This window comes from Halichoerus grypus, chromosome 3 (genome assembly GCF_964656455.1).
Source record: "Halichoerus grypus chromosome 3, mHalGry1.hap1.1, whole genome shotgun sequence".
NCBI classification, from domain to species: Eukaryota; Metazoa; Chordata; class Mammalia; order Carnivora; family Phocidae; genus Halichoerus; species Halichoerus grypus.
The window spans coordinates 36,732,639-36,804,727 of NC_135714.1; the positions used below are offsets into that span (position 1 = coordinate 36,732,639).

At 35.3% G+C, this 72,089-nt stretch overlaps 2 protein-coding genes across 3 annotated transcripts; one reads left to right on the top strand and one right to left on the bottom strand.

The window, feature by feature from the left end:
* Window positions 1–3,895: 3,895 nt before the first annotated feature.
* On the top strand, window positions 3,896–27,803 carry GUF1 (GTP binding elongation factor GUF1). 2 transcript variants are annotated; one of them, XM_036088938.2, is made up of 17 exons: window positions 3,896–4,273; window positions 5,997–6,108; window positions 6,259–6,407; window positions 6,674–6,754; window positions 7,640–7,717; window positions 8,888–8,971; window positions 11,691–11,755; window positions 12,453–12,656; window positions 14,024–14,163; window positions 15,319–15,442; window positions 15,832–15,964; window positions 16,779–16,922; window positions 18,043–18,176; window positions 21,489–21,590; window positions 22,429–22,548; window positions 24,120–24,156; window positions 25,166–27,803. In XM_036088938.2, the coding sequence occupies exons 1-17, from the start codon at window positions 4,109–4,111 to the stop codon at window positions 25,301–25,303; spliced, it is 2,010 nt and encodes a 669-aa protein (XP_035944831.2). In that variant the 5' UTR covers window positions 3,896–4,108; the 3' UTR covers window positions 25,304–27,803. The 2 variants fall into 2 exon arrangements, with proteins under 2 accessions (XP_035944831.2, XP_035944832.2); XM_036088939.2 differs by lacking the exon at window positions 7,640–7,717.
* Window positions 27,804–27,805: 2 nt separating this feature from the next.
* On the bottom strand, window positions 27,806–51,541 carry GNPDA2 (glucosamine-6-phosphate deaminase 2). Its single transcript, XM_036088946.1, has 7 exons — window positions 51,437–51,541; window positions 48,336–48,497; window positions 44,209–44,310; window positions 42,961–43,143; window positions 37,937–38,121; window positions 34,043–34,217; window positions 27,806–28,819 (listed from the first exon to the last, which is right to left on the bottom strand). The coding sequence occupies exons 2-7, from the start codon at window positions 48,457–48,459 to the stop codon at window positions 28,758–28,760; spliced, it is 831 nt and encodes a 276-aa protein (XP_035944839.1). The 5' UTR covers window positions 48,460–48,497; window positions 51,437–51,541; the 3' UTR covers window positions 27,806–28,757.
* Window positions 51,542–72,089: the final 20,548 nt, after the last annotated feature.

A 72,089-nucleotide genomic window follows, 5' to 3' on the forward strand; every position in this document is an offset into this window, starting at 1 on the left:
CTAACTTAATACTGTGCTCTCAGATACTTACCAGAATTTCTAAAAAATGTAAACACATATCATACATGCAATTCTGTGACTGTGAACTGTTTCTCTCCTTTCACAAAAGGGTATCCTACTTAGTGGGTCAGGTTCTTTCTCAACTATTTTATTTCTTACTCTCTGACTTCAAAAACTCCCCGTTTTTGTCATTGTCTTTTTATAAGTACTTTCTAAAATTTTAGCCCTGAACTTTTCTTCCAAGCTCCATTTATAAAATCCTGTTAGATACTGAGTATCTAAGTTTCACATTCTAATAAACATCAATTACCTTCTCCAATATACCCAAGCTACAAAATATGAAGTTATCCTGGACTCTACCCTCTCTCTACATCAAATGAACCCTGTTAATTCTATCTCCAAAATATCCACCAATTACTCTTTCATCTCTATTCTCTGCCAGTTACTCATTCAGGCCCCTACTGTGTCTCACCTAGAGTATAAAAATAGGAGCCTCTCATCTCTCTTTCTGTCCCATTTCTCTGTCATCACTTCATCTGCTTTCCACTTCCATCTATTTACACACCGTTGTTAGAGTAGGCTTCCTAAACAAAAACCTAGTGTGTTGTTTCCTTGCCTATGGTGCAATAGCTTCTGCACAGGATAATGGTGAAATGCTAACTAGCAAGACCCTATTTAAAGTTCTTCACAAACTTGACTGAAATTGATTTTTCCATATATAACTCCTTCCCTCAAGAACCTTTTCTCCTTCTTTCCTCAAGAACCTTCTATTTTGTGATATAAAAATATTTATAAAGCCCTAATTTGAAAATATATGAAACTCTGAAAATAATCACAGATTTTAAACACTGACTTTAAAAATGAATTTCAAGCTGTATTTTCCACTGGAGACACATGGTGGCAGTATTTTAGCTGCTTACCAGCAGTATTGGAGGTCCTTTGTTAACATCCTGTGGATATGCTTATAAATTTGTGCATGGGCTTGTGAGGACTACTGTAATGTTATTTAAACATTATTAATAGTATGCTAGTGTTAAAATGCTCCACATAACTTTGAAACAAATTTACAGGTGCTAAAATTATTTCTGTATTATGTTTTTATTATTCACTTTGTTATGGGCTAAATTATGTCCCCCCCCAAATTCATATGTTGATATCCTAACCCCAATATACTTCAGAATATGATTGTATTTGAAGATAAGGTCTTTAAAGAGGTAATTAAGTTAGAAAGAGGTTTTTAGTGTAAGCCCAACTCTAAAATGACTCATGTGCTTATAAGAGGAGATTAAGGACACAAACAAGTACAGAGGGAAGACCATGACATATTAGCCAAGGAGAGAGGCCTCAGGAGAAAGTAACCCTGCTGACTCACACCTTGATCTTGGACTTCCAGACTCCAGAACTGTGAGAAAATAAATTTCTGTTGTTTAAGCCATCCAGTCTGTGGTACTTTTTTTATGGCAGTCCTAGCACACTAATAAGCCCTTCAAATGTTTTAAAATATACATACGCTATACATAAATATGATAGTTATGGATTGATATAATATGTAAGGATGTAATCTCCCTATTATAGTTATTCATAGGGGGAAATGATTCTTTTTTTGTGATATGAACTCTTCAGAAATCCTTGCCTCAAGTAAAATGTCACTGTCCCAAATCTTGCCCATGTCCCTCTACTGACCATTAACTCAATAGGAAGTATGTTTTTACTCATCTACCCTTGCTCAGCAGACTTTAATGGAATGGTTAAGGGTGCAGACTCTGGAGCCAGACTGCCTGGGCTCACAGCCCACTTCATCGCTAACTGTGTAACTGTGGGCAGTTACGTAAAAAGCCACACTTTTCTCAGATGTCTGTATAGAAACAGTCACAAGAGTACCTGCATTAGAGGTCTCTGTAAGGATTAAACAAGTTGATAGATAGAAAGTGTGTAGAGTGATACTGGGAACATAGTAAGCGCAATTACGCTGTCCCTAATTCCTCTGCTTGGTTAGGCTCTAGTTATCTCTTTGAGAAAAACTTTTTATCCTTCAAGGCCCAGAGGAAAATATACCTCCACTTTGAAACTTTAGTGACTCAACCTCTCCTTTCTTCCCAGATTGAAAACTAAATAAACTTGTGTTGTTAAAGATATTGCAGAGCTTTGGTTTCAAATACAGATTTTTCCATTTACCTATTATGTAATTTCAGACAACTTGCTTCATTTCTTTGAGTTCCCATGTCGAGTATAGTACCTGACTTAGGAATGCTCAGTGATTACTTTTCTAATGAATACATATTTCATCTGTGGGTTTGGGAATGTAGCATCAATTACGTAAGATACAGCAGTGTTCCCGAAGGGTGGGACTAATAAAGTACCAAGATGATTTTAGCTGAGACAAGTATGGCATCAAGAATACTCAATCATACAGAGAAAATTCTCCTTTCTTTTTTTTCTCTAAGATTTTATTTATTTATTTGAGAGAGAGAGAGAGAGAGCACACAAGCCAGGTGCAGAGGGAGAGGGAGAAGCAGGCTCCCTGCCTAGCAAGGAGCCCAACCACCTGGGGCTGGATCCCAGGACCCCGGGATCATGACCTGAGCGGAAGGCAGGTGCTTAACGGACTAGGCGCCCCAAGAAAATTCTCCTTTCAATTTTATTTCAATACTGCTAATTAGGTCAAGGAGAAAAATCTTTGTTTAGTGTTATGTTTTAAAATTTTTCTCTAATGTCTGCTAACCTACATTTGTATGTTCTTGGCTTTTGTTTGTTTTGAGAGAGAGCATGCGGTGCAAGCAAGAGTCCCAAGTTAGGGGAGAGGGCCAGGGTCAGATGGAGACAGAGAATCCTAAACAGGCTACAAGCCTGATATCTGACTGGATCACACCACCCCAGATTATGACCCCAGGGGAGATCATGAGTCAGTTGCTCAACTGACTGAGCACCCAGGAGTCCTGCTAATCTACGTGTTTAATCAAGAGATTCAAAGCCTTTCCCAGGTGAGACCTTAGCATTGAATCACATTTTTAAAAATTAATTACACTTATTATTACTGTTTTATTTTATGACAGGTCACAATGCTTTTCAATGTATGGTAATGATACAAATTTTTTCTTTTAAAATAAATTAAGTATAAAAGGTAATTTGATTTAAGGAAAAAATTTTAAGTATATAATAGCAGTATATATAGTCAAATCAAGAAGACTAATATTCAAATTATCGCAGTTTGCAACTGATTCATATGAACTGCCATGAATTATTGTGTTCATTGTGATTCAAGGTAGCTGTTAAGTTTATTCTCTAACAAAGCTGGTAGCAATTAGTGCTGTATCAAGTACTGTTCTGATTTATAGTAGTCGAAGAACGAAGTAGAACTAATACAACGGTGAACTCAACACAGCTGTTGTCTCATTCCTCTGCACAAACTTCAGATATTCCAGAAAAGCCCAAGAGAGATAGTGGGAGACAGACGCTGGATGTGCTACATAGGTCTCATGATCTCTTATCATTAGCACCTACATTACTTAACCAGGGATCTGCCCTCTGCAAGGTCAATATTTGTTGAAATCAAACTTGAAGATGATGGGAGACTTCTGGGAGTTCAGGGTGTAACTTTTCCACCTTCCGTTCTGGTCCAAACTGTCCTAGGATACATTATTGGAATTAATTTTACCGCCTGTTTCCTTACAGATGCACTAAAATATCAGCCATATCAGAAACAACGCGGGGGGGAGTTTATTTCGACTTTCAAATTTTAAAATAGTTGCTATATTATTTTGCTATTTGGTAGGAGAAGCTAAACCACAACGCAGCTTTGGGGCACAACTAACACTACCGGAGCGCTCGCCCTCACGTGACTTCCTTACAGTCTCGCGTGGAGGCGCGCTGACGTCATCCTGTCGTGCTACGTGCGGACGCCGACGAGCGGCGCTGCGTCTCGGTTGCCGCGCCGGGGTCGCTAGTTGGGCCGCACTGGCCACGGTACTTTTTCTTCTCCTGCTGCGTAAAGCTGGTTGGGTGTTTTTCTCCGGCTCTTAGCAGCGGGCTCCTTGTGGAAAATCGCGCCGCAGGCTATGACGCCGAGCTGTCTCGAGATCTTCTCCTGACGCTTCCGTAGCGCGGAGGGATGTGGACTCCTGTGGGTCGGGGCAGGTGGCACGGTCGCGCGCTCACGGTGTGGGCCACCGCCGCTGCACATCGGGGCGTCCTGGAGCCTCGCCGCACGCCGAGCCGTGGGGCTGCTGCCAAGTCCAGGACTCTGGACAGGCTCTACAGCTCTGCCGACCGCAAGGTGACCGCCGTTAGTCTCTGATTAACCGTGTTTTAAAACTTGGGAGGGCCTTCCTTGCGACAATGGAAGCGTGAAGGACTTCCTAGACTACCTGTGAATGCAGGTTGAGATTCTGTGAGGGAGGTAGAGCTAAGAGCGCGCCTTGCTCTCGGGTTTTTGAATCCTCCACAGCTCATCAATGTGACCTTGGGCAAGTCACTTCTCGAGTTTACTAGTTTGTAATGTCAGTAACTAATTTATTTGATTATGCGAGGCACTGATGCAGGGACCTTGCGTGCATTTAATTTTCTTAAAAACCTGCTGAAGAGGCCACTAGTGTAACCTCCGTTTTCCTGCAACTTATTAGCTCTGTGGCCTGGGGAAGCTCCTTGAACTTTCCGTAACTGTTTTCTTCATTTGCTAAATGAGATAAGAATAAAAGAATGGCTCTTCATGAGTATTGTACTGTGTAAGGCATAGAACTTTTTAGTCCAGTATCTATAATGTAAGAAGTGCTGGGTATGCTTTAGCTTCTGTTTATTATTTTACGTGATCCGAAGCAAACTTGTTTTCTTAGTCTTTGTTCTTGTGGTGGAGAAGGTGAGGAATTCAGCAACTTTTTAAAAATACACTCTTTGTTTGCTAGGAAGAGATACAGTTTAGGCAGAAAAGTAGAGTAATTGAATGCAAGTTATGAGTACCTGGAAAAAATAAGACAAGTATGATAACTGCCCTCTTCTAAATTGTGGAGTGTAAAATGGATTTATGTTGCAATTCAAAGTTCTTAAAAGTGGTGCAGTCCTATATATCTTTTTAATTGAATGGCAATTGAAAGGGTGGTGTGGGAAATCCACTGGGCAAACAAATCAGGTTTAGTTTTTTTCTCAATTTCTTTCAGATAGAAGTTGCACCTTCATCGTCTTCATTTATAAAAAGAAAATGTAAAGCTCATGAGTATTGTGTATTTCATTGTAATTTTACTTTTTAAATGCTGATTATGGAATGGATTTGCTTGGAAAAATAAAATGTTTAGAGTACAAAAAAACTGACATTCAATTTGAATAACCATTTTTAGCAATTTGCAATGAGTCTTCATAAAACATTAAAGAAGATGAATACAATTAAAAATCAGGAGTTACATTTTAAAATATTTTTAAATTTTAAGTGATGAGGTTTTTTGTTTTTTTTAGTTTTTTTGCTGATGTTATCTTTTTTTTTTCCTCTCTCCAAAGAAGTTGCCACATAACCTAATTGCATCTAAATTAAACTTTTGAAGATTCTGTTAGGAGCACAGATTTTTAAATAGATTTGACTGCTGACTAAATGTGTGATGGGGGAAAGAATTTCCTTTTTATTCTTAAAACTTTTCTGTAGCTTTTTTGCCTCAAGCAGTTTTATTAGACCGGGTGCTCTAAGGCTGTTCAGGAGTTCTAGGTACCTTGTGTTCTTCATTCATGAAAATAAATTCATTTCCTTATTGGCCCTCTAAGTGGTGGAAATACTTATAAGGGACTCTTCTTTAGCTAAGTTGTTACCTTGACAGTGACACTGATGTATTTGATGAGTGCTGTTGTAATCAGTTGCTTGTAATTAGAGTTTAGCCATGCATCTTTTTATTTCATAGGAATAATATAAATGTTATAAATGAAAGTATTCAAACTAAAGGAATAATCTTTGAATTAGTATACTTTTTTCATATGCAAAGTGTATACTCATAAATGTTTTATTTTTCTTCCGTTTCTAGGAAAAAATTGACATGTCTAGATTCTCTGTTGAAAATATTAGAAATTTCAGTATCATTGCACATGTGGATCATGGCAAAAGTACTTTAGCTGACAGGCTCCTGGAACTAACAGGTATTTTCATTTTATGTTATATAGTTAATTGATGGCCATGAGTAATTAATCATCATTTTTACTGTGCTTTTTAAAATTTTGGTTTTAATTTTATATGCAGTATAGTGTCTTTTTAAAAGCCCATCGAAATACTAATATTTCTTCTTATAGGCACAATTGATAAAACAAAAAATAATAAGCAGGTTCTTGATAAATTGCAAGTGGAACGAGAAAGAGGAATCACTGTTAAAGCCCAGACAGCATCTCTTTTCTATAATTATGAAGGAAAGCAGTACCTTTTAAATCTCATTGATACACCGGTAAGTTTAATATTTTGTCTCTCTTGTTAAGTCAGCCTTGTATTAATAGTGCACACAAATCCTTGTTCAGTTTTTGAACTGAACATTAAACACTTTGCTTTTTGTTTTCTCAGTGTTCTTATGTTTGAGTAAATCATTTCACAAGTATAGGCCAAAAAAGAAATGTATTAACTTTTTATCAAGGGGAGTCACTAGATTTGCCATAATGCCCCTCCCTAAAAAAATTACAGCTGACTTTAGAAGTAACAATATTTTTTGTTTCTCAGGGCCATGTTGATTTTAGTTATGAAGTATCCAGGTCACTCTCTGCTTGCCAGGGTGTTTTACTTGTGGTTGATGCAAACGAGGTAGGTACTTTTAATTTTATGTGGTATGACATGCTCTTTGGTTGTTTCAAGAGGTTTTCCTTAAAATATATTTTGGAAATAGAATTTTTGTGTTTGAAAATAATAAGATTTATTGTATTACTTAAGCCAAAGCATATGATTTGGTCCTGTTAATTTGAATTTTATTGCACTAAAGCAGTCTGTGAAATTGACTAGTTCATATTTTAAACACTTTAAGCTGATCAGAAGAATGAAGGGATTGTTGAAGTATATTATACATTCATCCTACCAAAACCTCCATTTTTAGCAGTTCTTAGTTTGGGGTTTTAATATTAATTTTTAGCAGAACTTGAAAATGAATCTACTTTGGAGGTCATTTGGGTGATTTTAAGGTAATAATTTAGGAAGTGTTAGGTTTAAAGAAACATGTCAATAACATTACCAGGTTCTTGTGTGGTACAAAGATAACCATAAAAAAAATACTCATTGATGATGTAAGACCTATGATGTCCTATTAAAGTAAAGCTTTTGATATAATTCGGTTTCTCACAAACTTTTCATTCAAAACCCAAAATAATTTTTGTGTTAAACCTTCCTTGTTCCTGTCAGGGAAAGTCAGTGTCTACCTTATATACATAGTACAGGGTTCTATAAACCACATCACATTACTGTGTCCTTTAGTAGGCTTTCATGACCTTGAGGGTTCATGTTTCACCTTTTTGTCTCCAGTAATGTTTCCCAAAATGAAAGGAATTTTCACAAGGAATTATCCAGATTCATGGAAGTATAGATACCATACTTTATACCTCTGCTTTTGGTGAAGATGTATGGAATGGTCTTAAATTATAAGTTTTGTGATAGATGGTAGAATGGTCATATCAGTATCTTATGCCTTGATATTTCTAGGGTATTCAAGCCCAAACTGTAGCAAACTTCTTTCTTGCCTTTGAAGCACAGCTGTCGGTAATTCCAGTTATAAACAAGGTAATTCTAATGGGACAAGAGTGTCCAGTATTTTACTTTCTAAAAGTGGATTTGGTGTTTGAGTATTAAGTATACTATTTTTTATATGAAGAGTCTTCAACTATATATTAAATATATTGGTAGGATTTATTTCTTTGAATTGCATGTGATAGAATTGCAACTCAAACTCCTGTGTCCTTACAAGTAGTTAGAAGACAGTCTGCCTGAATTGACATGGAGTGATTGAAGGCTATTTCTGTACGAAAGGAGTATGTGCAGGGCAGCCAAAAAAATAGTTTATCACACTAACACATATATTGGAAAAGAAAAAGCACTTAGGACTTTGGGGAAAACAATGTAACACATGAAACATAACAGTTAAGTGCTAAGCTGAGCACTGTTGATAAACCATAACTTTTATATTTTGAAATTAATAAAGAATCTTAATTTAAAAATCTGCATTATGGGGCATCTAGGGGGCTCAGTCGGTTAAGTGTGTGATTCTTGATTTCAGCCCAAGTCTTAAACTCAGGGTTGTGAGTTCAAGTCCTACGTTGGGCTCTGCTGGACATGGAGCCTACTTAAAAAAAAAAACAGGGGCGCCTGGGTGGCTCAGTAGTTAAGTGTCTGCCTTTGGCTCAGGTCATGATCCCAGGGTCCTGGGATCGAGCCCCGCATCGGGCTCCCTGCTCAGTGAGGATCCTGCTTCTCCCTCTTCCACTCCCCCTGCTTGTGTTCCCTCTTTCGCTGTGTCTCTCTCTTTCAAATAAATAAATAAAATCTTAAAAAAACAAAACAAAACACTGCATTGCATTCAGTTGAATTTTTTATATAATGGAGTTAAGTTTAAGAGAGGCAAAGTTGCCTATGGTAAGACAGTTTGTTGTCATAAGTTACATCTAACTTACAAAATCAGTTTACATGGTGTTGGTTGATAAATTGTTATTGAACTCTTATGCCTTGAATTGCCAGCTGTCTACATTTTTTGCATGCTCTGCTCTGCCTGCTCTCTGTTTTTCAGTGGCCATACTAGTTAAAATTATATTGCCTATATCTAGATTATTTTAACACTTTTGAAAAGAAAAATAGAGGTATTAGTTATTATAGGTATGCTTTTAACTGTCTCTGAATGCTATTAATATGTAATACATTTTATGTTTACTGTGTTAAGACATAATTTTTTTTCTTAAGATAGATCTGAAGAATGCTGATCCTGCAAGGGTTGAAAAGCAAATTGAAAAAGTGTTTGATATTCCAAGTGATGAATGTATTAAGGTAAAATACCCTTTTTCTTAAAGACATAGTTATACTTGAAAAAATCTCATGGGGCGCCTGGGTGGCTCAGATGGTTAAGCATCTGCCTTCAGCTCAGGTCATGATCCCAGGGTCCTGGGATCGAGCCCCACGTCCGGCTCCTGGCTCAGCAGGGAGCCTGCTTCTCCCTCTTCCTCTGCCTCTCCCGCTGCTCATGCTCTCTCTCTGTATCTCTGTGTCTCGAATGAATAAATAAAAAAATCTTTAAAAAAAAAAAAACTCAGGTATTGGCCTAAGTGAAATTTCATAGTATTTGATAGCCCATTGGTATATAAAGCTTTCATAGTTTTGCAAAGTTCTTTTTACTGATACTTCATTTGATCTTCACCAAAAATCCTTGTTACACAGTTAGGAGAGCTAGGAATTATTCTTGTGATCCAGTTGAAAAAACTAAGGAACAAAGGTTTTATCACTTTCTCAAGATTCAAAGGTATTGAAAATTATTCTAAGTTAAAGGATTTTAAATTAAGTGAGGAAAATAAACTGGTCAGGTTGCCTCATAGAGAATTCATTAGAAAACAATAATCGATAAGGGGAAACCAGCTTCCAGGAATAGCTCAGGTGCTGTGAAGGTGGCTAAGTATGTGATTGTGATGGTGGAGAAGTGGGCAAACTTAATGTATATTTGTAGATAGGAGAGATTTGCTGGTGGGTTACATGTAAGGAAGTGAAAGAAAGGGAAGAATCAGGTAGCTTTGGGTTTAAGCAAGTAGTTGATACTAGACGTTAATATCGATATGAGGAGGAGCTGGAGAGGAAATGATACAGGAGAAAAGAAAAAGCTTTGCTTTGGACGTAGTGGGTTTGAAATGTCTATTAGACCTCCAAGTAGGGATATTGTGTAAATCTACAATTCAGGCATTCATGGAGAGAATTGGGGTCAGAGATAGATACGTAGGAGTTTTTAACATCTATGTGGTATTGAGGCCTTGTAAACGAATATGGTTTCCTAGGGAGAAGTGTAGAAAAAAGGTCCTAGAAGCCAAACTACATTATTGTAAATTTGAGGGCGTTATGAGTAAGAACTTGAGAAGGATTAGAATAGCATTCAGAATAGAAAGTGTGGAAGGATTGAGTCTTCAGAGAAGGGGGAATAATTCTCAAATTGTAATGAAAGACCGCAAAATGGTTGTGAGTATAGATACAGATAGATTTGTTTATTTTGGATAAGGGAGTTTGTGGTATTTTCTGTTTCCTTAAACGAAATAACAGGCAAAGTCATCAACCAAGAGTGAATTGGCCAGAGGGAAAAACGTGTAGATTGAAAAGGAAGGTGGTGTGAAACACCTTAATGAGTGGTAATGTGAATTTACTACGGGACGCATCCTGGGAAGTTAGGAAGTTTAACTGCACATTGAGATGTGTGGTCATGAATTCACAAGAAGCCAGCCAGACCAGTTACTTGATTTTTCTCCAGTAATGTTAAGCCCTTTGTATTATAGGCATAGAAAAGACACATTGTTGGGGCACCTGGGTGGCTCAGTCAGTTAAGTGTTTTACTTTGGCTCAGGTCATGACCTCAGGGTCTTGGGATCCAGCCCTGTGTTGGGCTCCATACTCTGCAGGGAGTCTGCTTCTCCTTCTCCCTCTGTCCCTCCCCCCTGCTTGGGGTAACTCAGTCGCTCTCTCTCAAATTAATACAATCTTAAAAAAAAGACAAGACACATTGTTGGAAGCAGTCACATTGGAGTTTTACTGAACTTATGATAGGGAGAGAATAGATAGTGGTTGAACTGTGATTGTAAATAGTGGACCCTGGAGTCTCAGCTGGGAAAGGAGGGGGCTGGGGGCTAATGGGTGGTGAAAAAAGGTAGTCCATTCAGTGGTTTAGAGATGGGAACTTGATGGATCATTGCAAAGAAGGTACTGGCGTCTAGAGCAGTGGTTCTCATTAGGGGGTAGTTTTGTCCCCTGGGAAACATTTGGCAATATCTGGAGATGATTTTTGTTGTCGTACTGGGGAGTGGGTGCTCCTGTCATCTGGTGGGTAGATGACATTCCATAGATTCTCATAGATTCTACAGTGCACAGAACAACCCTTAAAACAATTATCAGCTCAAACTGTCCTTAATGCTGACTTGAGAAACTGATCTAGAGAGAGTTTAAAGGTTAAGAGGTGGTTTTTAGGAAATGGGTTTTAAAATCAAGATTTCAAGAGGCAGTCCAGTTACTAGTGATGACAAGGTGAGTCATACCTGTGGTTTTTGAGTCTTCAAGCTCATTCTCTCAGTGGGAGAACCATAGTAGTAATATGCCTTGTAACTATATGTGTGTCATCCACATATATTGTTTATTCTCTTTACACAACAATCTTGAGATTTAGAAAAAATATAAATGATCATTTATTAGATGAGGAACTTGAAGCTCAAATATGTATTGGTCAGAGTCATACAGTCCAAACAGAATTGTAACTGTTACTCAGATTTTTTTAAACTCTTAGACCACTGCTCTTTCAGTACCATAATCAGAATGCTTTTGTAATTTGATCCAAGAACCATAGACTCACCTAATTGTAATGGAAGGACATTTGTCAGTATAGTATATGCTTTGTGCTTCCTTTTATTACTTTCTTCAAATTAATAACTGTTAGAATTCTTTCTTTTTTCTGATTATAAAGCTCAGTCACCTGGATTGAAAAGTAGTCTTTAAATATTTATTTTTTTAATACATATTTTTTTAGATTTCTGCTAAACTTGGAACTAACGTTGAAAGAGTTCTTCAGGCAGTCATTGAAAGAATACCACCGTAAGTATTTTGCTATTTTTATGCTGTTTGTTTATCTTTAATAGTACAAAGGCTGTCAGTCTAATCTGTAATTTTAGATTAGACCATTCTTGTGGTGAGTGAAAATACATTATTTATTTTTATTGATACATAGAAGTCAAGCACAGTATAGGGGAAAAAAAAGCAAACAAGGGTGATTGGGTTCTCTTCCTAATAATCATTGTAATAAAGAGACTTGAATAAATTAGCAGTTATTGTGTTTTAATACTGAATAAATATATTTCATCAGTTTCATAAATCTTAAAATATTTATTTATTTTAAAGATTTTATTTATTTATTTGACAGAGAGAGAGACAGCGAGAGAGGGAACACAAGCAGGGGGAGTGGGAGAGGGAGAAGCAGGCCTCCCGCTGAGCAGGGAGCCCAGTGCGGGGCTTGATCCCAGGACCCTGAGATCATGACCCGAGCTGAAGGCAGACGCTTAACGACTGAGCCACCCAGGCGTCCTTAAAACAGTCATTTAAAACTCAAGGTTGAAATAAAACTAATATAAAAATAGGCATTGTACTTGAGGAACATCTTTTTATTTTGGCTCTCACTTGGGTGACTTTCTCAGGTACTAGAATAAATTAAGCATAATACTTGATTTTAAAATAGGCATTTTATTAAGATTTTAATTTATTATGTGTATATTTTCTTTTTACTTATTTTTAATAGTCCCAAAGTGCATCGCAAAAATCCCCTGAAAGCTTTGGTATTTGATTCCACATTTGACCAATATAGGGGTGTGATAGCCAATGTAGCATTATTTGATGGAGTGGTTTCCAAAGGAGATAAAATTATATCTGCACATACTAAAAAGACGTATGAAGTTAATGAAGTAGGAGTTCTGAATCCTAATGAGCAGCCAACACATAAACTGTAAGTAATCTGCAATAGCAATTAAAATATATTTATATGTGTTTCGATCTCTGCCTTTCTCAGCTTGGTATGCTTAGAACGATCCCAATTTGGTAACTCAGAAAAAAACCCAAACTGATTATTTAATGCAACTAAATAGTAAATGCTCTTGCAAGAGGACTCTCATGTGTGAAGGACAGTATAAATTTGATATATTTTTATTCCTTTTGACTAGTCGTAACAAATTTTATGATCTGGTGCACATTGGGTCCTATATTGATGTATTTGATGAGACAGTGAAAGAGAGGGTTCTCTCACCCATATCCAAATCATAGTGGGTATCAATTTTGATATTTAATTTTTTTATAATTAGATTTTTCAACATAAAAGTAGTGAAGAAAATTTGGTAATTTTTTCCTTTCGTATGGAATTCACAGTAAAACTTTGATTAGAATCCACGACACATGGGGTTAGCAAGGTAGTGTGCATTAGAAAAACTGAATTTGAGTTCACTTACAAATACTTGAGTGCCTGCTCTATCAGTAGTACTCCAGGTACTGATGAGATAAATCATCTGGCACATACTTGGAGCATTCTAAGGTCTTTGTTTCCTCATCTGTAAAAATTAAGGTAGTAACTATATAGGTCACACTTGATAGTTTAATGTATGTCTAAAACCAGTACTATTTTGCTCATTGCATTTTTTATTTAATTGAGTCATAAAGTCTTTTAATTTTACTCAAATATTTCCAAAGTCTGTGTTCCATCATACAGTTCATACATTGACCATTACTGTATCTTCACTTAAGATTCTGATACCTTATCCTAAACGTAAATTAGTTTGTTATCATGTAGGAAATTTGCTTTAAAAAAAACAACAAAAACTAAGCTAAAACTCTGAAATCTTGGGATGTGCTCTTTTCCTACAAGAGGAACATCAGATTGGTGTCAGATTTGTTTAGAGTTCACATTTTTCTGCTTGGTTAAAAATTGATCTTTTTTTTTTTTTTTTTAAAGCACATTGGTGACACAACTCATTAATAAAATAGTGTTTTACACTACAAGAAGTTATTTTGTGTTTCTGCACTTAGTTTCACTATGTTTACATTATATTTTAGAAACTGTTGTTTAATGTGCAAAGGTGGGCAGAGTCATGAGGAAGGCCGTAGACTTGTTGTGTTGCAGAGGCCCTTGATAATGGACTGTAAGGCATGGTATGTTCTTTTGCTGACAGTTTAGCAGTGAGAATTGATATGTAGTACTTACTTTGAATTAGATGAGGTTTTGTTTGGAAAATGTAATCATTTCCGGGAAAGGTAGAGCTAATTGTTGAGTATGCACTTGAAACATTAAAGCAGTAAATATTTCCATATAATAATTTTATTTAGATATGCAGGACAGGTGGGCTATCTGATTGCTGGGATGAAAGATGTCACTGAAGCACAAATAGGAGATACATTATACTTACATAAACAACCAGTGGAGCCCTTGCCTGGGTTTAAATCAGCGAAACCAATGGTATTTGCAGGTGAGGAGCTCACAAATTCAAGGATGAGGGCCAATTTATTCTCTAAATTAGAAATATTCATTTTAAATAATAGCTAATTCCAGAATACTGTATTTCTTTTAGTTTTTTTATGTGCTATTTATGTATCAGTTAATTTCATATGTATAGTGAAACTTTATGTGGGAGATCATTTCCTACATTTTTATAGAACTTCTTAAAAACTATAAGCTCTTAAGAAACAAGCTCTCTGATATATAAAAGAACATAGTGATATAAATTTCCTTTTTGTTTCCCTAGAGAGTAGGTCATTGCATTTGGAATATTTTTCTAGTTAGGATGTTTTCATTACTAATTGTCAGTGGACATTTACTGACTGCCTTCCTGTTGGACTTTCTTTAATATTGTACAGTACTAGTGTAGACATGGCAGAGGATAGTGTTACCTCTTGTATGCATGACTTCACAACTTTTTACTACTGTGTGGTGTTACAGACATTTGGAAAAGGAAGGCCTGATTGAAGGTCGTCAAGTTACTCCGTGCTGGGTATCCTCCACTTGCTTTTCTCCCTTTGTATCTGTCACGGGGAAGTATGAAGTTTGTTTACCCCCACGTTTAGGCAAAGCCAATCATTGGAATTTTGGAGAACTTGAGAGATGAGGACTTGAGGTGTCAGATGAAAAAGAATCTGATGAATCAGTAATTGTATGGTTTTTGTTGGTGAATTGAGAAAAGCAAAATTTATCTTTGATTTTAATAGATTACCTGCCCTACAGAATTCAGTGTAGCTTTCATTTCTACTTCTGTTTTTCATCTACTAAGGGAGTTTCATTTGTGGTTGTGGGATGTCTTCAACTTTTGTTTCTTGAAATGATGTATTTTTCTAATAGGCCTGATTCCCATGGTTCTTTTTAATTTTTCTTATATTTTTGCAAAAGCATAAAAACACTTGGGTTGTGAATCCATTTGTAAATTCATTAAGGCTTTGAAACTTGCAAGGTACTTTGAAGCCAGTGTAACTTTAATACTCAGTTTCTTTAGCAAACCAATTATTGTGGTCAGTGAAATATAGGGAAGTAATTTAAAAGCTAAATGATTAATTTTGATCTTGGAAGCATTGTGTATTTAGTTTTTAGGCAGATTTTCACATGTGATAATTAGAAATCATTGTGTCCTCAGGAATGTACCCTGTAGACCAATCTGAATATAATAACCTGAAGAGTGCTGTAGAAAAACTGACTATAAATGATTCCAGTGTGACAGTTCATCGGGATAGTAGCCTTGCCTTAGGTGCTGGCTGGAGGTAAGATTCTTTTCCCTGTAGGATCAAATTTTTATTGAAAAGTGAAGTTTAAGTGGTTCATTGCTCCTGAACATTTCATTTCTGAAGATAAGTTCTTATTAAAGTGAACCAAAACAAACATCTGCCTATTTCACACTGTATTCATGTTCTATGGGTAAGCTTTATAGCAATTTTAAATAGAATTCCAATAGAATTTTTTTTTTTAAATTTTGAATCTTATTTAATGAAGTTTTGCTAGCATTTAATTATGATGTGAATTGCTTGAATGATTTTTTTTTTTTAATGAGTTTTGATTCTACCCATTCCCCACAAAGTAACACTGCATTCATCAAAGAAACCAGGGCCCATGAGACCATAAGCATTTTGGAGTTTGGCTTTTTCTCCCCCAGGTTGGGATTTCTTGGACTTTTGCATATGGAAGTTTTCAACCAGCGACTGGAGCAAGAATATAATGCTTCTGTAATTTTGACAACCCCAACTGTTCCATATAAAGCTGTTCTTTCGTCAGCAAAATTGATAAAGGTACTGTTGTGAACCAGCATACAAGGGAAAACGAAATAAGTGTATGTATGTATATGCAGAATGCAAGAGAAACTTTTTAGTACACCATTAGCTGACTAGCTATTACATGAAATATTTCCTGATTAGTAGCATTAAAAATTGAATTACTTTATGACTAATGATGGAGAAGCCACTTGAGAACTAATTTATGCAGTATTTTTCTTAACCTGATAGAAATCTATATATTGTCAATCTAGCCTGTTAACTGAGAACAAAATGTAGAATTAGTAATTAAAATGCTGTCTAAATCCAGTACAGAAATGAAGAATATAATTTTGGTCATAGGTAGTTTATCTTATGAAAGGTGAAGTATTCATCGCTACCTGGCTGTAGGAAATTTTAGATTTCAAGGTAGTGATAGAGACAGTAGTCCATCTAAATGGCAGTCTCTTCATTTTAAACAAATTTTAACTTTGGTGTCTGTAAATATTTTCCAACAAAATTAACTTAGGAAACTACTGATAATGCCTTATAAAGGGCAGATTAAAATGTGCTTTTACATCATCCTTTTTCTAAGTGGTACATGAGATGTGTTTAGTAGATGTTGATGAACAAGATATGTTACTTATTAAAAATTATTAAGTGGTTACAGTTGGGTGGTTTTTTTAAAATACAAAGCATGTTAAGGTAATGGTCTAAGTTTTAGGAATTCTTTTGTTTTTATTCAGCAAATGCAATTATACTAAATTCTAACATTTACTATAAATTAAAAGCAAATTTTAAAACACGGTAATTAAGACTTTTTTTAGCTGTTGGTGATTTTTCTTATTTTTAGGAATACAGAGAAAAGGAAATTACAATCATCAATCCTGCACAATTCCCTGATAAATCAAAAGTAACAGAATATTTGGAGCCAGTTATTTTGGGTACAATTATCACACCAGATGAATATACTGGAAAAGTAATGATGCTTTGCCAGGTATAAGTATAATACAATTTAATATAAAAGTTAATTTTAGTCCTAACAGTGGTTTCCAACTCAGGTTTTGAAAGATTTCTCTCTGTAGAGCACATTGAATTTGTAAGAAATTTTCATAAAGATCTACAACTGTGTGTGTGTATGTGTGTATACACACATACACACACGATAGAGATGTAGATATAGATACACTTTTAAAATAATTTTGACTTTAAGAAAAATAGAACCAGAATTTTGATCATCCGTGTTAATTTACTGAGTTGATATGTTAGCCCAAAGGAAAGAAATTTGATGCTTGTTTATATTGACTAGCTAAAAGAATAGTTCCTTTTAGCCTTCATAGTACTTGAAATTGAGGGTAGTTTGAAAGATTACTATAATACTTGAGACTTTTGACTAAAGGGTGGGTATTCCCCATTTTGCCTTAGTTTTTGCCACAATGTAATAAATGACTTAATCCACAAATCATAGTCCTCAACAAAACTATTTGAAGTACTCTGACATGGGGCACCTGGGTGGCTCAGTCGTTAAGCATCTGCCTTTGGCTCAGGTCATGATCCCAGGGTCCTGGGATCCAGCCCCACATCAGGCTCCATGTTCTACCTCTCCCACTCCCCCTGCCTGTGTTCCCTCTCTCGCTATATCTCTCTTTGTCAAATAAATAAAATCTTAAAAAAAAAGTACTCTGACATATATTGGAAAGAACTCTCAGATGATTACTAGTGGACTTGCATTTTAATTCTGTAATCACAAACTAGAAAACTTTGGTCACTTGCTTAATTTCTTTGGACCTAAGTTTGTTTGTAAAACAAGAAATTAGAACTTTGACATTATTTGTAGTTACATTTGGTTTATCATTAAATACTATATAATTTTAAAAATAAAATTGTTAGATAAAGACAGGATTAAAAGCTTTGGTAATAAATATAATTGAAATACGAAATAGTTCTCTCTGTATTATAAGTATTATTTGCAAATTTTTAGTAGACCATTAAATATTCCTTCATTTTGCCCTCTATTAGGATTTGTAAGGAAATTTTTAGGTTGGTAATTGACATCTTTCTATATTCATTGTAAATCATTTAAATAGGTTATCATTAAACACATTTTTCTTTTTTAGGCTCGAAGAGCAGTTCAGAAGAATATGATGTATATTGATCAAAATAGAGTTATGCTTAAATATCTCTTCCCTTTGAATGAAATTGTGGTGGATTTTTATGATTCTTTGAAATCCCTGTCTTCTGGATATGCTAGGTAAAAATTTAATGGGAAATTCAGATACCTGGATAACTTTTGAAATACTGACCGACATGAGTATACTAATACTCCACTTATTTAATAATCTGTGCTCTCTTGAAGATAGTGGAGAAGGATAGAAAGGCTTGAAGCAACCCTAAAAGTGTTAGAGAGTATTCATAATTTGCTTATGGAAGAATGAGTTCCTTCCATTCATCAAACTATTACCCTTCTTTTAATAAAAAAAAAAAAGTAGTGTCCTCTTCATGAAGGAGTATATTCCCCTGTCTGTTAAAAATTATACGTAATTTTAGGGGCGCCTGGGTAGCTCAGTCGTTAAGCGTCTGCCTTCGGCTCGGGTCATGATCCCAGGGTCCTGGGATTGAGCCCCGCATCGGGCTCCCTGCTCGGCGGGGAGTCTGCTTCTCCCTCTCCCTCTCCTCCTGCTTGTGTTCCCTCTCTCGCTGTGTCTCTCTCTGTCAAATAAATAAAAATCTTTAAAAAAAAAAAAAAATTATACGTAGTTTTAAGAAGCTACTGTGATCTTAGTGGTACATTGTATTTGTGTGTTTTGTAATCCTGGGAGCACCTGTATGTATTTGGAAAACAGAAGTACATATTTAGTCTAAAAAATGCCAGGTGTGCCCCTGTATCTGTGAACACTTTCGTAACTTGGTCTTCTCCAGAATAAGTGGTCCACATTATGAAAACCATTGTCTTGTCCCCAGGAGTGCATGGAGGAACAGCTTGATAGAAGTGAAGGAAGATTTAATACTAAGTAACAACTCCATGCATAGCATTTTGGGAGTATTTTCTGTTGGGGTAAATAACTGTAGATGCACTTAGTATCCTAAAATCTTATGTTATTGGATAGCATATATTGGAATATAAAGAAAATATAAAACATGCTGTGAAGTGGGGAAAATGAACATTCACATCTGTAAAATACACATGCACCTACATGCATGTGCAGGCATATTTAACATTAACATTCAAAGAAGAGTTCCAGTGTTCAAAAAACATGCTACAGTGACCTGGAAATTTAGCTTTATGAAATGAGCTTTAGAATGAAAGAGTCATAATTGATATAAAGGAGTGTTCTTTGTGTTTGTATTGAGAAGTTATTTTTTCTACTTTTTCACCCGATTTTTTTCTTCCGTGTCTTCTTTTAGACAAGAACTTAAGCAAATAAGTAGCATTGGGGTTTAAAGTAAAATGAATTGAGGCAGCATGTTGTTAAAAAAACAATTATTGTGGGGGCGCCTGGGTGGCTCAAGTCTGCCTTCGGCTCGGGTCATGATCCCAGGGTCTTGGGATTGAGCCCTGCATGGGGCTCCTAGCTCGGTGGGAAGCCTGCTTCTCTCCCTCTGCTGTCCCCCTGCTTGTGCACTCTCTCTCTCTCTCTGACAAATAAATAAAATCTTTAAACAAAAAAAAAATAAAAGAACAATTATTGTGGTTAAAAGAATGATTACTAAGCTAAGTGTTTATAAACGTTTTTAACAAAGTCTGTCATTTGTAGTTTGCATTTGGAAACCACTTTATGAGTTAAGTGGGCTTAAAATCTTTTGGTTTAGAAACTTAAACATACTTCAGATTAAATGAAAGAACATGTTTAATTTTGAACTATGTAAAAATAAAATAATGCCAGCTTCCAGAATTAAGGTGATTCTTATGTTCAAGATGGATCTTTTTTACATATATTCAGTTCCTAACAATAAAAATGCATCACAGTCTGTGATCTTCCTGCCCAGGCCATCGGCCTCTTGTGGACTGAGATAAGGAACAATTTCTCTTATGCCAGGTGGCAAGAATCTTCTGCAGCTGGGTCAGAAGAAGGATTCCTTTGTTATATGAAGACTGTAGTGAGGCTGCTTCTGATACTTAACTTGATGGAACTGTTTGTCCTTAAACCCCCAAGTAGCCTTTTGGAGTCCTGAAACTGTTTCCTGCATTTCAGGGGTACACTTGAATGAATAACTGTGTTTTGAATAGAGGTTAGGTTTCCATTTGGCTGTCTTGGAAACACAGACATTTGTTTAATGGTTTCTTTTGAAAAAATGAGTGGAGAAATTCTAAAATTTTGGAGCACTGAAGATTTTAAAGTTGTAAACAGGTGAAGTCTAGAGACTATGTCTAGATTTTATCTTTCTTTGTATTCTGCGTAGTACTTAAGATGGTATCTTTCATATAGTAAATGCTTAATGTTTCTTGAAGAAAGGATTTTAGCAAAACTAGGTAATAATATGGTTTTAAAGAGTATCAGTATCAATTTGTGACCTTCCCGGTAAAGGTTTAGAAACCAAATACTTGCAGCTCTAGGCATCAGTTTGTTTTAAAATTAAGACAGTTTAGGGGCACCTGGGTGGCTCAGTCATTAAGCATCTGCCTTCGGCTCAGGTCATGATCCCAGGGTCCTGGGATCGAGCCCCGCATCGGGCTCCTTGTTCTGCGGGAAGCCTGCTTCTCCCTCTCCCACTCCCCCTGCTTGTGTTCCCTCTCTCACTGTGTCTCTCTCTGTCAAATAAATAAATAAATAAATAAAAAATTAAGACAGTTTAGGACTGTACATGTTCTTATCCATAATTGAAAAGACATGTAAGCATAATTAAAGTTTTCTTTCTCCTTAGACTTCAGTTTTGAGAGTTAAACCTGTTTTGATTAGCATTGTAAGCTTTGACCATATTGTTTAATAGTGATAGCTGACGCTAACCAAGTGCTTTTATGTGCTAAGCTAGGCTCTGTTCTAAACACTGTTTTTGTATTAGGTACTGTTTCAGTGCTTTAGACGTATTAACTTATTTCATCCTCAAAAAAGCCCCGTGAAGTTTCAAACCGAAGAGGAGTATATGAAATCCAAAAGTCTTGTTGATAGTGACTCTTTATCAGTGCCGTAGCATTTATTTAACTGGTAATAGAAAGCTAAACAGAAACCCAAACTTAATGAATCCCTGAGAATGACCCGTTCATATATACTGTTGTCGACAGCCAGCCAGCTCTTGGGAGGAAACTTGGGGAAGAAGGTGACATTTGCCTTCAGTGTCCCATTTTCCTAGACTGGCTTACCAGTTTGTTCTCCTTTCCCCTGTAAAGCATGTGCCCCTTGCTTTTGCCTTTCGTTTCATAAATGTAAAAAGATGAGGGAGTTTGTTCCTCACTGTGGTCATCTACATCCGTTTATGTGAAATGTGTATTTAATATTTTGATAGAAAGTTAGATCTTTGGGTGGGGTGTATGGGGATGGGTAGAAAAAAGATGCTTTGCAAAGAAAAATCATACAGTCTCTTGGGAAGTATGTTTATCTATCACTTGGATGTTTTTCCTTGTTAGTTTTGATTATGAAGATGCAGGCTACCAGACTGCAGAACTTGTAAAAATGGATATTCTACTGAATGGAAATCTTGTAGAGGAGCTGGTAACTATTGTACACAAGTAAGTTGACTAGAAACTAATCATATAATGTGAAAGTAACCACTTTTGACATGTTTTTATTTAATTATTGATTGCTTATTTTTATTTGATAGCTACATTTTGAAAACTTAAAAGTAATTCAATTTCCTTGTACTAGGTTTTCCTTCCATTCTTTTTCCATGCTTCTCTTTTCAAACTGTTAAATATGAAAGAACAGAATTAAAATAGCCAAAAAGAATAGTGTCATGGAAAGAAATGTTTCCCTCACCAGGGTAAGACGAAGTAGAAGAAATGGTTGTAAACTTTATGATAGATTTAAAATTGAGAACAAAAAGGTTTTTATATTCATAAAAAATTTATAATAATGAAAAATGAAATATCCTACATGTTCAGCAAATAGATTGATAAAAATAATGTAGCACCTATTTAATAATCCTGTTAAGCTATTAAAACTTCACTGTGAAGTAATCCTAAGTGACATAAAAATGCCTATTAAATAAAAGAGTTGACATATATACACTATGATTCAAACTAAAATACCAAACATATGCGGAAAAATAACGGGAGGATGTATGTTTAACATAGACATTCTAAAATGTTTAACATTGGTTTTCTATGGTTGAAGGGAAGGGCATCAAGAATGGTTTTTATGTATGTTTTTCTACATTTCCTGTAATGGTCATAATGTTATTTTTGCAATCAGAAGTCATATGATTCATAGTAAGGGATGTTTATGACAAATGATTTCCATTTGAACCTCCTTGAGAAATCACCTTTACATTGATTATGTATATGGACTAGAAAGGTACTTTAAATATTCATATTTAGGATATGTAAATAGTTGCATTTTCTCTCTCAGAGACAAAGCACACTCTGTTGGCAAAGCCATGTGTGAACGTCTTAAGGATTCTCTTCCTAGGCAGCTGTTCGAGATAGCAATTCAAGCTGCTATTGGAAGCAAAATCATTGCAAGAGAAACGTGAGTTGAAATTCATTTTTGTTCTCTGTTTTAGAAATGATAAATGGTTAGAAATGATAGGACTAGAACTGTATTATGAAATAATATTGAAAAATTTAACTTCACATTGGCCTAAGCTTTATTCCTACTTGTAGAAACACTAATCTGATTTTTAATTCCACTTAATTGATAACTGTTACAGTGATTTACTTAACACTGAGTGTTATTATTTTTAATAATATAATGGGCATGGGTTTGAGGAATTGCTTTATTTCCATTGATTTTACTGAATGATTACTGAATTTCCTGGGTAAGGTATAATTTATAAGCTAATAGCAACTGAAACTTTTTAAGAAGTCTTGAGGAAAAAAAAAAAGTTTTGGAGATACTCTTCCAAAAGACAAAACTAAATTACGATTTTTACTTGAAGCATTTAATATCACTTCTCAGATCTAGCCAAATTAGAAATCAGAGATGACAGACAGGAATGCTGTTATGTTGAGCTTTGCATTGTAGATTGATTATGTAATCTATAGTAGACATGGAAGATAGGCTAATTTATGTAGGAAACTGGTCTTTTTTATGAGAGATATGATCAGAACATGGAATAAGCTGCTCTACTAGGTAACAGTAAATGCAGGAAGTAGCATGTAGCATATTTCCTTGACTCCTGGAAAATCAGAAGTATCCCCTACCTGGAAATTGCTATTCAGTTGTAGTTTAAACCCAAACCTACATGTATTAGTAGTGGTGAAATTACAACCAACATTTTTACATAGTCTTGGGACAAATTTTATATCAGTATTTGCAGGGAATTTCATTTCCTAACACAATTTTGCTTTAGTTAATTGTTTTGAGTTTCATGAGTACCCAGAGATTAGCAGAGTAGAGTTGATAACCAGGGAACATCCTGGAAAGTACAATTTTAAAATAGCGTATAAGTCTAACATAATTGTGTTGAGGTTAGAAGATACCTTAGAGAAAAAAAAAAAAAAGATTTTTATATCTTCTTAAGGAATACATATAAATGGAACTTTTTTCAAATTTCTTCCAGATTTCTTAGAAACACTATAGAAATAGATTAGTTTGTATCTGCTTGGGTGGATATATTAAAATTATTTAGTTTGCCCTGAAAAGGGGTTTATAAAAGTAATATATTTTTTATATTCCTAGTTATTCTTAACCCACATGTGGTAGAGTTAGTAATGTGATGATAACTATTTTTAAATTTTTTGGAAATAGTAGTGGTAAGAACAGTTCTAGGTTGAGCCAGAAATGACCTTGTATAATTCTTATAATTAAGGTTATACTTACTCTTGAATTTGGCCTAATCAAGACTACCCACAAGCCTTGACCTTTTTTATTCTTAATAAAATTTATGTTGATGTTCATGTTGAATCCATTTTCTATTTTATGTCAAATACATAAAAATAGATAAGAGCATTTGACCTATCTATTTGTTTATGGCAGTTTTACTTAGGTATAACATGATTATTTAAATCTTGAAAGGAGATTGTTTTTGAAAATAAAATTCTTTTTTAAAGAGTATATTGAAATTACATAATTTTTATATAAAATTTCCTCTTTTACAGTGTGAAAGCTTATAGGAAAAACGTTTTGGCAAAATGTGTACGTATCTGCCTGTATTCTACTTTTTATTAATATATCTGTTTTCATGAGTGTAAAATCAGAGGGGGGTATATATTGCTTTCCATTGTTTTTACAATAACCATTTCATCTCCAGTTTTCTTTTTAAATAGGTAAATCTCAGCTTGACTGTTAATATATTCATTTTGATAACATTCTTATTTTTCCATCTTATTTATAAAAATTTCCTTATATGAAGTACTACCCAATAAATTATTTTTGTAATAGTTATGATCAGGATAACATGTTTTATTGATCTAATTTATAAGGAGAAATTTTGAAGACAATGACTGTGTCTTACAGCGGGAAGAGTATGGCAATTTGAAATCCACCTCTCCTACATTGCTTTGCCATTTGTGGTCTCTTCTATTAAATTTTTTTTTTTTTTTTAAAGATTTCATTTATTTGACAGCGAGAGACACAGCAAGAGAGGGAACACAAGCAGGGGGAGTGGGAGAGGGAGAAGCAGGCTTCCCGCTGAGCAGGGAGCCTGATGCGGGGCTCGATCCCAGGACCCTGGGATCATGACCTGAGCCAAAGGCAGACGCTTAACGACTGAGCCATCAGGCGCCCCCCCCTCCCTTGTATTAAAATTTCTTAACTCAGTTATGAGAAGTAAATGGTGAATGCTTTTTCTAAATCCTTAGTGTCAGGACTGGCACACTTATGACTATATGAATTTATTAGATGGCTATATGATCCAGAATTTTAAGACTTGAATCAGTAAGAGAATTGATAATTCTTCTTGACATGCATAATATAATATTGGGTTTCCTTGGTAATCTTCATCTCCATCCAAAAAATAAAGCCTTTATCGTTCTTCGAAGATGTTAAATTATGATCTGCTGTGAAGGTGATTAGAAAGGTAACTTTGCAGATGTCTACCTCATGGGTAATAATTGTAAGGTTATAACTGTATTGATGTCTGTATGCAATTGTATGATTTTCTGTGGAGTGATTTGGACTTCCAATTTTTAAAAATATTTTTCAGTATGGTGGTGATATTACCCGAAAAATGAAACTTTTGAAGAGACAAGCAGAAGGAAAGAAAAAACTGAGGAAAATTGGCAACATTGAAGTTCCAAAAGATGCTTTTATAAAAGTTCTAAGAACACAACCTGATAAGTAATTGGTGGAAAAAAATACAATGAATTTTCATAAATTAAAACTTGTGTATCTTTTAATTTTTCATAGCAATTTATATGTTGACAACAGATTTAAAATTATTAAAATTTGCTTGTTACTTTCAGGGTTTTTAGGTTTAAATAACCTATTAGCTCTTTGAAAAGTAAGTAGTGGGCAGGTAAGAGCCTTAGATTCTGAAGCCATATTGTCTGGTTTCAGATTTCTGTTCTACCACTCACTAGCAAGGTAAATTATTACTTAACCTCTCTGTTTACTCTTTAGTGAAGTCAGGATTATACTGTTATTTACCTCCATAGGTTGTTGTGAAGATTGTATCAGATAGTATGTTTAAAATACTCAGAAGAGTGTATGACACAGTACTGCTTAGTGAATCTTAACTATTTTGTTTTCAGGCATATTTTTTCTTACACTAAAAGGCCCCATACTTTAGATTCTGTCCAGTTCAAGTTTAAGCTAAAGTATTTTCAAAATCACCTAAGTATCAATTTGTTGTTAGCTGGAGACATTTAGATTTATAGGAGTCAGTTATCAAAGTCAAACAGCATTCTAGCTGGACATGTGCTGTCTAGTTTTTGTTAAAATTTTTATGTTTGAAACAGTTTAATACACATCTAAATTAAAGTAAGGGTAGGGGCTGTCTTAATCTTGATAATTAAGATGCATTTGGTGCAGACCGATAGGTGTTTGGTATTAGCAGCTGTTATTAATGGCAGTTTAATAATTATTGTCTAGATTTCATAGTTGAGGAGACAGAGCTTTAGTTAAGTAACTTACTTGAGGTCACACAGCCAGTAAATGGCCATCATGCTGTTCTTACCTCCATTCACCCAGTTAGTGAAAAAACCAGAGGGCAGATTGTATTACAATAAGATACTTTAGCCATTGAATTTTGTCCTCTGCCTTGAATGAACTGAATGAGGTAAACGTCTTGTAGCGATAAGACTATTGATATATTTTATACTAAGGTTATTACATTATGAGGTAATTCTAACTGTAAGATAGTGGGATTTACATAAAATTGTGTATGGAGGTTAATTAGCCTGTGATTTCGTCCTGCTTATATAATCTGCTCATATATCTTCCCTATCCCCTCCAGCTGTAATAGAACAGATGAAATATGAAATTCCATAACAATATTTGTATTTTGTATAGTATATTTGAAACTAGAAGAGCATTTACATGTAATTGCTAAGACAAAATGTTCTGTTCTACCATTATTGTCAGGAGAAAGTTACAAGTTGGTACCTGGCATGAAGTATGCAGCATGTGTCTACTATTTAATATTTATGCTGTATTAGTATGTGTATAATTTGGACACATTTAGTTCTCCTTTAACCTCTGACTTTAGGAAGCAGTTTTACTTGTAGTGATAAAAGTATTTTTCAAATTTTGTAGTATAAGCTTAAGTTCGCTCCCCTGACCACTCTCCCAAACAGATGACTTTCATGATAATATAGAGTTGTGTGCCTTCTAAGCATATTCCCCAGAGGACCTTAACAGTATTGAGATTTTTGCAAACATTACAATAATTTAAATATGAGTATTAGAATAGCCACCATTTATTGAGTATAATATATGACAGCCATTGAGCTGAGCTCCGTCGGCATTGCTTCGTTCAGTCTCTACAACAGTCGAGGTACAAGTACTGTTACCATCTTACAGGGCAAGCAGCTCAGACTAACACTTGCCGGTGTCCGTTATTGACAGAGCTGGGATACAAACAGTGGTTTCTACTAGTTCTTAGCTACCATGCTTTACTGCCTTGTGGAAATCTGATAGGCTTCTTAGTTCTTTAACAGCAGCTTAGCCTCTGAGCTAGGGAGCTAGTGGCCAGAAATCTGTTTGCTGAGGAGCTTGTGTACATGGGCTTGACTCAGAATAGCCCCCTAACATCAAGGGCAGTGATGCAAAGATCTTCTAAGCTGTTTCAGCTGGCACATTTAAGCACAGAAATAACTAGAAATAACTAGTTGAATCATGCACCAAAACAGCGTTTTCACTATAATACTATGACTTTCTAAGATAGATAGGGTAGTTTGTAGTAATCAGTACTTTATTACCAGGTGTGTGACTGAAAGATGATACGACTTATTTAAAGACCATTTATAACACAAGGCAATTATAACTATGTTATTTGGGATTTAAGGAACCTATTTTATACTAACAGTTTTATTTATTTTTATTTGCTGTTTATTTTAAGGAACTTAATTATAAATACATTTCAGTCACATTTTAGTTAAGGTATGGAAGTAATGCTTCTCTGAGATGGGCTTATAAGATGCAAAATATGCTGAAGAAATGGGAGAATTTTTACTCCCCACTGAGTGACTAAGAAATTATAGGTAGAATTACTGCCTTTTAACTTAAATCTCTTAAGTGCCTGATGGCAACAAAAAGTAAATGCAGAATCAATACTACTAATAATGTTGGAATATCTCAGATGCATGTATTCAGTTTCACTTCTGGAAATAAAATTTAGATAACATTTGTTTATTATAAGCTTTATTTGAGTTAAAGATAGAAAACAATATACTTTTATTTGCAATTTAATGATGCAAGTTGTTAATGGCAATCTAAGTTTACAGTAATTCCTTTTATATATACTTCATCATGTTATCCTTTTAGACATATAATTAAGGAATAAAGCTAATCATTTATGAATTTAACAATAATCAGAAAATTGTCTTCAAAAGAATTTAAGTATGTTGCTAGGTATAAAGTTCATAATTGGCAAAATACTTATATTAAAAGCATGAACCCAAGTCATTAAATAAAAATAAGAGCACATTTGTAAAAAAGTGCTATAGAAGGTGGTGCACAAAAATCATGCCCTTACACATACTTTCCAAAAGGACGTAAACTGTACTTTAGGCACTGGCCTCTCTTCAGATTCTCTGTCCCAACGACACAGAGCAGGACTTTCGATGTCCAGAGGCTCCTGCAGAAAGATGACTAAGGCAACCACGTGCAGAGAAGCTTGTGTGTAACGCACAGAAAATACCAAGATTACATTCCAAAAGTAAAGGTTTGCAATGATTGTTTGGTATCTGAAAGGCTTGGAGTGTCTTTATGTGATTAAAAAATAACTCTGAGAATGCCACCAGATTCATACGAATGATACTTGATGTATAGATTCTTCACATTTAAAATGACTTGAAATTTTTAAACAAAGATTTCATTTCTGTGATGTTTTACAGAGTGGCTGTGTGGCTTCCGTACTTTATAATAAACAGCTATTTGTGAGAACCAACTACTTCTCCTAAACCTTAGTATAAAATGGACACATTCTAAATGTGGAATGTTTAACATATAGATATTGGGACTTCAAAAATGACAGTCTTCAAAAAAATCCCCATTTTATATTGCATAGGTGAAAATTCATCTACTACTTAAAAAAGTGTTCTGTTCATTCAAGCAGAATTTTGCTCCAATCTCCTTCAATTTCCTTCTTTCATACTGTATAGTGGATCCACAAGTTTATTGTGCACATGCATTAAACCTTAAAGAAAAAAAGCACAATTCTAGTTTTATTTTTAATTTTGAATTATCTCTCATTTACCTTAGAAAATAGAAGAGTTTATAAGATACAATAAGTATACTGGTTCCCATCTGATACAAAATAGTTAAGTTTTATTGAAAAATGCAAATAGAAATGTTTCATAATATTTAGTTGTAACTACCTAGCAAATAGTAATTTACAGTTATTTATGAAGCTGTAGATATAGAATGAGTACAAATTCTTTGGGAGTAGAAGCAGTTCTTGCCTTCAAAGCTTCAATATGGCAAAATAACAAATTTGAATAATGACTTGGTTAATACATTTTGATTACATCCTGTAAGTCTGTTGAGTTTGATCCTCTGCACTTCTCTACCAGACTCCAGCCCAGGAACTCAGAACCGTTATTAAACTGGGATAGCTTTAAGTTCCCCAAAGTATTACCCTATCCATTCATCTGGCAAATTATTTTCCACTATTTTGACATGTGTCTTTACAATAGGGGTGATAACAAACTATACTGAAGGAGGTTAATAAAAAAATCCAAGGTGCCATTAAAAAGTTGAAGACTCCATATTTAAACATAACCAAAGATTTAAACTTAGAATGCCAAAAAAGTAGAGCAGTCAATACTGAATCATTTCTGACTCCCAAACATGACAACTGGAAGCTGTTCACCTGGCAGAAATCAAGTACAGCCTCAATCTTAGGATATAAAAGAGCTAGAGATGGTTCAAGGAGTCTTTGAATCTCCCGCATTAATATACAAATTTGTGTATGCAAGTGTGTGTGCATGTGTGCATTTTTTTCTGAGGACAATCTCTTCACCAGATTTTCATAGTGGTCCATGACCCAAAAGAGGTGAAGAGTCATGACATTTGAACCCTGGTTTTCCTTTTTGCTCTTAACCTTTACATTTCCTTTTGCTTTTAAAGTATAATCTAGCCCAGGGGTCTCCTGGCTGGCTCAGTTGGAAGAGCATGTGACTTGATTTTGGGTTTGTAAATTCAAGCCCCATGTTAGGTGTAGAGATTACAAAAAAAATAAAAAAATACAGTCTAGCCCTTTATTAATATACTTGAACTGTTCTCTATTAACGGGAATTTGTTTTGCTCCTGTTAGCTCTTACGGAAGAGCTATTTCCTCCCAATTTGAGTGCTACTATCCATTTTCTAGGGCTTTCCATCCTATCAACTCAAAAAGTTTTCTTCAGCTTCTATTTAACTCTTTTTATTTAATATCCTTTGGGCTTCATAGGGTGATTTTACATAATTTAGTGGTTAGACTGCGGTGGTTTCATAGCCCTGTGTTCTCCCATCCATCCATCTGTCCCAACTACCCACAATTTATCAAATGCCTCCAATGTACCAGGCACACTTCCAGATGCTGAAATAATGCAGTGAACAAAACTTAAGTCCCTACCTTTGTGAAGCTTTTAACGAAATATATTACATTTTATTTCCTCAAATCACTTACTTAATAAGCCAACTTTTTATGATGCTGAGTCAACTACTTTCAGGAAGAGATCTTACACTTTTTCTTTTTTTTTTCTTTTTTTACTAACATCATGTGAGACTGTGTACTTGAAGGCACTTTGGCCTGTTTTCTTGGCTGATGACACTAACTGGAAAATATATTTACTAAAAATACACATTAAAGGGTAATTTTTATAGTGCAGAAGAAATATTTGCTAATGAAAACGATTAACCAGATTAACCAGATCTCTAAATAGAACCAATCCTATTTAAAACAGGATTTAACTGAAAAGTTTTTAATACATTTCAACAACCAGAATGTAAAGAGCAGTAAAATGGGAGCCGGAGAAACCTAGGAGGAGAGGGGACACAAAAACAATGGTAATTTTAGCCACTCAGTTTAGAAGATGTAACCTCCTATGGAGAAGCCACTGTAATTAAGAGGATTATTCTACTTGATACAATTCATCTATCATTTACTTACAGCTTTGATCATGGAAATAATACATTAGAGCTTGAAAACCCAAAACATCAGAATAAACATTAAAAATTCAACTCTATAAAGTTTAACTATACATTGGCTGTAACTTTTACACATTAGGCTGTTTCCAAACTAGAAATGCATTTTGGATGATAAAGAATTTATTATGACTTAAGGTAAAACTGACAATTTTTTATACAAGAATTTGATAGAAACAAATCATTGCTACTTAAATCATTAACAGAAAAAAATAAATTCTGAGTACTAAAACGTATAGACTTCCTAACATGTTGCCAGAAGTTGTTAAATGTCATAGATTCTAAATGTCAATTTTATGGTTCTGACTCCATCTGAATCATTCAATCTCTGTTTCAAGCTACTGGAATAGGGTCTACAAAGGATGAAACAAAAATGTTCACCATAATGATGAGGTCTTGAAAATATACTCTCAAGGACATAAAACACAGGCTTTATATAAAATCAGCAAAAACAAAAAAATTAGACTAAAACATTAAATATTAAACTTTTCCTGCAATTTACTTCTATCTTCCAAAAGGTATATACTGAAACTTCCATTTGCAGTGATTTTTATTGTTTTAGATGCAGTTAACCTAGATTTTCTTCTGGGCCTACATAATTAGAGCCCTTTTATGCACATTTTAGTGATGGCAGAAGATAGGGTAGTAATGTGACTGGAATCTGAAGAACTACAGAAGGTAACTACAGGATTCATATCCTCCAGTACTTAAAGTGGTAAAATACCTCAATGAGAATATGGCAAATATATAAAACTATACTTACGTATAAGTTTATGAATATTCAATTATTCTACCCTGTATTAAAATACCTTACTGTAAAATGAGGTCTGCATATAGCCCAGAATAATATCTCAATTCCATTTTTCTCCATATTGACGGGAGGCACTCTGACAGGCTGATACCCTGAACCTCTCCAGAAATACATACAGATCCATATTAGAAAATACAATGTCCTCAAAAGAGCAGTGCAGCGATTCTCTCATGAATAGTCTATACTTCAAAATGTTTCAGAACAGCTTAGAATCTGGATAGATGAATTAAAAGAACAAAATACATGTAATCACCTACCCCCTTGTGTTTTAAATTATCTTTATGTCCATACCTTTTTGGAAGCAATTATTACAGTATGAAAGCAACCCAAACAAATAGAAATATGATTTAGATAGCCAGAGTTTATTTCTCTTCTATGAGGCAGTATAAACAGTGGACAAAAGCCCAGACACCAGATAAGACTGGTTTCACTTACCCAGCTCTGCCCACATATGAGCTGTATGACTTTGGGCGACTTAACATCTCTATTAAGCCTGTTAACTCACCTGTAAATGGGATTATAAGAATACCCACCTCATTGGATTGTGAGAATTAAGTAAATCAAGTATAATCCATTTAGAATAGTGCCTGGTCATATAAGTATTGGCTATTATTATCTTATTAAATATTTACTACACTAAAATGTAAACATTTTGTGATAAAAATGGAATTGACAACATTTGATAAGCACAAGGGTTTACCTGAGGATTGCTGGTACCAGAACATGGGAATGTTAAATGAATCTCTGGCATTAAAATATGTGGATAATGGGGATTCCTTTTATTAATTTTTTCAAGGAATCTAGTATTTGTAATGAAATCTGAAAGACTACATGGAAATATATGGGTAAAACTCCATACAAGGACTCTTATTCATAACTCATCACAGATCTTTCTCTTTTACCTGTCAACTTATTTAAAAACTTGACAATATTTCAGTTTAATTTGATACTTCTGTGGCTTGGTAAAAAAAAAAAAAAGTAACTTTTGATAAGAATATAAGTGACTGGAAATAATTAAGCATTTAACAGTAAGGAAAGGTTTAAGTAAATTTTGATACATCTACTTATATAGCCATTAAAAATGCTTTTGAAGAATAGTGAAATAGGAAAGTGCTCACAACAGCTAAGTGCAAATATAAAACTAAGCATGATTAAAATTTTGATTGTTCACTATTCATCAAACTTCATTTGTGTATCATCAAGATTTTTGCCACACTCACACCATTTACGAGTTAAGGATTTCTTTTAAATTGACTTGTAATTTAAATTTATATACTATTTCATGAATGAGATGCTGAAGACTATGAGACACACATTTTATGTATCATTAAGAAAAAATACTACTAGGTAACTGATAATGACACCAATTTTAAACACATCCCAATTTCAGACAAGATAGATGTGAAAAAAGATGTGTCTCACAGGCAATAAAATATGGTAACTTCTTTAACTGTCAAAACAATGATATTTATGGAATACAAGTTTGATCGGTTTAGTGTATTTTTTCTAACACATGTTAAATAAGCACCTAGTAACTAGAGTACAAAGATTAAAAATACATATCCACCTAATATCAATAGTACACATACTACATACTCTGTATGTGTGTATATATATATAGATGACCAGTTATATATTTTCATATCAGCTATATAAATATAAAGAGCACCTATTTATACAGCTTGTTTATTATGTGTGTGTATATGTGGAATTCACTCAAGCAGGGAATGATTTCTAAACAATATAGTCAAATTTTCCTTGAAAATCTCTTAAATCACCCATTACATCAAGCACATGTAGTTTCATATATACAACCCGGTACGGGAAGGTTTAAGAATTACTGAACTAGACTGCAGGGAAGAGTCAAAAGGACAAGCTACATGCAGAAGTCTGGGCAGTCAAACCCCTACTTACTTGCAGAGTTTATTCCATACTGCTCTGACACTGAACCATTATAACTGATATATGGGAATAATTTGAAATTGTGAAGATTAAATGAGATAGTGGGTGACCCAACTTACCTGCTGCTTAGATTCTAAACCATACCTTGGTGAGGAAGGTGGGGCAGGGAAACAATGAAAAGAAAATCAAAGTATATATATATACATATGTGTATATATATATATATATATATATATATATATATATATATTCCTTTTGGGTTACTTACTCATATATACAATATGAAAGTAAGATATTTTTTATTAAATTTTGGATTTCAAGAAAAAAATAGGAAACTATTTTGAAAGCTATTATTTGAGGTGAGATTTTTCTATTCCTTAAAAAGAACTGGCTACTGTGTTGGCAAAATGCTGGTTTCAATAGGCACAGTGCAGGATGTGACTCCACAGTCTATTAAGTTTTAATTGTCATCTACAATGGGACATTCTCACTGTCTGCTTCTGAAATTTCAATGCTCACCTTTAAAGTATTTCACAGTTTTAACTCTTAATTCTAAAGTAGCATCTTCATCACACACAAAAATAGTTCGGGGATGCTGCTGGAAAGCAGAAACAGTCCACATGTGATTTACTCCTTCTTCTATTGCTTTGTAGAGAGCAAATGCCTTGTGTGCACCTGTTATGAGGATCATCACCTGAAAAGTCATGACCATTACATGTTAATTAATTCTTAAAACATGTTTCAAATGACTAAAAAGCTCTTTTTTTTTTAAAGAAAGATGTTAGCACCAATACTCTTCTGAAGGTAAAATAAAATAGCGACATATTTCTTCACAGTTCAAGGTATTTATTTTTGTTGTTCAAGGTAAAAGGCAAGCATAAAGTGTAACTTCTGGTTTAAGAAAGTAAAATAGTATCTTCTTACGAAGTATTATTGAATATACCATAATGCAGGTACTTAATACATTAGATACTGATGTGCGTAAGTGACCTGGGAAAATGAAGAAAAAAGAAAGAAAAGGGCTGTTTTGCAAAAGCAGAACTGCAGGTCAACAAAGAATTTACATAACTAGGAATGATATACCAAATTGCTCTAACCCAATCAATACAGTAGATATTACTTTGAAAGAGAAAGAAACCTAAAGACTATTTCACTGAACAGATTTTATCAAAGTTGTCTAAAACTAGATTTAAAGAAGGATTAGGGATCTACTTAAATGTAAGAACTGTCCTTTAAGCACACAAGACTAAGAATACCCTTATGAATTACAGAAAACCCAAGCTGTTGGTCCCAAATTCCTAAAAGCCTGTAATTCAAAGAACATGTGCAAATGTGAGTGTGTATGTGTCAGAATGAATCTTTACCATTTTTATGAGTGAGAAGGGGTTTGCAATAATCCTTGAAAAAACTGATATATAGGCTTAATAGTCCTTATTTACCTCTAAGTTATTTGTTAAATGGTTGGGATTTGGTGACTGATTAGATGTAGAGAAGAAACAATGACACATGTTTCAAGCTCATATAATTTTTTTTTAAGATTTTATTTATTTATTTGACAGAGAGTGAGAGGGGGAACACAAACAGGGGGAATGGGAGAGGGAGAAGCAGGCTTCCTGCTGAGCAGGGAGCCCGATGCGGGGCTTGATCCCAGGACCCTGGGATTATGACCTGAGCCTAAGGCAGATGTTTAACAACTGAGCCACCCAGGCACCCCATCAAGCTAATTTTCATGGTGAGTGTTGCTACTCACCAAAGGAGGGAATATTCAAAAGAAAGGCAAATTTGGTGGAAAGATAAATTTAAATTTTGGACAGATTAAGTATAGGGAGTCTAAATATGGAGATGTCAGCTGGAAGTTGGAAATACAAAACGTGCAGCTTCAGGAGTACAAGATAAAGATACATATTATCACTGTACTGAGAGTACTTTATCTTTTTGGAATAGTGATAAAACTACTGAAAGAACGTTTCAAAGAGTGACTGCTATTGACGTATTAAAAAAAAAAAAGAAAAAAGATCATGCCCCAAAGCATACAGAGTGAATATGCAGTTCCAGAATGAAACCCTAGGGAACAACAATATTCAAAAGGCAGATGAAGAAGAAAAGCTTGGGAAGCAGACTGAGAAGGAATGCTCAGAAAGTAAGAAGAGTAATGGCAGAGTTTTATGATGGGAGGGATGGTCAACAGTAGTAGATGATGAAAAGAAACCCAACAGGATAAGACCTGCAGAAAAGATGCCGGTTGTTAGCAATGAAGAAGTCATTACTGACTTTGGTGACTTTCAGCAAGGTAGCAAAATCAAAAGCAGATTTTTAAATTAGTTTTTCCTATGTCACCTTAAGAATAAATATCCAAAATATTATTATTATATATAACAATTATAAAGATGTTGCAATAGTGGAAAATAATTTCTCTTTTGAAATTATCTTTAAAATATATGACATTATCTTTAAATATACCTCAGTAAAAACAAATTTCAATCCTTTGAAGGTAAATTTAGATTTCGGCAAAGAGCCTAAAGTCAACAAAAATCAGATTTGGTGGTTCAAGTAAGTGACAGCTGTGGATAGAACTTTGTCCAACATGAATTATGAACATAATTCATTCACACTATTCCCAACAGTTATTAAATACCTATTATGTGACAGGCAGTGTAAGGTGCTAGATATACACAACCTACAAACTCAGAGAGATTGTAAATTAGTGAGAAAAAAGATATTAAACCAGTAAACATACAAGAACAATCAAATTGTGAGAAGTGCTACAAAGGAAAAAAACAGAGTGGTCTAAGAGAAAATAGAAGAAAGTAACTTTGACTGTGAGGATTATGGTCAAGAAAGGTAATTCTGAAAGTTGAAAACTGAAAGGTGCCATTTTAGCTAAGCAAGGTCTGGAAAAGTAGAGCATTTCACAGTGGTAATCAGTGTGAAGGCCTCAAGCCAAGAAGAGTGATAAAGTAGTGACTGGAGTGGTTCCTTATCTAGTTGACAATTCCCAAATTTTAAGGAAACCTATAATAACTTCCAGGGTGTCACTTCCAAGGTATGTACAGAAGGTCCTTGTTAGCAGAGCTGCCAAACTGTGAAGCTGCTTCCTGATACACTAACCACTTAGAAATTTAGTTTACCATTCATATGTACTTTCCATCTAATAATAGCATCTTCCCCACACATTGATTCAAAATTTTATTAAGTGTATCTGTTCTTAATGAAACTAAAATTGAAGAACAGCTCACATTACAGTTAAAATCACTGGCAAATGAAAATCTGTACACATTAAGCTCCTTACAATTAAAGATAAGAAAATCATTAAGTATGATGATGTGATACTTGTTTCAAAAGAATGATAGAAAAATCAAAGCACTAGGGCCCCTGGGAAAATAATGAAGTCCTAGAATAGTTTTGCCATAATAATTTTCTTTGTAATCATGCTGAGAGTGAGTACTGTGAGGTGAGTGACATCATAAAATTTTCCTGAAAAACTGACCAAAAGAAAAAAAATCAGTATCTTAATAACTCTCTGTTCATTCTAAGAATTAGCTTGTTACATTACAAATTAGCAAATAAATCTTGTTAAATGTAAGAAATCTATTTGCATAACTTTCAGTTTCATATTTTAGAAATACAATTGCTCTAAAATCTTTTTCAACTTAATTACTATGGAATTTCAATTCGTGAAGGTCTTCACATACTGATGACTTTTAGATGAAAAACTTCATTTTGAATGACAGTTCTATTTGTATGTTCAAGTCTAGACATATTTACATTAAGATACATTACTTATTCATCATAACTTGTCTGTATGCTTTCCTCTGAACCTGTCCCATCTTGTTATCAGGAAGGAATGGAGTTTCCATATAATTGAACCACTTAGAATCCTGAGCTGACTGTAATTTGTTCTGTTATTCTCAGGGAAGGAAATGAAAGCCCAATTAAAAATTTAAAAATTAGGATATATTGCTCAGAGTATTTGCCTTCTTAAGTATACCAAATTTAGAACAGATTCAGCCTTAAATGGGTTCTTTTTATGCTGGAAACTAACTGGCTATCCTCCCACAGTCCAGAAGTACTTTACACTAAATTATCCTGAGCCTCCAAAAACAGTTTAACCAGCATTGCATTTTTGTTACAACAGACCTTTCACCACACCATTTCACTTAAAAACAGACCATTTGATCAGTATGATTTTAGGAACTCAAACAGAAGCAGAACAGGCCTATGTAGCAGTATTCCAGAAGGGGTGGTGCCTAATTCTTAGCTCCAAAAGACTTAGTTAGACTCTAAACGTGACAATGAGACAGAAGTCATTGAGAGCTCGATAACAGTTTACCTAGTGAATAGGATGTAACAAAAATTATTTGGTGCCATAATTCCTCCAAAATCTACAGATAGCAAAGAATATTGAATTCTTACTTCTCTTGCATCCATCACTGTCCCCACACCAACTGTTAGAGCCATAGTTGGCACCTTCGATAAATCTCCATCAAAATATTTAGCATTTGCCAAAATGGTGTCCATTGCTAGAGTCTTTAATCTTGTCCTTGATACTAAACTGGATCCTGGCTCATTGAAAGCGATATGACCATCTGGACCAATTCCTTTTAAAAGAAGTATACACACACATAGACGCATAAAATAAATAAGATTTCTCAAAGTTCAGCTTGTTTTTAAGAGCAAATAGCCATATTCTAATGCTGCATTAAATACCTGTTCCTGTATTTGATTCAACAAGTATTTCAGTGTATTCCATATGCTTAGCACTGAGCTAGCATGAATGTAACTGACACTGCAATCTAGCACACATATACACACGTACAAATGTAATTAAAAACAAGAACTGCATGAAACAATACTTACCCCTGCTAGGAGTCATTCTATTTCATTAGCAAAACATACAAAAGGAAAATGCAGAATGTGAATGACTATACTGATTTCATGACCTAATAATGGGTGACAACCACAACCCGAAAACACTGCTTTAAAGAGACCCACTGCCAGCTCCAGTATTCTAGGACTGCCTCTAAAGTATAGATAAAAATACGACATTCCTTATCTGAACGAAACTGGAAGTAAATCTTTTTGTAAAATGAAGAATCCTTCTATGGCATGAATAAATCAAGTTTTACATATGTGTACCCTACTAGCTAGTCAGAGTTCTGACAACCTCAATGAAAAAATAAACCCACAAATTCTGAGTCAAAATACCTGTTATATTTATACTCTGCATTTTACTTTAATGACACATATGTGTATTTTACTGACTCAGCCTATAATTCAAACCAATTTCTCCCAGATTACAACAAAGTAAAATATGACAAAGAATAACCTGGTTTTGATGGAACAAAGAAGAAATGAAAATCTTAGGGAGCAAATATAAGCTACCAAAGCACCACATTCTAGGAATTTTTAATGTGGTGACAAAGCCTGACCTACATGTGGTTATTATGTGTGGATTTTTCCATTGGTGTATATGTATCTGCTTATAAATATAAGTTTTAAATTATAAATATGCATTTCTTTCCAGATTTGTAAAACTACTGTTTCTCCTCTTAAATATGTATCTGTGCAAATATTTATATTTCTCTATGTATGTATAGAGAAGAAAGGCTGGGACCAGGAAAATAAAAGTTCCAGAAAAAACAGGGAAGTCCTCAAGGATCAACATTAGTGTTCTAACTGGTATTGTGGGTCATACAAAAGTGTAGAGTAAGGCTGAAATTATCAGCAGTGGTTCAAGACAGAGAAGGGTCAATATATTCCCTTACTGACCAGAAGTAACTATTAGAAATTGAGCTTCCTGATATAAATATGTCTGGCACACTCTCATTCAGTCTTAAGTCTTTGCTTTAAGAAGCAAAATATATTTACACCTTTAGGAAACATCTCTAAAACATCAGAGTCTGGATTACAGGCCTTCCCGGTGGTCCTACAGTTCTGTGGGGTAGAATGTAAATTTCATTGGAGTAAGGACTTTCTCTTAATTACTATACCCTTACCCCTTAGAATAATACATGACACATAGGAGGCCCTCAATAAATAATGGCTGAATAAATGAAAAGATGGTTGCTATTCTTTGGTATGCTCAGTATAGTTTTTCTCTTCTCCTTCTACCTTGCTCTGCTCCCCTCACAATGGAGGGGACCTTTATCTACTCTGTATCTCTCTGAGTCCGGATGATTGTGGTCTAGTGATAAACACTTGTCCCAAGCTGAAACAGTCAGAATTTCAGGAAATTCTGAAACCTGTGTTGGGTGGAGAAAAGAAGGAAGGCATCTACAGCTGAGGTATCTGATGATAGCACTGCAGGAGAGTATCCATAAGTTCCTGCTTTGGAGATTTGAGGCTCCTTGGTTCTTGTTCTTCCACAGACTTGGCTGTTTCAACTCTTCTAACAATTCTGTGCGTTAGCCCAGAATCATTCTAGTTAATTCACTTTTGGTCCCAAAGTAGATTACAGTTACTTGCAAACCAAAGATTCTAATCATGTACCCAAAGGAGAGGGTTAATGTTTTCCCCACAGTCTTATTTTTATTTTTTTAAAAAACAGTATCTTAAGATAATTTTAAAGTTAATAATATCCTTAAAGTTTATCTATAAAATTTCATATTTGTGTATTTTATTGCTGGGGGTGGGTCAGGGATTGCATGATTGCAATCTTTTTGTAAAATGAAAATTGCAAGTAGATTGCACTCTACTCTTTCTTTTAGCAATTCTGTCATCACAGGGAGAATGAGAACTTCTGGCAGTATATATTTCCTTTTTCTTTCCTACTGAGGAAAGGGAATTCCTGTTCTATTTCCCAGGAGTAAGACACGATGGATCCACAGTCTTGAGCTCTTCTCATTCTACTATTTCCAGTTTAGAGGGGAAGAATAGGAAACCCCATTTTGGCCTCAAGCCCAACCTGAAATCTCTAATCCAACTTTACCTTTAATAAGGCTGATATTTTGATCCCATTTGGCTCAGTTCTTAGTGTTTTTATTAACCAACAAACCCTGGAACAAAAGAAGGGTATGTGGTAAGACCCAAATACCAAGCCTCATCTTGAAAATCCAATAACAAATCTAGATCAACAAAGGCAAAGAATCAAATGAGATTCTTGCATGAGTATACATCCAATAATAGGGTACCCCAAATAGTAAAAAGTTCAAAGAAAATGCAATAAGCTAACCCTTCTTCCCCTATACACAGAGTAATTATGTCTTTTGGATGGTAAATATAAAATGGCAGACCCTGATCATGACATGACTACAGTGAAGATGTTAATGGAAGAGGCAAGGAAATCTTATTTATTGATTGACTGATTGATTGACTGGTCAGGAGAAAATGTCTACAGGAAGCTTAAGACAAAAATTGGTTAGAAAACAAAGTAAAGTGCTTTCTAGTATAAGAGTCAGTGATACACACACATAATTATAATTTACAATCCATCTGTTTCAAAGGGAAAACTAAGGTGACCTATAGTGAGGAAATACACCAAAAAACCTAAGCCAAAAAGAAATGAGAAGTGACTTAAAGCTATAGGAAAAGAAGAAAGTTCTAGGAGAAATCTTTGATAAGGGACATTCAGGCTTAAACACTACATTAAGCTGTAAATACTTCTGGAAAGCAGACAAAGGGAGAAAATGGAGTTTAAGAGTTCTTAGGTCCCCCCACCCAAGTAAATTCTATTTTCCGGCACAGAATCCCCAAGGGATTTGTCACATGGATCCTTAGGTAAGGCAAATAAATTAAAAGGAAAAAAAAGATATTTAAATGAAGTAAAAGATATTTTTCATTAAGCCATTTTTAATAATGAACCTCTATTAACTACCATGCCTTTTTGTATAATGGTAAATGAGTGAAATATTTCTTGATATAACTAAAATACAGATACATTAGGTATAATTACATTACAGTAATTAGGTATACATTATAGTAATTCTACTTGATTTTTGTATGGAGTTTAGAAAACCTAAAGAATGCATGGGTAGTGCATTCCTTAAACGTTCCCAAATTACCCTTGATATTGGCAAGTACAAATAGTAATTATTTCAGAATTGAACCATATGGACAAAACTGGAATACATATATTTTCCAGGAATACTGGAATTTTATTTAAAACATAGATAACTTTCTATTTTGAAAAGTGAAACAGTCTAGCTTAGATTCTTGCTCAGATAAAACCATCCCATTTACAAAATAAAGTAAATGATATTGGCTCTGTTAGGTACAGAAAAAAATTTCCTCAAAGAGAAAATCTCAATCTCACTGGATACCCTTAGAAGTAATTCAGTAAAAAAGCAGGAAATTCAATGAACTAAGGAACAATTATTTCATCATCTACAGTTCAGAAAGAGAAGACTGAATAACACTTAATGGAGTACCAATTACACACCAACCACTATGCAAGCATTTTACACGTTATAACATGGTGAATTCTCACAAGTTTTGGAATGGTTAATATTAATTCCTGTTTTACAAATAACTTAATTATACTGAACTTCAATAAACTTCCCAAGGTCATACAGATAGTAAGTGACCCAAACAGAATGCGAATTCATGTCTGACTGTAATACCCAATTTTCCCCAAGGGCAACCAACCACCACAACTATATGTGGCCACCTCAACCATCAGTCAGCCTCAATACAGGTCTACTGAAGATCTAATTCATGTACTTTTAAACAGTCTTTTAATAAATATAAGATATATCTGGAGAACTTAATTTAGAGCTTTAGTACATTTAGTTGAATACTAAAAACTCTGGCAAAAAGCATTTTGGTTTCAGTTTCATTGCTGTTATACTATTCTTATGGTAATTAATTAGCTGTCTCAGGCTTCATAATGACGACAGAAAACCATATTGTCATGACAAAGAAATTTCCTATTTTCAGTGGTACATTACAAACAAACACATGCATGTAGATATATATAAATTTCAAGTGGAATTTAGCCAATTAAACATTTATTCATGTGGAGTTTATAAAGACAGTTATACAGCTTAGTTCACATTAAAGGGTGATGATAAAGTCTCACATCAGTCTTAACTGATTTTTTTAATGAGATGAAGTAATTTAAGTGATCAGTACAGAAATGCGAAAATCCACTGTTCCACATGCAAACTTTTAGGGATTTAACCCTGTAATTTGGTAAGAAAGCTGGGTTGGGATTTTAAAGAAATCATAAAAGATAATAATTATCATTCAGGAAAAGAAACATCACTCATTTTGAAAGATGTGGTAAACTGTTAATTCTAAAGAGATAATACAAAAGAGTTTAGCAGGTATTGGAACTTATTTCTCAAGACATAATTTAAGCAATTCTAACTTGCGACCTTAATATTTTTTGATGAAAATAAGGTAAAATAAAAATCAGTAGCTGAATAAATGGGTATTACAATTACAGATGTTCCCTACATTACACAAAGGTAAGATTAATGAGAAAATGTTTTACGTACCTCCAACAAAAAGGTCAATTCCTCCAGCTTCTTTTATTTTCTTTTCAAAAGCATCACATTCTGCTTGTAAATCTGCAGCATTCCCATCGAGGATATGAGCATTCTTAGGATCTATATCAATATGCTTAAAAAAGTTATTCCACATATAAGAATGGTAGCTTTCAGGATGATTTCTGGGAAGTCCTAAATAAAAAGTTAATAAATAAAAATGTAAGTATTTCCAGGAATAAATCCAAAGTTTACTTTTCTGATTAAGCCATAAATGCTATTTAAAATATATAACCTTTCTATTCCATATCCAATGGATATCCAAATTAAATCCAATTTAAAGGCATTTTTATGTGGAATACATGGTCATTATATGCCAGGCGTTAATCACCTTACATGTATGTATTAATTCAAATAATTTATATAACATCTATGGAATTACTTTTATCATTCTTATAAATAAACAACAAAAGTACAGAAATATTAAGTAACTTTCCCAAAGTCACACAGCTCATAGAAAGACTGGAATTCAAACACAGAAATCTAGTTCACATGCATTTAATCACTGTACTCCACTTCTCAGGCACAAAACTTCTACCAATGGAACTGATTTACGTATTAATTTCAACAATAATTAGCCATACATCTGAAATGTTGGTCCATGTTTCTCATCTATTTTTTCTATATGCATGCAAAGTATGCTGAATCACAATTCTTTGGCTATCACTTAGGCTAACACTAAAAATGTATTCCTATGTTCAAAGTTTAAAACAAGAGTTTATTCACATCACAGATCTTTCCTATTAAGCAAGTTAACAATCAATATGGCATAAAAGCTTCATAGCCACAAATATAAATATACTTATATTTGAAAAATCTTTATTTTACTAATTACTTTTACATACGTGGTGCTCTATCCCCACAACAACACTGGTTTTAACTTTGCCTTAAGGGGACAAAAAAAAAACCAAAATGTGTGACGTACTGGCTCAAAGTTGCATGATTGGTAAGTGGCAGAGCCCAAGAATGAATACAGATCTTCTGATTTCTAGTCCCATATTCCTCCACGATATCGTGCTGGCATCACAAAAATATAGATTTTTTAAATATAAACTCCCAACCTCACCACAAGGCAGTACATTATCTTCTAATTATATTACATTCAAAACATAAATTCAAATAACGTATTAATTCTTAAAATATATTCATTTTATTTAAAATATAACATATCCAAATAATATATTCAAATGATATACTTACCTACATATTCATCCATGTTAAAGGTCTTCACATATTTAAAAGAAAGGTCTCCATTCTTATGATATTCTATTAGTTTTTTATAACATCCTAAAGGTGTACTTCCTAAAACAGACAGAGAGTCCATTTTCTAACATAACATGAAAAACCTATTTTTTTTAAAAAGTTTATATTTACTTTATTCTCTTAATGATACTCTCTACTTCTAATTTGCTAGGGAAACAATGATTAATTTAAATACATATTCAATTAAATGTATTTTGAATTACACATACATTTGCAAGGTACCTTGAAATCTTAGTAAATTAGAATTTGCTGACTAAAACTAGAAATCTGTCAATAGAAATTATAGTTTGGAAAATTATTCTAGAGTTGTTCAGTATTTGGAATTAATGTTGTATATTACAAGATTAGAAACTTCTAGAAAGCACATTTGAATTAAAAGAAAAATAAACACCTCACCTTTTGAGTAAAAGCTTTTATAGAGAAGGATTTATATCATATAAATGAAATATAAAAAGGTCAAGTTGACCATTTAATGAAATCAAAAGGGAAACCAGAGCTAAATTTAAATACTGCCTCTACTTTCAAAATAGACTCAGAAATTGGCAAGGACTGTTTGAGGAACATTAGCCTTTATGATTTTAACTGGAGGTTCTGTTTCTTATTTTGTGTTATTTTCAGCATATATCAGCTAAAATGTATAAAGTAAAATGACCTCTGGGAAATGGGATCTTGGCTTTGGATATTTTATCTGATTTTATTGTTTTATAAATGTGATTCTTTTACATGTTTTATAAAACTAAAATCAGTTTGATAGTGCTTCTTGACATGGCACAATAAAGATAAATAAATTTAGCCACTTGAAGATGGCCTCCATTTTTAAATTTGCTGTATTTTTTCATTTTAACTACAAACTGGAAGGTTAGAGATTGACTGCATTTTTTTTTTTTTTAAAGATTTTATTTATTTATTTGACAGAGAGAGACACAGCGAGAGAGGGAACACAAGCAGGGGCAGAGGGAGAGGGAGAAGCAGGCTTCCCGCTGAGCAGGGAGCCCGATGTGGGGCTCGATCCCAGGACCCTGGGATCATGACCTGAGCCAAAGGCAGACGCTTAACGACTGAGCCACCCAGGCATCCCAATTGAATGCATTCTTAACAAGTGATCTGGCCCTCCCTATCCTGGCTGGAGTATTGATTAATTCCTAATATATCCACCATCACAAAACAAAACATCTGCACACAAAATTTCTACTCAAGTGGCAGACAGAAGTATGACAGAACTAAACAGTCTTTGGCGAAAGAAAACAAAACAAACAAAAAAGGAAATTCTATAGTAGTAAAAAGATTGCCTTTCATTTGCGATAAAAGAATAATACAAGTGGCTATAAATAATAAATATAGGTTCAGGGAACAGAAGACTAAAGATTTTTTTAAAGCTAAAGCAAACATACTGTTTTAAATTATAATTAATAATTTATAAATTTTACAATTCCATCTCAAAGAACTATAACCCACTAACATAAGACCTATCTTAAAGATGGATAAGTGTGCTTTTCCTTCTTTCTTTTGAGAAGCATAAACAAATCTGTGTTTGTTTCAATGTTAAGAGTTTAATTATAGGACTCCCTCGATTTAAGAATATATGAATAAAAAGGTGAGGAGTCACAATGGTGAAGACAAAAAAAACCACATTCATTTCCTACTTTTTAATCCAAGTGGCTGAAGAAAAAAAAATAATGAAAGATACGGTACATGGTACACTGGTTAAAGAAACTTCATTTTAATATTTGCTTTGCAAAACTTATTTACTAACATAACTACTACCAAGTGCTTACTATGATTCAGATGAAAGAAAAATTAAAACTGTTTCTATCCTAAAAAACCTCACAAGATAGGAATAGGCAAATAATCATAACAAAAATATTATAAATAACCTATAAGAAGTCTGGAGAACTGTTGTAAATCAAAGAAGAAAAGATTATAGTCTTGTTTGTTGAAGGAAGGATATCCAAGAAGATGACATTTCAACTAAGTCTTGAAGAAGGGGTAGAATTCCAATAGTTAAAATTAGGGTTAGGTTGTAGTTGAGAACAAAAAAAGATGGGGGAGGAGGCCGAGAAATGACATTTGTATGTTTACCATGTGCTAGATGCTATATACTGGTATTTTTATACATCAGCTCATGTAAACCTTGGGAAATTGGCATTATCTTTCCCATTTTGAGAATGGAAAAACTGGGTCAAAAAGATTAAGGAATTTGCCAAATATCATATGGTAATGAAGCCAGAGATTCAAGAGATTCTGTCTGGTTCCATGGCTCATATAGTTTTCATTATGTAACATACTAGCAACATGATGAAAGTAAAGCCGGCAAGGTCAGGTCTATTCTTTGAACTACAAGTAGTCTAATTTTCCTATCATGATTCAGAGTAAGAGAATCAGGGAATAAGTTTGGGAGGCAGGAAGCATGCAGGCCCTTACATGTGAAGCTTGTTAAGATCACATCGATAAGCACTGAAAAGATATTCTCCAGAAACTGTGCTTGGTGGAGGGATAATTACAATACAGCATGCTACATACAATTACATAAACATATGCTCAAACTTCAAAAGCAAGGAGGAGAGAGCGTGATTAACACTGTCAATGGTCAATGAAGGAGGAAAGTGGAAAATGTCAACAAAGGTTTTCCAAGATACGTCATTGGCAGGTGCATTATTAGCAGTTAAACTATCCTAAAATAAGCAAAACTTGTAGATCTAAACACACAAAAGTACGTTTAAGACTGCTTGCATTCATCACTTTGAAGACTTTCTGCCCCCAAGCTAAAATTACTGTTTATTTCTACATCATAATTAAGACAGAGTGATCAAAGCAGCTAGCCTGGTTGCAGCCTGGGCTTACAGTATGCAAACTGACACAGAGGCCCAACCACTGGGGCTCATGTATAAAAAATGTGGGTGTTGAGGGTGCCAGTCTGGTGTGTACAGTTTTTAAAAGTCCCTCTTTACCATTCTCATCAAGATCTACTGCCCTGGACCAAAAGACAAATAGCAAGATAACAAACAAACAACTTCATGAGCTAAACAATACCTTTCATGGAAATTACACAAGTGGAAAAAAGTATAATTGTAGCTTTTATGTAGTTAGCACATATGGGGGGAGGAGCAGAAGGAAAAAAATACTGTTTAAATAAGACACTTATGGGAACCTTAAATTTATACAGTATTTACAGTACACAAGGGAGTGGCACAAACACTGCCTTATTTGAGCCTCAAACAGCATTACTGGCTATTATTATCCTTATCTTTCTTAAAGGAAAGGAAACCAAAGATTAGGGAGGTAGAATAAATGCCTTGCAGTCACCAAGAAAGTAAGTAGTAGCTCTGATTCCAGGTGCAATACTCTTTCCTGTGGAAGTCAACAATATCAAATTGAGTGCCATGAAAAAAAAAAAAATTAAGTGCCATGAGATCAATGACACTACTTGGTTAATTTTTAAGAAAAACCTTAACAGGGAACTAAATACAACAAAACGTGCAATTCATACTTAGGTTTACTCTGTCATGAAGACATACCAGTCTTCAATTTTTCAGTCATAATACTTCTATAATAAAAAGAAAATAAACACAGATTATAAAAGGCTAATAAGATAATAAAAGTATATGAGGCGGGGGGAGTAAAATGAAGAGACAAGAGTACATAGTTCAGATACCTCTTAACAATCATTAGAAAGGCTAATCTACTAATTAAGTATATGAATAGTGAAAGTAACATCCTTAAAAACAAACAAAAGATGACTAGATAAAGGTACAAAAATATTATGACCATCACTTAAGTTAGGATATTTCCTTTTGCATTTTGGAGTGGAAAGTGATGTATAATTTTAATACAAGAAATTTCCTTTTGCATTTTGGAGTGGTAAGTGATACATAATTTTAATACAAGAAAACAGTAATGGAACACAGATACCAGATAGTTATATACACATTTCTGGCTCTATATACTAATATGTTCAATCAGTGATATGGCAAGAAATAAAGGGGAAACATATTTTACTAAAAGAAACCCTTCCATCCCATGATTTTATGTACCTAAAATGGGGGGAAAAAAAAAAGGTGTATTACCTGTTGGTAAACCCAATGTAAAGTATCTGTCCTGTCCAGGTTTGAACTGAATGATGCGATTACAGATGTATTTGGCTGCCCACTCACTAGCCAAGTCATAGTTATCAAGAATTACAAGCCTCATTATGGTGATGCACAGCTTCCAGGACAAGAAGTTCAAACCTGAGAAAATTCCATTGTAGAGCATTTTAAGTAATTTACAGACACTCAAACATAAGTGTATTAAAACTGATGACTTTAAAAAGGACATCACTTAAAAAAGACATACTTATATACAAATACAACCTGTACTTTTAAAATAGTAATAGCCTTTCTCTTTTGAACAGACCTTGGGTTCTGAGCAGTGGCCTACGTAATTTAAGTACATACACAATCTTCTGAATTAAATATAACACCCACTTTTAGATGAGGAGAAGAAGTCACATAATTTGACTGAGGTCACACAGTTACTAAATGACAAAGCCAGAATTCATATCAAGGCAAACTTAAAGTTTTTATAAGCCACGACACTACACTGTCTTGACAGGGATGTTATATAAAGCAACATAAAACAAACCTAAAGGCAAACAAAGCAGTACTCATTTCTTGAATGCAAGTTAAAGGGAGTAATGATACTTAGCAACCTCTGGGTTACTTACTAAAATCCAGAACTCTCCCTATAAATACTGTAATAACCAAACCTCCCTTTTGTTAAATGTTTTTGTAAAAATGATACCTGCACTTAAAAATTTTTCAATATAGAAAGGTGTAAGAGGAAAAAAAAAATCAACTCAAATCCTACACTCATAAATAAAAACTATTATTAGGCATACAACATTCCAGATGTCTAACGCGCACACATATAAATAGAATGTATAGAAATAATTTTCAACAATGAGATCATACTAGACATGCTGTTTTTAATAAAAAGCATAATATTTAATTCTTCCTGAATTTAACAAAAGAAAAAGTGAACTAAAACTGCTGATCTCTGAAAAAAAAAAAAATTCTTCATAAAAAGCAATTTTAGTTCCTAAAAGAGTAATCTAAGGTTAAGACAAAATATTGAGATCAGAGTCATTTAAAAACTATGATTCCATTTTAGACAATGTGGATTGACCTACTACCATGACTCACAACCCCTGATTTCTGTAAAATGTATTATTTTTATATTGACAAGATTTGTAACATTTACACTGTATCCTATAACCATAATTCCCAGATTTTAATTCTTAGTTCCATATTTAAATGGATCTGTCACCCACACCAATCCTTTTACAAACGGCTTCAGCAGTCCTGAATTTCTATACACTTTACATACAAAAATAAGTCAAATTCTTGAAATTAATGGGAATAGTAGGTCTTATTACAATGAATATATGAAACCTAAATGATATCCTTAAAAACATAAAGATTTAGAATTCTGGCATAACAAGAAATTATGATCACCGTGATTTAAAATTCTGGCACAGTAATGAGAGACAAATAGCCTTTACAGACAATAATCTACATAGGAAGTCATAAATTCACTCCAACACAAATGGACTTGGCCTCTATTTAAATTCATTAATGATCTAATGCCAGAAACAATTTCAAAGTTACACCAAGAATCAGAAACACTTCCTGGCCACAAAGAGATATACTTAACTTCGAATAAGTATGGCCATCAAGAGATATACTTACTTCTAACAAGCATATTCAGCAAACTGATTATTGATAAAAAGAAAAAAGAATTGTAAGGTAAGGAGGAAGAGCATTAGAATTTCCAAGTATCTTCTGTGTTCTGGGCGCGCTCTTTTTCTCAATTCAACACACTTATGAGGGCCTATTAAATGCAAGTACTAAGTTGTGTAATCACAAAAGTGATTAAGATAGGGGCCCTACTATTAAGGTCTTAGAATCGCTGAATAGTCTCTGGGGTAAAAATTATCATCCTCATTTTTCAGATATAGAAAACTGTAACTCAGAAATTTATTGCTAAGGTTATAAAGCTATTAATGGTAGCGGGTCTATCTGACTGAAAGACCCATGCTCCAGATGTGCCTTAAAAGAAGCACTTAGGATGCCTGCTAAAAATATGGATTCCCAGGCCCCTCTCACCGGACATAAGTGTTTCAACAGATGTGAAATGGGATCCATGGAATCTGCACTTTTAGAAATATCATAGATGATTATTACAATCAGGTTAAATTTTGAAAAGAACACCACAGGAAGAGACTTCATTGCAAAGAAGTTCAAGTTAAGTCTCTCAGATCTGGTACAGGCAAGTTTTGTTTGTTTTAAATTCAGAGTACTCAGACTTCATTACACAAGTCTCAAATGAATCATTCCACGCAGAGGAAAGCAAAATGTTTTGGTCACATTTATTCAGATTAAAAAATGTGTTTTTGCCAGTTTTTGCCAATCCTCATAGATCCAAACTGGTGTGGCTCTGGGCAATTCTCTGGCATCACAACCATATAGCACTCAAAAAATGACACAGCACCCCCCCGCCCCCCATTCCCTCACCTTCCTCTGGTGCTGATTCATTCTGAATGTGCATTAACTTGGAGAATGGGCTGCTGAATACAAATCTCAGGACTTTGGAGCAGGATGAGAACTTGCACAAGACTTAGGTTGCACAGTTAGTCTAGGAGCTACACTAGCATCTGAACTTCAGAATTTCTGCTCTGAGCTTTTTTTCTACACCTGACCTGAAAATGTCTCTGAAGTGCAGGGCAGGGGAGCCCCATCCCTATGTGGGGCGAGAAGCAGCAGAGAAGGCTGTGGTCCCTACCTAGAAGGCAAACGCCAGGGCTGCAAACCCACCTTAGCTGCGTGGCTGCTGAGCACAATCACTCCGCAAACTATAACGAATACAAATGAGGGTGACTGATACTGATTTTTAACAAGTGTCAGGAGAAAGCCGCCAAAAGAGAGGAAGGGATAGGAACCTGCTCCCGGAGGCCCAGTTTCGAAGGGCACCAGCAGCCACGCGTCATCCTTAGCCCCGCCTCGAAGCTCCTGGGACCCCAATCTGTCCTGGCCGCACGTCCCCGTTTCGGCACAAAGCCCACCCCAGGGGGCAATGACCAACCCGTTCCCCGCCTGACTCCCCTTCTTGGTCCCCAGCCCGGACTCACCTGCCGACCCACCCGCACTTCCGATGTTGGAACAGCGGAAACAACCAGCACCCAGCAACCCGGAGCCGGCGTGTGGAGCGCGAAGCCCAAAGACCCGGATGTAAACCCAAGGCGCAGAAGGGACCGCGGCGCAGCCCGCGGGTACTGCGCATGCGCATACCTCTAGCTCGCTAGGGATGAGCTGTGCGGAGGTTCTTAAGAATTCCGAGAGGCAGGAACCCTTTCCTACACGGGAGTTTCCAGTTCCTGGGCCATCACCTTCCCGCCAGTCTTTTTATCAACTCTCAGAGGTTGAATTGAGGTAGATTCTTTGGGTTTATGAAATTTAGTATGTAGGACTGCTGTGCGCTCATGCATAAGCATTACTTAAATTGTTGCTTATAATAGCAATATGAATTCATCTTTATCTCTAAGCTTTTGAATGTTTACTAAGTGCCTTTTATCAATAAGCTCATCAAAGTTAAGTTTGTTACATGCTGCAGAAAAGCAAAGTGTATACCCTGGGAAGTCTTGGAGTGGCTCACTAGGAATAAACCTAGAAGGACACTGTAGGGCAGAATTCTTCCTCTACCCTTCACCGTCTTCCAGCTGGCCTAAGAATTCAATTTTCATGACCTAGATTAACAGGAGGAAAAGACACAAAGTTTTATTATCCATGCATAGAGGACCAATAATATATTGAGACACAAAGAAATGACCCAAGTCAGGCAGCTTTTATACATTTTAGACAAACACAATAAATTTGTGAGGAATTTAACTGTAAGGAAAACAGGCATTTGGGAGCTTACCAAGGGGAATTTAGGCTGAGGTTGTAGATTAGTAAAAATGTAACAAGTTTTATTTCTACAGCTTTCTCAACTTTAAAGTCTCTATTTCTGGTGATAAGAGTGTCTTTTTTTCTTTCTTTCTTTTTTTTTTTCTTGAAAGAGAGCTTGATTACCAGCAAGAGGGGGAGGGAGGGGCAGAGGGAGAGGGAGAGAATCCCAAGCTGATTGGTGCTGAGCTCAGAGCCCTTGGCAGGACTCCATCTCAGGACCTGGAGATCATGACCTGGACGGAGATTAAGAGTAGGAGGCTTAACCCACTGAGCCACCCGAGCGCCCCTGGAGTGTCTTTTCTTAGTGCAGGGAGGGTATTTTTCATGGAGGTTGGTTTCCTGCTTTTGGGGTGACAGGAGGGTCTCAGTATCCTTGCACAGGTTTTTCCTCAATTAGCTTCAATTCAAAATAATTAATATGCCATTATGATACATTTTGGGGCAGCTTGTCCTGGGCTCAGGATTTAATAGGATATGGACTTGTGCTGAACGATTCTAAGAAGAGGTAGAGGAAGCAGAATTAGCTATGAACTGTATCACAGTTCTTTGTTCAGGATGGGGAAGGAAGGAAGCAGGGATAGGGAAGTTATTGTTAAAACAGCAGTCACTCAAAAGAAGGGTCGTGGGGTCTCACTAATGTTCCCATTAGAAACACTGTTTAGGGTTCTATCAGAAACAATACTATCTGACTACCAGCATGAGGTGACAAGCGGACTCAAAGGAACTGTTTCATTGAACATGACAAGGTTAAGATAAATGAAAAATGCTATGTCCTTAAACTCTTTATCTGAAGTTCTGCACAGGGGTTGTAAATCCTTTCTCAGAGTCAAATTCTGAAATTCTTCAGGCAAGAGTGGGATGTTCCATTTTCAATGATAAGACTTCAAAGTTTCTCCTGAACTGATTAGAGGACAACATTTCTTAGAACTATAGGCTTGAGTTCATTTTACAAAAGCAATTTTTAACACCTTCCCAGTATAACTTATCATCTAACAAAAATCTATTATACATCTGCTGTGGTCAAAAAGACCTGCAACTAATAAAAAAAAGAGCTTTGCAGGGAATATTATTGGAGCATAGAAGGATATTTGTGTAATGTATTCTTTCCCAATGTTTTTACTTTTTTATGTGTTTCTGACACTAGAAATATAAGTTCTGCCCCTACTGTAGGTACTTACTATGATTAATCTGCCTTGATTGCCCTATATCATATCCTGTCTTCCTTTTCTCTCAAGTTGATGTTTCTCACCTCTTGCAACCCATATGCCATTCTCTTTGTACCAAGATTAAAGTAAGGGGTTACTGCCATTAAAGAAAAATACCTGGGGTGCCTGGGTGGCTTAGTTGGCTAAGCGTCTGCCTTCGGCTCAGGTCATGATCCAGAGTCCTGGGATCGAGCCCGGAATCGGGCTCCCTGGTCAGCGGGGAGTCTGCTTCTCCCTCTCCCTCTCCTCCTGCTTGTGCTCTCTCTCTCTCTCAAATAAATAAAATCTTTAAAAATATAAAAATAGGGGCGCCTGGGTGGCTCAGTCGTTAAGCGTCTGCCTTCGGCTCAGGTCATGATCCCAGGGTCCTGGGATCGAGCCCCGCATCGGGCTCCCCGCTCTGCGGGAAGCCTGCTTCTCCCTCTCCCACTCCCCCTGCTTGTATTCCCTCTCTCGCTGTGTCTCTCTCTGTCAAATAAATAAAATCTTTATAAAAAATAAAAATAAAAATAAAAATATAAAAATACCCAATACTAATCAGGAAAATTGTTTTTGACAAAGGCAGGGACATTTGAGTTATTCATTTGTCCATTCAAAAAATACTTGCCAAGATCATATTATGTGCCAGACAGGAGTAAAACAGATACACAGTCCTTGCTCCCAATAAAGTAAGTCTTGTGGGGATATAGAAATCACCCAGCAAATCCTAAAAAGGCCAAGTATTCTCAGTCATGAGACTCTAATTAAGGTTGTCCTTTATATTTGGAGATGGCTTGAGCAAGAAAGGACCTGTGTCTTGTTCTCCAAATGAAGCCCCAAGGAATGGCAGGATTAACAGAAAGGTCCCCTGAACCAAGGCTTTGGATGGAGAGTTTGGAAGAAAAGTTTTAAAAGGTTGTCACCCAAAGAAGATGACAGATTTACAGTGCCATAGGCGCACTATAGTAGAGGTGGCTACGTAGGTGACAGGAAAATATGGCTGATGACAGACCTGGTCTACTACAGGGCACCGAGAGAAGCATCAGACAACAGTCATACCCTGTAATCCTGAGTAGCTGACATACAGCTGAATTTGGCTGACAGAGAGCATGAAGTAGTGTTTTAGTCAACATGGATCATGCAAATGGAGGCCAACAGGCAAAAAATGTTTCAGCAGATACCAATGGGGATATATGCCAAAGACTAAAAATACACAGGAAGAGATAACTATCATTTTAGTGGACGGCAGAGAAGAGAGAATGACATCAGTAAATGCCTCCACTGATGTAAATAACAGTAGTCTTTCTACCTTAGATTCCATTCCAAGTCAAAGATAGGGAAGGGGGGATACTCAGAAAGGACAGAATTTATATATATATATACACACACACATATGTTTTTTAAAGATTTTACTTATTTATTTGAGAGAGAGAGCGAGCGAGCGTGAGCAGGGGGTAGGGGCAGAGGGAGAGGGAGAAGCGCTCCCTGCTGAGCAGGGAGCCTGTTGCCAGACTCCATCCCAGGACCCCAGGATCATGGCCTGAGCCTAAGGCAGAAGCTTAACTGACCGAACCACCCAGCTGCCCAGGACAGAATTTATATTTGAGACGACTAAGAAAACACTGAAACGATTTGATGAACCTGAAAATAATTGACTTAGGTTTCCTACTCCCATGAGAAGGGGGCTTGAGGGAAAGATTTAAGTAAAAGCTATATTAAAGATGTAGATTATATAGAGCTATTAAAGAAAAGTAAGAATAGCATATTGGAATGTATGGCCTATGAGATTTCTGTATGCTCCAAAATATTTTAGTAGGGTAAACCATGATCCAATTGGTATGTAAGGGAAAAAAAGAAAGAACAGATTGAAGTTGGGTCAGGAGTAGATCAGCGTAAGCTGGATTTTTTTCAGAAAGAATACAGAGAAGGACCCTCTAAGCCCAGGAAATAGCTTGCACAAAATATGCAGCCAGGAAAGGAAAAAACATACATATGGAATTCTGAACGACTCCCATGTAGCTAAGAGTAGAATATGTTTCAAAAAACTAGCAGAAATTGATCTGGAAAGAGAGAGAGGTGAAATGAAGTACCTTGTAGACTATGCATTGAATTTAAACTTTTATTGTAAGCAATGGGGAGCCCCTTAAACTTCATGAATGTGGTAAGAGACTAGCAGATTGTGTTTTAGGAAGGAGGTAGAATGGGTGAGGATTGTATTATAGAAGCAAAGATCCAGATGCAGAAAGACTCTAGGCTCATTTTTTTTTCCCCCTGCCCCAGCCCTAGTATCAGACATTTCATTAATGGCTGATAGTTTTTATTATTTTTTTAATAAAGAATGGACATTAGGTTTTATCAGATACTCCCTGCATCTTTTATAGTATGGATTTCCATTTTAGTCTGTTGGCGAATCACAGTGATTGATTTTTGAATGTTAAATATACCTTGCATTGCTGAGACAAACCTGACTTGGGCACAGTTTTTCTTGGTGATGGTCTTTCAACCAGAAGCACCTGAACACTTGACTGTGGAGTATTTGACAAATGCTCTTTCCCCCGGGACTGGCTGTAGCATTAGATGAAAGTTCTGAGTTTGATAAAATAAAAGACAAGTCTTTTGGTGGCTTCTTTCAAGGCATGTCCAGTATTTTCATGGTAAGCATCTTTTCCACAGAGCTGCCACAAGCATTTCCACTGAATATTTAATTGGCCATAAGGCAATTTTTCCATAAAAAATAACGACAACAACAACAACAAAAACTGGTTGAAGTTGGGTTTCATTTCTCTATTAGCACAGTACTCCCATTTTTATATTACAGAAATCTTAGCCCTCATAATGGTTTGTATAGTGGCAAAAAGTGTTGAACTCACATTTTCCATAGACCTTTGGAACATTCATCAATGGACATATGACAATATGCCAAAACCAAACAACGGCATTGAAGGCTTTCATAGTGCAATACAAAATTCAGTTCCATATTTGCAACTTAGCATTTGGAAACTGATACCTCTCTTAAAGAAGGAAGAAATTTGAGCAAAAAAAAGTGTGATGCTGAATGAGATAAATTAGCAAGCAAAAAAAATGTATAATACTATGAATGAAAGACTTTGAAGACAAGTGCTTAGTTACAATCCACAAAAAAAAAAAAATCGGTTATTTGCACAGCATTGACATGAATCCACACACATTTTAAGTATATTCAAATAGTTCATATTTCACAAGAGTCTTCTTAATTTTGTTATTCCTTTTTTGTGTTTCATTATGTCTTTTTTAGTGAATGCCTTTTTATTTTTGATTATTTTATCTTTTATAGCAAAATTGCCTTGTGGCCAATTAGTTATGTGGTGAAAATGCTTACAAGCAAAACTACCTAGAATGTGAGTTGACCACTTTATCATTATGAAAAGATCTTCTTTATCCATGGTAATATTCTTTGTTCTGATATCGCTTTGATATTATTATCACCATTCTAACTTTCTTTTGATTAGTGGTCAAATGGTATGTATTTTCTACTTTTTACTTTTAACCTATCCAAGTCTTTGTTTTAAGTTTATTTCTTTAAAAAAAAACAGATTGGGGCACCTGGGTGGCTCAGTTGTTAAGTGTCTGCCTTCGGCTCAGGTCATGATCTCAGGGTCCTGGGATCAAGCCCCGCATCGGGCTCCCTGCTCGGCGGGAAGCCTGCTTCTCCCTTTCCCACTCCCCCTGCTTGTGTTCCCTCTCTCGTTATGTCTCTCTCTGACAAATAAATAAATAAAATCTTTAAAAAAAAAAAAGATTGAGGTATGACTGATATAGAAAAACCGCACATATTTAATGTATACAGTTTGATTAAGTTTGGGCCTATGCATACACCCATGAAACCATCATCACAATCAAGGAAATAAACATTACCATCACCTCCAAAGTTTCTTCCCTGTCCCCTACTTTTTTGTGTGGTTAGAACAGTTAACATGAGATCTACCCTCTTAACAAATTTTTTAAGTGTATAGTACAGTTTGTTAACATAATAGACTGTATGTTATCCAGTAAATCTCTAGAACCTATTTATCTTGCATTACTGAAACCTTATATACATTAAACAACAAATTGCCATCTTCTCCTATCCCCAGCCTTTGGCATGCAACAAAGTATTGTCTGCTGCTCTTAGTTTGGCTATTTTTAGATAACCCATATAAAGTAGAATCATGCAATATTTGCCTTTTATGACTGGCTTATCTTTTTTAGCATCATGTGCCCCAGGTTCGTCCATGTCATTGCATAGGCAGAAGGCTCAATGCTATTCAATCATATGTATATATCACATTTTTAATCCATTCAACTGTTGATGGATATTTAAGTTGTTTCCATATTTTGGAGTATTATAAATGGTGCTGCAATGAACATGGGACTCCAGATATCTCTTTGAGATTTTGATTTACATTCTTTTGGGTATATATCCAGAAGTGAGATTGCTGGATGATATGGTAGTTTTATATTTTAATTTTTTGAAGAATTGCCATACTGTTTTCCATAGTGGCTGCATTTTTTTATATTCACGCCAACTGTGTCCAAAAGTTCCAATTTCTTCACATTCTCACTAACATTTGTTATGTTTGTTTGTGGATAATAGCCATCCTAACTGGTATAACATGATGTCTCATTGTGGTTTTGATATGTATTTTCCTCATGATTAGTGATATTGAGCATACTTCCATGTTGGCCATTTCTCTGTCTTCTTTAGAGAAATGTCTATTCAAATCCATTGTCCATTATTTAATTGAGTTGTTATTTTATTATTGAGTTGTAGGCATTCTTGATATAGTTTGGGTATTAGCCTCTTACCAGTCATATGGTTTGCAAATATTTTCCCCCGTTCTGTAGGTTGCCTTTTCATTCTGTTGATTTATTTCATTTGCTATGTAAAAGTTTTGGGTTTGATGTAGTCCTGCTTGTTTATTTTGTGTTGCTGCATGTGCTCCAAGAAATCATCACCAAACCAATGTCAAGAAACTTTTCCCATGTTTTCTTCTAGGAGTTTTACAATTGCCAGTTTCACATTTATGTCTTTAATCTCTTTGGAGTTGAGTTTTGTGTCCAATTTCATTGCTTTGCATATGGATATCCAGCTTTTCCGGCATCATTTATTGAAGAGACTATCCTTTCCCCATTGTGTATTCTTGGTTCCCTTGTCAAAGATCAGTTGGCTGTGTGATGTATGCATGGGTTTTTTTTTTTTTTTTTTTTTTAGGCTCTTTATTCTGTTCTCTTTGTCTACATATCTGTCTTTATGCCAGTTCTATACTGTTTTAATTACCATAGTTTTGTATTATATTTTGAAATTGGGAGGTGTGATGCCTCCAGGTTTGTTCTTTCTCTGATTGCTCTGGCTATTTGGAATCTTTGTAGTTTAATATGAATTTCAGAATTGTTTTTTTCTATTTCTGTAAAAAATGCCCTGTGATTTTGATGGGGATAGCATTGAATCTGTAGATTGCTTTGGGTTGTGTGGACATTTTAACAATATTAAGTCTTCCAATCCATTAACATGAGATGGCTTCCCATTTATTTTTGTTTTCTTTAATTTCTTTCATCAGTGTTTTATAGTTTAAAATGTATGTCTTTTACATGCTTGGTTAAGTTTATTTTAAGTATTTTATTCTTTTTTATAATATTGTGAATGGGATTGTTTTCTTAATTTCCCTTTTTGGATAGTTCTTTGTTAATGTAAAGAAATGCAACTAATTTTTATATTTTAATATTATATCCTGCAACTTTACTGAATTCATTTATTAGTTCTAATAGTTTGTGGAGTCTTTAGGGTTTTCTGCATATAAAATGTGGCCATCTGCAAACAGATAATTTCCTTTTTACTTTAAAATTTGAATGCCTTTTATTTCTTTTTCTTGCCTAATTGCTTTTGCTAGGACTTCCAGTATTGTGTTTAGAAGTGGTGAGAGTAGGCATCTTTGTCTTGTTTCTGATCTTAGAAAAAAACCTTTCAGTTTTCACCATTGATTATGATGTTAGCTTTGGGCTTATCATATATGGCCTTTATTATGTTCAGGTAAATTCTTTCTTTTTTTTTTTAAGATTTTATTTCTTTATTTGACAGAGAGACACAGCGAGAGAGGGAACACAAGCAAGGGGAGTGGGAGAGGGAGAAGCAGGCTTCCCGCTGAGCAGGGAGCCCGATGCTGGGCTCGATCCCAGGATCCCGGGATCACGACCTGAGCTGAAGGCAGATGCCCAACGACTGAGCCACCCAGGTGCCCCCAGGTAAATTCTTTCTATACCTAGTTTGTTGAGAGTTTTTATTATGAAAGGGTGTAGAATTTTGTCAAATGCTTTTTCCTGTATCTATTGAGATGATCACAATTTTCACCCTCTATTTTGCTATTGTCTGTTTTGATTATTTCTTCTCTAATCTTTATTATTTCCTTCCATCTGCTAACTTTATGCTTGATTTATTCTTCTTTTTCTAGTTCTTTGAGGTGTAAAGTTAGGTTGTTTATTTGAGACCTTTCTTCTTTTCTAATGTAGGCATTCATGGCTATAAACTTCCTTCTTAGAACTGTTTTTGTTGCATCCCGTTTAGGTTGGTATGTTGTTTTCATTTTCATTTGTCTCAAGGTATTTTCTGATTTCTCTTTCTATTTCTTCTGTGACCTCTTTGTTATTCAGGAGGGTGTTGCTTAATGCCCACATATTTGTGTATGTTCCTTCTGTTATTATTTCTAGTTCTAATCCATTATGGTTAGAAAAGATACTTGATATGTTTTCAGCCTTCTTAAATCTGTTAAGACATGTATTGTCACCTAACAAAATACAGGGTATTTTCCATTTTGGACATTGTAGTTTTCATCCCTAAACAATTGGTTTGAGTTGTTGTTTTTTTTTTTTTTTTTAATATTGTCCATGTTTCTACTTAACATCTTTAATCTTTCCTTTAGCTTCTTGAACATATGGAATATAAGTATAATAACTGCTTAAATTTCCTTGTCTAAGTTTATCACTCATGTTAGATCTGGTTCTCTTTCAGTTGATTGATTTTTCTCCTTATTATGGTTCATATTTTCCTGCTTATTGGTATTCCTGATAATATTTATTTGACTTTAACATGATGAATTTTACCATCTTGTGTGCTGGATATTGCTATTTTCTAAAAATGTCCTTGAGAATTGTTCTGGGACATGGCTAAGCTCCTTAGAAATAGTTTGCTCCCTTTGGGTCCTGCTCTCAAACTTTCTAAGGTGGGAATAGAGCAGGGATTTTTCTAGAGTTAATTTCTCCTACTTGCAAAGCAAGAACCTTATTGTTAGTATTATAACCTTATCTCATGAATTATGATTTTTCTATCCTAGTTTTGGGAACAGGAACTATGTCTGTCCCTATGTGTGCCTCAGAGACCATTCCCTCTGATCCTTTCAGGGGGTTCTCAGTCTCAGGTAGTTTCCTTACATGTTTGTGCTGATCAATACTTAGCTGAATACTAAGGGGAACACTCTTCAGACCTTTTAAGTTCTCTATCTGTGATCTTGCTGCTCTGTGGAACCATGGCTTCCTTGGACTCCCAAATGTCTCTCCTCAACACAGAGAGACCATGGGTCTCTGCCTGAATTCTTTTCCTTGTACTACATTGTAAGAACTTTCTCTAGGCATTAAGCTGGGATAATCATAGGGCTTGCTTTTCATTTCCCATTACTCAGAGATCACTGCCTTTTGTTGCCTAATGTACAGTGTCTTAAGAGTTATTGTTTCATATATTTTGTCCAGTTTTTTATTTGTTTAAGCCAGAAAGGTGAATCAGATCTCTCTGACTCCATCTCAGCTAGATTTAAAGAATGGTTGGATCCTCAAAATACCACTTAATGAAATTTTACTACCCCAATTCTGTCTAATGCTGAGAAGTGAGTTGCTGTGGCTAGTGGAAAAGTAATACATTTTCTTCTGTCAGTGTTACAACCTATTTGTTTCCTACAAAAGCAGCTATTGAATTTTCAGAGACTTCTTCATTAAAAAGTCATTATCAGGGATTACTTATAGCCATGTCAAGCATAAAACTTAATAGAAAAACATGTTATGTTCATGGAATCAAGTTCAAATTCCTCAGCCAATAAAAATAAAAAGATTTTATTTGGAAGTTTTATACAAATTAAAACTTAATATCTTTCTTAATGCTTTATCTGTTATTCTTCTTTTCTGAACTATGCAATATGAAGAAGTTAATACAACTTTCTACTAGCCTGATATAGATGCCCTCAAAACTCCACTAGTTTACTTCAGTATGCTGTATGTATATGTTCTTTTTTTATGTGTCATGTCAATTACATGAAAACATTTGTAAGCCCTTACATGAAAAGTGAGTCTAAATCTTGAATAACCTTTTGCTGTAAGTAGCAACTGTAGAGATAGGGATTAACATGACTGAGCTCATGAGTGTTGGGGGGGCACCCAGAAAGTTTGTGTGTGCGTGCATGTGTGTTTTAATTTTAGAGTTTATAATAAAAGCAAAAGTAAGGTCTGATTTGATTCACAAAGGAGATAATTTTATGGTCATTATTACTGGATACCTTGTGGCATACTGATTGCAGAAATGGCTTCAATTTTCTATCTGTCCTTATATCTACACCCTTTTTAATATGATTGGGCTTGGTGGTGGTTTATTTCACATTATTATAGCAATTGCTAACTGATGCACATCTGTTGTAATGCATTAGAGAAAGAATGTGATCATGTAGGGATCCCTCCAAACTCAAATATGAGCTCATACAGATGTTGGAAATATCTGCTGAGGTGGGTTTCATGACTCCTAAGCAAAGATGTTGCCTTACCTTTTGCATCAGGCAGGAGTAAATGTTGGTCAGATTAGGTTATTAGTTCATGACTTAGGTCTCCATAGACAAGGTAGGCATTGCAGGAGCATTACAATTTGACAAGCTTTCATTCATAATTTTAGCCAGATATTTAAATATATACAATAAGATGGGCAAAAGCATTCCTAGGGGAAAGTAGAAGATGATTATATTATTTGTTTCTTAAAGAAAATATAATACAATCTGCGAGGGCAATAGGGGCATTTAGATTTTTAATGTAAGCGAGCTTTTGAATCAGTCATTTAGTTGTAATGAGAGACTGGAGAACTTGATTTGAAGCTACATTTCCATAGCGGGCTCGGTGTTTTAAATTAGAATTTAGGTTTATTTGGGGTCATTTGGGGTTTGATATACTTAGAGGAGGAGTTAAAGTCACCACTCATACAGCTAACCTTAACTAGATAGTCCCTACAAACACTGAAGTAGAATAAGAGAGCACTCTTAGAGTAAGAATAAGAGGGATTGGGCAATTGATTAAATGAGAAATGCTCAGTGGGTCTTCACACTTTTGGAATGACCACACAATCTCCTGATACAGAGATATGATGATCTGTTAAGGGTGAGAATGGATGAGTATTGATTTAAATATTTCTTTAAAGTCAAATTCTCCCAAATCTGCCTACCATGGTTTATATCATATATTTGTATTCATTATAGGAAGGTTCATTCTGGGCTACATAATATGCCATCAATATTGGCCAACACAATTAATTTGCCATTCCTTTAAATTAAAACAAAGACTTTGTTTTTGAAAGCCACAAAAACCAGGTAGTAAAATTTGAGGAATTTATATCAGCACTGAGATTTTTCAGAAGATTTTTTAGATAAGCATCATAAAAATGCAGATGTAAGAACATATAATGAGATTTAGGGAATTTCAATTTTAATAACAGAAACTAAAGCATTGTCTCTTGTTGGTAATTTAATAAAGAAAGTTTTCCTGGGATCATAAACTATGAAATTATAGCCTTGGAGGCTTCTCAGTGACAACTAACACTGAGATTAAATAAGAGCTTTAGAATTAAACATAACAGTATACTTTATTGAAGGTTATATCTTTGCAAATAATAGCTATAATACTAAATGAGTGTATTATGAAATTTTTACCACTAGAAGTTAAGAAGAAAAGTTTAGGGGCAAACCGAATTGATAATTTAAGATTATAGACTAAAGAAATTATTGATAATATTTCTTTTGTAATGGATAAAACTATTTGTACCATATAATGACACGTTTACTCTTCATACACAGATTTTAAAATAGAATTTAAACTTATGTGATAAAGTAAGTCCTAAATAATTTCTGTGAAGATAGGGACCTTGTAGGTCTTATCCACAGGTGTATCCTCAGTGCCCAGCATAGAACCTGGAACATAGAACCTGAAAACAGTTTTCCTTGTATTTCAGTTTAAAATGGAAGCTGCGGGGCGCCTGGGTGGCTCAGTCGTTAAGCGTCTGCCTTCAGCTCAGGTCATGATCCCAGGGTCCTGGGATTGAGACCCACATCGGGCTCCCTGCTTCTCCCTCTCTCACTCCCATTGCTTGTGTTCCCTCTCTCACTGTGTCTGTCTCTGTCAAATAAATAAATAAAATCTTTAAAAAAATAAATAAATAAATAAAATGGAAGCTGCTATGCTACAGTTACACACAAGAGGGCATGACTGAACCTGATCTAGAACAGGCTGTGCTGATAGGACAGCATTTTCTTAAGAACTGTAGGTTTTGTTTTTTCCAATTGTTCTTTATAGATAGTGGTTCATTCTGGCTGACCCCCTATAGCATAGCCATAACAGACAATAGAGACTATTTAAAAAAATCCATTAAACTGAAATTTACTATAATATACAACTTACTATCTACTTTCATTTATAATATTTAAAAGTTTTACCAGAGAACAGGAAAAGAAAAACATAAAATAGTGATGTAAAATGTTAGGATCCTTTTTCGCTAATAACAACTGGTCCAGGGGCGCCTAGGTGGCTCAGTGGGTTAAGCGTCTGCCTTCGGCTCAGGTCATGATCCCAGGGTGCTGGGATTGAATCTGGCATCGGGCTCCCTGCTCAGTGGGGAGCCTGCTTCTCCCTCTGCCTCTGCCTCTCTCTCTCTCTGTCTCTCATGAATAAATAAATAAAATCTTTAAAAAAAAAAAAAAACCTCTTCCACATGAACTGGGACTCTGTCTCAGATCACTGCCACAGGAATTGTGCTTTTATTTGGTTAGCATATTCCTTAAATTTAATTTTTCTCCATATTTGTGAGTAGTGAACTGAAGCAAATTAGTGTAAGAAAATTAACTTTTATAAAGAAAATTTATTCTTCAGAATATAAAATAGCAATAAGAAGCAAAGGGCAGAAATGAGAAGTGGCTCCCGATATTTTATATGTGGGGAAAAAGAGGGAGCTCTACAGACCATCCTAGATTCTTGGTAGATGACTGTCCTGGTTCTACAGTGATCCAAGGGATGCAGGGATACTTCCTGGCAGTTGTTATGTTACAATTGTATCACCATTAGAGATCATTCTTATTCCCCTATCTCTCAGCTCTTTCCCTATGGGCTCCCATTGCCCTCATAAAAAAATAAACAGCATAATAAATAGTTAAAAAAATATTTCTCAGGGCACCTGGGTGGCTCAGTCGGTTAAGTGTCTGCCTTCGGCTCAGGTCATGATCCCAGAGTCCTGGGATCGAGCCCCACATCGGGCTCCCTGCTCCACGGGGAGCCTGCTTCTCCCTCTGACCCTCTCCCCTCTCATGCTGTTTCTCTCTTTCTAGCTCTCTAATAAATAAATAAATAAATAAAATCTTTAAAAAAAAATATTTCTCTCTAACTACCTCCCATGTGTTTTTCTTCCTTGGCAATAGTTTCTGTGACATATTTGTTGTTAAAATTGATAGGCGTTCTTCATCTTATTTGATTTCTGGGAAGCATTTATTACCATTGACCTCTCATCCATCTTAAAATATTGCTCTCTCCTGCTTTTTTTTTTTTTTTTTTTTTTTTAGAGGGAGGGAGGTAGGTAGGGGCAGAAGAAGTGGGAGAGAAAAAAAGAATCTCAAGCAGGCTCCATCTCACAACCTTGAGATCATAACCTGAGCCAAAATCAAGAGCTGGACTCTTAACTGACTGAGCCACCTAGTAGCCCCTCTCCTGCTTTCTTTATTACTTTCATGGACTTTCCTTTTCAATCTCTCAAATGGGCTTCTCATTCCAAGATTCCCTCTTTGGCTCTCTTCTCCTCTCGCATTGCTTACCTCCGTGAATGGTGATACCATCTGCACATCAGTCCAAGTCAGTTGTCTAAGCAATTATTTTGACTTCTTTCTTAGCCTCCAGAGCTACCCTGGGAGACACTATTGGTTGTCTCTCCAACAGCCAATCCCAACCTTCTTTTCACTGCTTTTAGAACCTCCCTCCCATGAGAGAGGCCAAAAGGGCCAGATCTCATTTTCCCAGCTTTACTCGCATTTAGGCATGGGCATTCAGCCCAATCTGTTTAATGCGACATGAGGGGAACCCTGCATAAAGGCTTCTGGGAAAGACCTTTCTCTGCTTCCTCTTATGGACATTGCTGTTTGAGGATATGATGCTCCAGGCTGTTGCTTGAGAACAGTGCACAGAGTTCTGACAGGATGTGGCAACTATGCCTATCTCCATCCTTCTCATATAAGAAAGTGACCGTAATTATTCTCTTACTTAAAGTTATTCTAACTTGAAGTTGTAAAGACACAACTTGAAAGCCAATTGATTTTAGTTCTAAAATATCTCTTAAATCTGTCTCTTTCTTTCAGTTGCCTTTATTAATACCTTTGTTCTGGCCTTTATCATTTCTTGTGTGGATTACTGCAATAGCAGTCTGACTGGTTTATCTTCTTCCACTCTTGTTTCTTCTTTTCCAGTCCAACTCTCCCTTTGGTATCAGAGGGATTTTAATTTCAAACTTGAAGTCAGATCATGCCTTTGCTCTTGTTACAAAATTTTCAGTGTTTTTTCTTACATAGTAGTTCTGGTTAAGTGGTCAAACAGTCCCTAAGCAGCAGCTATTGCTTCAGCTGCTAGACGAACTTATTTCCCACATTTCCGTAAATTTTGTTGGTAAGGAAACGATGAGCTTAAGTGGATCTAAACAGCTTATTACTCATGGGACATCAGGCAACATGAGCTTCATGATTGCACTGGTCCCTCTTGATCCCCCTTCATCATCTGTGGGTGATGAAGACTGGGTCCTAGTAGACATTGCACACACAATGGATTTGTGTCATAGCTGAGGAACACTGAGTTTAGGAAACCAGTCTCATAAGGGGGTTGCAAGCTGCAAGCCAATCTGTTCAATCTTTGCTTCCAAGGGAGACATTACCTTAATTATCTTGATCAGGAAGCAAATCAGCCTTTCAACCTGAAGGAAGAGAGATACTCTCTCCAGTTTCTAAGGATGTTTGGGGTGTAAACATCCTTAAAAAGGTAATCTGAGACATGTAGAAATGCACTGGAGAATTGTTCTCAACAGTTAGGAGCTGGGTTTGGGAATCAGACAGATCTGGAATAACATTTAAATGTCAATGGCTTCTAAATCTCTTTGTCCAGCCCAGAGTCTTTCCACTAAACTCCAATCTGACATATGTAGCTTCCTATTTGACAAGTACACATGAGTGTCTAATAGGAATATCAAACTTACCATATCCAAATCAAAGCCCCTGGTATTTCCCAACAAACCTCTTCCTCCCAAAGATTAATGGCAGTTTATCCTTCTGGCTGCTCAAGCTTCAAATCTTGCTGCCATTTTTGATTCCTCTCTTTTTCTTATACCCCATACTCAGTCTATTTGCAAATCCTGTTGGCTCTACTTTCAAATATATTGAGATAACTTGCCACTCCTCTGTTGTTAACATGTTAACACAAGGCCCTACATTCTGATGTCTAGACTATCTAGACTATTGAAGACATGTTCTTTTTTTTTTTTCAATTTGCAACTAACATCTTGTTTAATGAAGATATAAGTGTTTTGAAATGTATGTGTCTAAGCATAAGGAAAGTGCCCACTACATAAGTCTAAGAAATAACATCATAGAGAAACGATCTTTCAACGAACATCTTCATTCCTAGATGACAGAATGGCAAAAATTAACAAAACAGGAAACAACAAATGTTGGCGAGGATGCGGAGAAAAGGGAACCCTCTTACACTGTTGGTGGGAATGCAAGGTGGTACAGCCACTCTGGAAAACAGTATGGAGGTTCCTCAAGATGTTAAAAATAGAGCTACTCTCCGACCCAGCAATTGCACTAGTAGGTATTTACCCCAAAGATACAGATGTAGTGAAAGAAGGGGTACATGCATCCCAATGTTCATAGCAGCAATGTCCGCAATAGCCAAACTGTGGAAAGAGCCAAGATGCCCTTCAACAGATGAATGGATAAAGAAGATGTGGTTCATATATACAGTGGAATATTACTCAGCCATCTGAAGACATGTTCTAACCTGCCTCCCTGCTTCCTCTCTTCAGATTATTTTTGGCATAGGAGCCAAAGTGATCCTGTTAAAACACGTCCTCCTAGAATAAAAACCCAGGGTTTTGGTTGTTTGTTTTTTGTTTTTGTTTCTCTTATTGTTTTAATCAGGAGCAAATGCCAAAGACCTGACTATGAAGTACAAGAGCTGCCCCCCTCCACCATTACCATCCAGATTTCATCTTCTGCTGTTCTTCCCTTCTCTCACTTGGCTTTAGCCACACCAACCTCTCATCTCAGGACCTTTCTGACTGCTGTTTATTCTTCCTCAAATACTTTTTCCTTCGATGTCTGCACGTCTAACTCCCTCACTACCTTTAAGCAATTACTCAAATGTCACCTTCTCTCGTATATTCACTGCCTACTCAACAAATACATTTGGATGCCTAACAAGTATGTCAAATTTAACATGTTCAACATGAGGAGTTTGCTGACCATCTTAATTAAAATTTCAATCTCACTCCTCTTCTATATTACTTCCATGTTTCATTTGTTTTAGTGGGTATTTATCATGATCTACTATTATATATTTTTTTAAATTTTTATTTTGTGTATTTTCCTTTCTAGAATATAAGTTTCTCAAAGGTAGGTATTTTTATCTGTTGTCTTCACTACTGTAACCTTGGGATCTGGAACATGCCTCACACATAGTAGGTGCTCAATAATAAATCCGTGAAAAAAATGAATGAGTTTTGGCTTTATTCCTTGTTTTTCTTAGGCCTTGGAAAAATTAGTTAGCATATCTTTACATAAGCCTGATCTTTCTCATCAGTTACAAGAGAAAATAGCACTATCTAATCGGTTTACTGTGAGGGTGAAATGATATAACAAACACTTAGTATGCATAGTGCCTTGCACATAGTAGGCACTCTCATTTCCTAGGAATGGAAATATTTCACAGTTCCCCTCTCAACTTGTGTTAGCCATGGATCCTCATAGCATTCTGTGTCTTACATTGTACATTAATTGTTCAGTTATTGTTTAATTCTTGTGTGCCTATCTTTGTGTTTGACCTATAGTAGAAACTGAGGGGGAAAAAAGTAATTTGGCAGGTTACAAGCTGCTTTAAATACATCATCTCATTTGATCCTCAGAACTAACCCATATGGGGTAGTCTAGTAAAATCATATAAAAAAGAAAAACTGAGGTTTACAGGGATTCATAATACATTGCCAAATTTTACCTGGTGATGATTTCTTCATTATTTAGATAACAAGAGTCTCATACCTTTCTAAAAGATACTGAAATGAAAACATTTTTGAAACAGAAGCAATCTGCATGCCCATGAATATTAATTTGAGTTCTGCAATTCCCAGTTGTGTTTGACTTTCATAGACATCTAAACACATTTTTACTATCTTGGTGAAATTGCATTAGAAGTGAGATAACACCTTTATTCTCCTCCTCCTCTTATGTTTCACTTACGTGCCTATTACTGGAAGATCAAACACACAATGACTAATTTTCTTAAATAGTCTGTTTTTAAGAAGAGATCAACTCACAACACAAACAGCAGGTTTGTCTTCTCAAAAATAAAATATCTCATAAAAATTGTTGAGTGCTATTTGAGGATTTAAAAATATATTTTGCTCTAAATTGGTATCTGAATGACATTAATTAAAATAGCTGTATAATTATAACTTAAATATTCATTAAGTCTTCAGTAATATCTTTCCTAGTAATTGTTTTGACAAAGCAATTTATAGAAAACATCACTATCTTATCAGATTATATTTATCATACAAATAAAGATAGTTTGGGAGTACTGACAGATGATTGAAATAGGACAGGATACTTGGTAAGGGAGCAGTTTCTGGACATTTGGGGAAGGTTGGAATAATTTTTGCACATATATTAGTTTCCTATTGCTGCTGCTAAAAACTACCACAAACTTAATAGCTTAAAAAAAACTACAGACTTATTATCTTACAGGTCTGGGAATCCAAACTCTGAAGTGGGTCTCATTGGGTTAGAATTAAGGTATTGGCAGGGCTGCATTTCTTCTTCTTAGAGGTTCCAAAGGAAAATCCATTTTCTTGTCTTTCCCAGCTTCTAGAGGTTTCCTGGATTCCTTGGCTCTTGGCCCCCTTCAGTCTTCAAAGCCAGCCAGGTCTCTCTCATGATGCCATCTCTTTGGTTCTGACTCCACTGCTTCCCTCTTCCCCATTTGAGGGACCCTTATGATTACATTGACCCACCTGGATAATCCAGGATAATTTCCTTATTCTAATTTTGGCTGATTAGCAATCTTAAATCCACCTGCTATTGTATCTCCCCCTTGCCATATAATGTAACACATTCACAGGCCCTAAGCATTAGGATATGGACATCTTTGGGGGCACATTATTTTGCCTACCATAGTGGGTAAAGCAAAGGTAGAGGACTAAAATGGTATGATTATAGCATATAGTTATGGTTGTTTGTTTAGGTAAGGAGTTCAAACATGAATATGCACTACAATTTAATATTTGCCCACATATCAGGTTAATACTTATTTTAAGAAGTTCTGATCATTTTTGGAAGTTCTGATCATGTTTTTCTATGACTGTTTGATCCAAGTTGAACTCATCACTAGCAATTACCTTAAGTACTTGCTTTTTTGCTGGCTTGCCACTTCTATTTTTTTAGCAAATGATTTTTGCAATCAATAACATATGCCAGTTGATTTGATATGAGCTTTCTCATACTTGATATCCCTTTATTGTTACCTGCTGGTAGGGAGAGGACAATTTTAATCATCTTACTAATTTTAGCTCATATACATTGCTACCTACCACCCAAGGGAAAGAAATAATGTTTGGAACGGGGCGGATGCCAAAATAAATATAATTTTTGAACATTAAATTTTTTTTTTTTTTTTAGAGAGAGCGAGCAAGTGGGAGGGGTAGGGGTAGAGAGAGACAGATAGAGATAGAGAATCCCAAGCAGGCCCCATGCCCAGCTGGAGCCCGACACAGGGCTCAATCTCACAATCCCAAGATCATGACCTGAGGGGAAATCAAGAGTCAGACACTCAACCGACTGAGCCACCCAGGCACCCCTAAGATTTGAACATTTTTTAAATTGACAGAACATTTTCTTCAAATGATATATTCTTGGAAGTCTATATACTGTTATGTGAAGCAGATAAAAACCGAACTTTTTTGTTGGCAGAGGGAAAGCTCTGACCTCACTCCTCTACTTCCTACTCTTGGTGACTCCATACTGAAAAAGAGTGAATTCATGTTTCCTTGGGAAATGTATAAGGAAGTTGAGGATAAAACAAATAAAACCTTTTATTTTTTATTAAAAATGTTTTCCCCAGCTTAGTGAGATATAATTGACATATAACATTGTATAAGTTTAAGGGATACAATATAATAATGATATATTTATAGATTGCAAAATGATTACCACATTAAGGTTAGTTAACACATCTATCACCTCACATAGTTATAATTTTTGTGTGTGTGGTCAGAACTTTTTAAACCTACTCTCTTAGCAACTTTAAAATATACAATACAGTATCATTATCTGTAGTCACCATGCTGTACATCACATCCCCAGAATTTATTCCTCTTATAACTGAAAGTGTGTACCCTTTGACCATCGTCACTTGTTTCCCTTACCCCCAACTCCCCACCCTTGGCAACAAATGAAAACTTCAGTAGAAGGCAGAGCGGAATAAGTGACAAGGGTGAGGTACAATGTGGAGTGCAAGCTTAGGAAACAGAAAAATCATAGTAAGTTTCTGGAATTGGTTGGTACAGGAGTCATAACTCAAAGGACAAGTAAGATTTTGGAAGAGTTGAGATAATGAGGAAGAAGCACAGGCAGACGGCAAAGAGGTGAGTGAGTGTGAAGAAACAAGAGGAGAGGGTATGCTTGTGGATAGCACATAGATCACTTGAACACCAGCATGGTCTAAATTTAAGAGAGAATTGAGAAATATGAGTCATGATATGAAATGGGGAAGGCTGGGGGAAAGCCTTAAATATCAGGGTAATAAAAACTGAATTTCTTTCATTCGTTCCTGGTGAACTTGCACTAAACATAGGAGTCAGGAATTAGAAGCAGATTGTATTAAAAAAGTGAACCTCAATTATAAAACCAGTTGATAGTGTGCTAGTGTCTGAGCTAAGCAACGAATGCAAGTTTATGAACCATGACAAGTACTGTGACTTCCTTTCTGTCATGCAGTAGTGTGTCCTAGTTCATGACAATGAATGCTCTCAGTCATTTTCCCTGACCCCAAAGACTTTCTCTCTCACAGCCCACTCTGCTCTTTTCTATGATAGCACATACGAAATTTT

What these genes read in the sequence shown, in the direction of transcription:
- GUF1 (XM_036088938.2), top strand. Translation starts at nt 4,109, where the DNA reads ATGTGGACTCCTGTGGGTCGGGGCAGGTGGCACGGTCGCGCGCTCACG. An exon ending in TAAATCTCATTGATACACCG is followed by an intron (nt 6,408 to 6,673) that starts GTAAGTTTAATA and finishes TTTGTTTCTCAG; the next exon opens with GGCCATGTTGATTTTAGTTA. An exon ending in CGTCAGCAAAATTGATAAAG is followed by an intron (nt 15,965 to 16,778) that starts GTACTGTTGTGA and finishes TCTTATTTTTAG; the next exon opens with GAATACAGAGAAAAGGAAAT.
- GNPDA2 (XM_036088946.1), bottom strand. Translation starts at nt 48,459, where the DNA reads ATGAGGCTTGTAATTCTTGATAACTATGACTTGGCTAGTGAGTGGGCA. An exon ending in TAACATGGATGAATATGTAG is followed by an intron (nt 43,144 to 44,208) that starts GTAAGTATATCA and finishes CTTTTTATTTAG; the next exon opens with GACTTCCCAGAAATCATCCT. An exon ending in CAGTGATGGATGCAAGAGAA is followed by an intron (nt 34,218 to 37,936) that starts GTAAGAATTCAA and finishes ATGACTTTTCAG; the next exon opens with GTGATGATCCTCATAACAGG.